This window comes from Rhinolophus sinicus, chromosome 16, assembly GCF_057876585.1.
Source record: "Rhinolophus sinicus isolate RSI-liver-muscle chromosome 16, RSI-T2T, whole genome shotgun sequence".
NCBI classification, from domain to species: Eukaryota; Metazoa; Chordata; class Mammalia; order Chiroptera; family Rhinolophidae; genus Rhinolophus; species Rhinolophus sinicus.
Window position 1 is genome coordinate 63566016 of NC_142516.1, and position 72089 is coordinate 63638104.

The 72089-nt window shown below is 37.5% G+C and overlaps 3 protein-coding genes and 1 non-coding gene across 4 annotated transcripts; 1 reads left to right on the forward strand and 3 right to left on the reverse strand.

Annotated features, from left to right (window-relative positions):
* Positions 1 to 1923: 1923 nt before the first annotated feature.
* RRAGA (Ras related GTP binding A) lies at positions 1924 to 3671 on the forward strand. The gene has a single exon (XM_019739182.3). It carries the CDS (start codon positions 2342 to 2344, stop codon positions 3281 to 3283), a length of 942 nt encoding a protein of 313 aa, XP_019594741.1. The 5' UTR covers positions 1924 to 2341; the 3' UTR covers positions 3284 to 3671.
* Positions 3672 to 7040: 3369 nt separating this feature from the next.
* Positions 7041 to 44971, reverse strand: HAUS6 (HAUS augmin like complex subunit 6). Its single transcript, XM_088793571.1, has 17 exons — positions 44590 to 44971; positions 41548 to 41643; positions 39281 to 39359; positions 38398 to 38530; positions 34155 to 34302; positions 32551 to 32616; positions 32193 to 32241; positions 30174 to 30344; positions 28038 to 28231; positions 27272 to 27398; positions 26693 to 26795; positions 20372 to 20453; positions 14983 to 15049; positions 14498 to 14683; positions 12341 to 12476; positions 10206 to 11252; positions 7041 to 8809 (listed from the first exon to the last, which is right to left on the reverse strand). Exons 1-17 carry the CDS (start codon positions 44715 to 44717, stop codon positions 8760 to 8762), a joined length of 2862 nt encoding a protein of 953 aa, XP_088649697.1. The 5' UTR covers positions 44718 to 44971; the 3' UTR covers positions 7041 to 8759.
* On the reverse strand, positions 15131 to 15261 carry LOC148755016 (small Cajal body-specific RNA 8). Its single transcript, XR_016019512.1, has one exon.
* Positions 44972 to 49069: 4098 nt separating the features above from the next.
* PLIN2 (perilipin 2) lies at positions 49070 to 65951 on the reverse strand. The gene is made up of 9 exons (XM_019750367.3): positions 65747 to 65951; positions 64665 to 64719; positions 64386 to 64581; positions 62505 to 62587; positions 61407 to 61692; positions 60585 to 60766; positions 59628 to 59762; positions 58638 to 58928; positions 49070 to 49464 (listed from the first exon to the last, which is right to left on the reverse strand). The coding sequence occupies exons 2-9, from the start codon at positions 64692 to 64694 to the stop codon at positions 49285 to 49287; spliced, it is 1383 nt and encodes a 460-aa protein (XP_019605926.2). The 5' UTR covers positions 64695 to 64719; positions 65747 to 65951; the 3' UTR covers positions 49070 to 49284.
* Between the last annotated feature and the right edge of the window lie 6138 nt (positions 65952 to 72089).

Sequence of the window (72089 nt, forward strand, 5' to 3'; positions counted from 1 at the left end):
TACTCGGAAAAAATGCTCATCACTAATTATCAGGGAAAAGCAAATCAAAACTACAATGAGATATCACCTGCTGGAATGCTTATCATCAAAAAGGTAAGAGATAACAAGGGTTGGTGAGGATGTGGAGAAAAGGCAATCCTTGTGCACTGTTGGTGGGAGTGTAAACTGGTGCAGCCGCTGTGGAAAACAGTATAGCATTTCCTTAAAAAACTGAAAATAGGATTACCATATTACCCAGCAATTCCACTTCTGGATATATATCCAAAGGAAATGATATCACTATCTTAAAAAGATACCTGCAAACAATTGTCACCCCAATAAATTAAAAAAAAAAAAAGATATCTGCAACCCATATTCATTGGAGGATTATTTACAATTGCCAAGACATAGTAACAACCTGCGCCCATCGATGGATGAATCGATAAAGAAAACTTGATAGATAATTTTTCAGCCAATGAAAAGGAAATCCTACCATTTGCGACAATATGGTTAAAACTTAAAGGCATTATGCTAAGTGAAATAAGTCAAACAGAGAAAAACAAATACTTACATATGAGTTGAATCTGGAAGGAAAAAAAAGAACTCATAGGTAGAGAAAATAGATTGGTGATTGCCAGAGGCAGAGGTTGGAGAGTGGGCAAAATGGGTGAAGATTGTCAAAAGGCACAAACTTCCACTTAAAAGATAAATAAATCCTAAGGATGTACTATACAGTGTGGTGACTATAGTTAACAATATTGTATATTTGAAATTTGCTAAGAGTAAATCTTAAAAGTTCTCATCGTAAGAAAAAATTTGTAACTACTTGAGGTGATAGATGTTATACTTATTGTGGTAATCATTTGGCAATATATACATATATCAAATCATTTTGTTGTACACCTAAAACTAGCACAATGTTATATGTCGATTATATCTCAATAAAACTGAAAAAAGCTATCACTATAATCCAATATATATACTATCATAATTTAAATAAATCAAATGCTAAAAATAAAAAATGTTCAGCTTGTCTATGGGACAGAAAAAATTCTGCTAATGATATATTTTAGCTAAAATGTATGTCGATATCTACTTGTAGAATATGGTATTAGAGAACCTTCCTGGTAGCTTATAAAACTGAAGGTGTGTTAAGTTTTAAACAGAAAATCATAATTTTTATATTAAAAATAATTTATATATACAAATGGAATGTTATTTGTGAAATAGGTTCAGTGAAATAAGCCAGACAGAAGGCAAAAAGCTTGCATGATCTCACTTATGTGTAGAATCTAAAAACATCGAGTACATCAAATCATATTATACACTTTAAAGATATACTATTTATATTTTTAACATAAAATTGCATTTCATCACTTAAGAGATGTGTAACGGAGCAAAGTTACTTAACCCCTCTAAGTTTCAATTTATTCACTTGAAAATCGGGTTACGTTATTTATTCATAGGGTCATTGTGAGGATTGAGCTAATACATATTCCATATTGTTTCCTCGAGCTTTGGAATGCTGATTATAAATTCTAATGTCTGAGATAACCGGGAAAGCAGGTGTGAGAAAGGCACTTGGGTCCAAGTGGAAAAAACAGTAACTGGGAATCAGGATATCACCCAGTAGGGATTTACCATCTAACTGTGTAGCACTGAGCTGTCACTCAAATTCTCAAAATCTCACTTTCCTCATCTGTACAGTTTTCATTTGCTCTGCCCTCATAGTCAGTAAACTAGGAAATCTGGTGAGGCCTAATTTCGCTGAGAAGTTGGCCTTCCTCCCCTTCACCTGTCCCCTGCCTCGGCCGAAAACCACCCAAGCACTCCCCGCTCTTAAAACCAGTTGTGATGTGTTGCGGGAGTTGGCCGCGAGATGGCAGCATTCTCCCAACCGACCACACGACATTCGTACACCTGGCAACTGTAAACCCTGTTGAAACAGGAGAACAGAGCAACAGAGTCCTGGATTCCCCTTCCATTTCCTCGTTCGGGAAGCCCCTGCTCAGTTTCATTAAAAGAGCTGTTTATTAAAGCTCGTTAGGCAGTGACGGCCGAGCGCGGAAGTTCTCGCGAGATCGCCGCCGGAAGTGGGTGGCAGCGAGGGCGCAGCGACTTATTCTCCGGAAGGCGAACGGTGCTCCCGGGCTGTTGCAGTCGTCTGCCCCAGGGCGCTCTCCTCTGCGGAAGAGGTCACCCAGCCGCGGCCTTCAAGCCCCGAGCGCGCACTTTCGGCTTCCCAAACTGCACAGCTGCGCGGCCCAGCCTGCGGAGCCCCCGCCTCGCCCGGCCCCTCCCTCCCTCCGCGCTGCAGTTAGGCCGCGCCCTGAGGCCCAGTCCGCAGCGGCTCCGGCGGGTGATGCCCAATACAGCCATGAAGAAAAAGGTGCTGTTGATGGGGAAGAGCGGGTCGGGAAAGACCAGCATGAGGTCGATTATCTTTGCAAATTATATTGCTCGTGACACTCGGCGCCTGGGTGCCACCATTGATGTGGAGCACTCCCACGTCCGATTTCTGGGCAACCTGGTGCTGAACCTGTGGGACTGTGGCGGTCAGGACACCTTCATGGAAAATTACTTCACTAGCCAGCGAGACAACATCTTCCGTAATGTCGAGGTGTTGATTTATGTGTTTGACGTGGAGAGCCGCGAACTGGAAAAGGACATGCATTATTACCAGTCGTGTCTGGAGGCCATCCTCCAGAACTCTCCTGATGCCAAAATCTTCTGCCTGGTGCACAAAATGGATCTGGTTCAGGAGGATCAGCGTGACCTGATTTTTAAAGAGCGAGAGGAAGATCTGAGGCGTTTGTCTCGCCCCCTGGAGTGCGCTTGTTTTCGAACATCGATCTGGGATGAAACGCTCTACAAAGCCTGGTCCAGTATTGTCTATCAGCTGATTCCCAATGTTCAGCAGCTGGAGATGAACCTAAGGAATTTTGCCCAAATTATTGAGGCTGATGAAGTTCTGCTGTTCGAGAGAGCTACCTTCTTGGTCATTTCTCATTACCAGTGCAAAGAGCAGCGTGACGTCCACCGATTTGAGAAGATCAGCAACATCATTAAGCAGTTCAAGCTGAGCTGCAGTAAATTGGCCGCTTCTTTCCAGAGCATGGAAGTTAGGAATTCTAACTTCGCTGCTTTCATCGACATCTTCACATCAAACACGTACGTGATGGTTGTTATGTCCGATCCGTCGATCCCGTCTGCAGCTACTCTGATCAACATTCGCAATGCCAGGAAACACTTTGAGAAGCTGGAGAGAGTGGATGGTCCCAAGCACAGCCTCCTTATGCGTTGAATATTGCCAAATGCTTTCTGAAAAGGCTGAATTGCCTCTTTTTTCGGTTTTTTGTTTTGTTTTTTTAGTATTCATACATAATGTCGTGTGCTTAAAAGTGGGCTTTGAAATGTGTGCTGCTTATTCCTTCCATCTCTCTCTTCCCTATTCCCCAGCCTTTAAACCTTGGACGCTATTTACTCAGCTATCCAGTAGAGCTTCAAGATGGCCTTTCTGAAAAGTTGGTATGGTGTAACACTAAAGTAGGTGGTGTGTGTGTGTTCTGATTACCTGGTTATAATAGATATACACATCAAAGCCTTTAATATCTTCCTGTATTCCTTACAAGATTGCAAAGATGGAATGTTACTATTTTATCAGCAAGGTATTAAAATGCATTTATAAAGTCTTCTTGGCTTCAATCATGAATAAACATTTACTGTTAGCAATTTAAAATATGGTCTTATTTGAAATAATTTGAAGGTGGTTAATACGTAAACCTAAAGATCCTGACTGCACACAAGTATTGCTTAATTGGTAAATTTGATTTTGTGATCTTAGGCCCCATCTCTTAGCAGTGTTTCATAGCTGTGGCAGAGTGCTTAAGAGTATCGGTTTTGAAGCTACACCACCTGAGCTCAGAGCTGAGTTAGTATTCTAGTCTCTTCACTTACTAGCCCTGTGAACTGGGAAAGGTACTTAGTTTACTCATTTGTAAAACATGGATAAGAATAGCACTACAAAATAGGATTAGTAAAAGGATTGAATGAAAACATGGAAACATTTGTAAGTGGCACATAGTAGTGTTATCAGCTATCACTACTACCTATTGAGCCATTCTTTCCCCCTACTCCAAAATTACTGGACATGGAGCCTAGCTAAATATTTGAGCCCTTCTTAAATGCCAGGTGTTCTTAAATACTTGATGTGCGTTTTCTTATTTAATCCTAATTTATGAGGTAAATTACTTTTAATAGATGAGAAAACTGGTATGACCAAATTAAGATCATGCAGCTGAACCGAGGCAGTATGATTACAGGTGTCGCCCCCACACACACACCCCACCACTTACTCCAGACAGAAAACTTAACCATGAAATCCTAGCTTTTTTAGGTGTACATTATTACTTGACATAATGCCCGTAATTTTACAGATGGAGATAAATTGAAGCCCAGGAAAGTTAAATGACTTCTGTGTTTCACTCACTTTGCACAAGAACACTTTCCTGTCTGTATTTATCTAGAAATTGGATAATATTGAATCAGATTGTTGAACTACCTACTTTGGGGGAAGGATTCTAAGATTCCTAATTTGGATTGGAACAGTGGTATAGTAAAATCAGAACAGACCTAAAATGTTCGTTTCCAGCTGCCTTAAAAGATTATTTTAAATGCAATCTGTTTTAGAGCCAAGTAACCTGATCAACTCCTCTTACCTCTTTTTACAAATGAGACATCAGCTCTGTAAACAGACATTAAATATTTGATAGAACTTTAGAATTTCCAAGGCTTTGTAGTTAATATTTTTTAAAACACTTTAAAATAGCATTTGTGGATGACAGCATCCCTACCCATGAATAACAAGCTAACCAGATGTTAACTTACTAAACTCGTCTAATTAGGGCCTTTGGCAATTAGTATAAAAACTTCAGATGAAAAAACTCTGAAGTATCGATGTACTTTTTAAAATACATTTAATAAATCTAGTAATTAAAATGGCAGTCACAAAACACTCACCTGAATCACTGAAGTGCACAAATTTCTGTTTATCAAGTTACTGATACAACTTTCTGTGTGATCATTTTGTGATTTGCAAGACATGGTTCTTTTTGATATATAGGAAATTCCAGAGCCAGGTGGTATATTGAATGTTTATTCAAGACTAGAGTAGATAGAACATATTTACAAATAGTCCCACAGAGGACTCACAGATATTTTAAATTTAGGATGTAGACTTGACATTCACAGTGCATGAGGTGAAAGAGCAACTATGTGTCTGCAATTAATGTGAAAAGAGAATTTTACTTTAGCAGATACTTTCCTTACATTGAGGAAAATGTCCTTAAACATATTTCCTTTAATTTTAGTATACTCAGAAAAAATAGGGTTTCCTTTTATAAGGTCTCAAAAATTTGTTTCTTCTTTAGATAAAGTTTGACTTCAGAGATCATGGTTAAGGAGATCATGGTAAAGAATGGTTTCAAAATACTTTATTTTTGTTTTCAGTTAAATTACCTGCATGTTTTTCTTTAACCTCAAATATTCTTTATTCCACTTGATAACATTTTTCATGTCAACATGACATGTTTGTCGTCTTTAAACATTGAAAATAACTAGGACATTTTGGCATTATCTGAAGTTTCTAATCAACATAGAAGTCGTTCACACAACTTTATTTTACAAATAGTGAGTAAAACAAGGTACATTCTGTGTAATCTATGAATGTAATGAGAAAAAGTACATTTACAGTATTAAAGTAACCCTCTACCATTACTTTAATTCCATCACATTAGAGGCAAAGAAAACAATTCCAATACTTCAATATTTATTTGGTTGGAATATGTGCGGACACACACCCGACACACCTACATAGGTGTGTGTGTGTAATTGGTGTAACGAGAGCATTTACAACCATGAAAAAATACGATAAAAGCAATAAATGAAAAATACGAAATGAATAAAAGTTAAACCATGGATTTCCAAGAAGGGATAGGCCCATGGACATGGAAAGGGTAAATTAAGACTTAAAGGTCGAAGTGAGATTTGTTCTGAGCCTTAGCCTTAAGGGACACGTATAATTGTGATAAGCTGGGAGACCAGCGTAAAGTATTCCAGCTTCAAAATTGTGAATTAAGATTTCTAAAGACCCATGCTCACTAACGCATTTCAATAAAAAATGGGAGATCGTAGTGGAAGGGGGAACAGAGGAAATCTATGTAGGGGGCCTTATATGCCTTTATATTTTAACTCTGTTCTGGAATTGGCAATGGAATTTTTAAAAAATTTAAAAAAAGAAGTGACAAACCCTTAAAGTCATAAGGCAGGTATGCAGGCAGTATTGGCCAGGGAAGACTAAAGACAGGTCATAAAAAATGGTTGAGGAGAAAGTGAGATATTTTTGTTTATACTACTGGCACGCAAAGGACATAAGGACATGAAACTGCCTAAAAGTTTCAGCCTATCACAGGTGTAACTCACTTAAGAAGGATGTGATTTTTGTAAATCCAGTGTCCAGAGATTTTGATATTTGGTTTCTCAGTAATTAATGGCCTCCCACACTTACTGGTGAACTTGAGCTTCTTTATCCGATAATGATCTCTATAGTTTATCAGCACTAGTGTACCAGCTTCTTTAAGGTACCGTACCTAGGGCTAAATGTGAATATCCCCTAGCAGTGGTTCTTAAGCTTTTTATTGTCTCATAATTACCAGGGAAGCATATTTAAAATGCAGATCCCCAATCCCCATTTTAGACCTATGGCATCTATATTAAGATGTATCCCAGATGATTCCTTGAGTCCAACTTAGACAAGTCATTTAGGTTTCCTAGCTTCATTCAGTGTCATCTGTAAAATAGGTATAATAATCACTATCTTACACTTAAGACTTATATGAAACTATATAAAGTGGCTAGGAATGGCCCTGACACTTTGTAGATGCTAATTATGGCCCTACTTCCTCCCTAAAAATGTTAATTTTGAATTCATAGATACTGAGTTTTCTTAAGGCACACTAGAGAACAGTTTCCCAGTTAACCTGCAGAGTCCCTTTTTTGTTAACTAATAAAGGAATATAGCACCTTAGGAAAAGCTTTTCCCCTTTCTTTTCTATTTTAAGTATGTTTTTTCTGATGTTCTCTCACAAAAAGACTGGCCTTCAAACTGGGACTGAACAAACAAGAAAAAGCCCAAAATGAATAAAGAAAGATGAACTATGAAGTCTATCCACTTACAGAACTCGCCCCTTTTCTCCTTGCCAGTTCATTCTTGGCAAATGAACAAGGTTTTGATGGTTAAGAGTTGGGACTAGACAGAGGGGTACTGTAGGTGCTATCGCGCTTCCAGTGTATGCTCATTTCTCCTGGTTCACAGAGGGCTATGGCATGTACTCATCTGGATGCTAGAGACAAGCCCGTTTCTTGGCCAGCGGCCATGACTGAGTGAGACAGAATACTGTGCAAGAGGCCTCACATCTGACTGCCACAGAGTCTAGAAGATGAACAGAAGGCCCACTCCCTGCAGCCAGTCTGTTGTCCTGGCCTTTTAGTTACTTCTAGGGCAGGGTGTCCAAACTTTTTTCAACGTTTTTTACCAAGGGCCATATGCGGTAAAATACACAAACGGCCGGGCCACTCACTCGAGGTGAAGTACATATTGCCTCACCTGGTTTATTTAAGTAAACTAAATATATTTTTGGAATTTGCTGTGGGCCAATTAACAATGGATTGCGGGCCGCAGTTTGGACACCCCTGTACTAGGGGGTCTTGTGGTTTATTACGGAAGGAAAATAGGATCAAACCCTTGTTGCACCACTGACTTAGCTGTGTAACACTGAACAAGTCACTTAACCCAAAATTCAGTTTTCTCAAGTTATTTTGAGGCTATTCTGTAGGCAGTGGGAAGCTGATGGTTTCTGAGGAAAGTAATATAATCAAAATTAGCTCCTTTCCTCTAAACAGTGCTCCCCCAAGAAAACAAACACAGACATAAATTTATTACATTTTTTCTGTTAAAATATAAAACTAGGGTTAAATTAAGTTCTCAAAGTCTAAATTAGACTAAATATAATTCTGCTACACAACCCACTGAATGGATTTTATAGTTTGATAGTGTTCCTTAAAAGTGTCTAGTCATCTTCTTTTTCCTTTTCCTAAATCCTTTCTTCCCGTCTTCACTTATTATCACATGCACTTTATTCCATCAAATATCACTTTTCAGGAGCAACCTACTTGAATCATCCAGCCTGTTTAGAGCTTTCCCAAACTTTGTCATTTTGACTACACATCTCAAGGCACTAGTTTTCTCACTTTTTTTGGTTAGTACCAGAATGTTCCATTAAGAAACAATAAAAGTTATATATTTCCCTAAAATGAAAGATCAGTGTACTCAATGGCTATTATGTTAACCACTTCATAAAAGTACATCAAAAACTACTCATCCTTATGTTAATTAACTAAAATTAAAACATAATAAATTAAACTACTACTTTGCCCTTTAATGCTTACAAGATTATTCAAGAAATCAAAACGGCTACACATTAACTCATGTTGCTTTCCAAATACTCCACTTTTTAACACCATATCCATACAAACAGAAAATCCAAACATGCTCTTCTTAACTAAAAACATTAGAGGAAGCTAAAAGGCATTGTTTAAGACTTTTCAGACCTTGAAAAAGTTACACTTCCAATGTGTGTTTAAATTACAAATCAGTTTTTAAATCAGCTTGCTTCAAATGAAGTGCATCATAGCCAAATTAATTGGGCTACTGCTCCATCTTTTCAAATCAGAGATTCTTTTGCATCAAGGCTCTTATTCAAGATTTCTTCTTCTGCAAAATTGATTTTTAAAAGGAGAAAAGGATAAGCAAACATTACCAAAAAACAACAAATAGGACAGATTCCAAGTAATACAAACTTCAGTCTTCTTTAAGTAGAAAGTTCACATACAAATACTTGTGATAAAATTACCATTATTCTCACTGAGGTATTCTCCAGAGACTACCAATACATCCCTCTTAAAATACTTTTTTTTTTTTTTTTTAAGGACACAGCTCACAATGGCCCATGTGGGGATCCAACCAACAACCTTGTGTTATCAGCACCACGCTCTAACCAACTAAGCTAACCGGCCACCCCCTTGGATACTTCTCAATATATCAGTGTTTAATTATCATGGGCAAATCAATGACATATAATGAATATCACCAAATCTGTATCTGTTCTAACATGCTTTAAGAACAGTTTAACTCTTTACAATGAAAATTTTCAAACATACAAAAGTGAAGAGAATTATCATTTAACCTAATGATGTATCATCTAGCGTCTATAATTCAATAGTTATTTAATATTAACTGTTAATGGGTTGACCTGTGACCCCCAAAAAGGACATGTTGAATTTTTAACCCCAGGATCTCAGGATGTGGCCTTACTGGAAATAGGGTCACTGCAGATACAATCAGTAAAGGTGAGGTCATTCTGCAGTACTGTGGGCACTTAATCTACATGACTGGGTCCTTATATAAAATAAAAAGGTACACAGATACTCAAGGGGAGAATGCCATGCGAAGACGAAGGCAGAGAACAGTTATGCTGCCATAAGCCAAAGAACACCTGGGGCTACCAGAAGTTAGAAGAGGCAAGAAGGATCTTCCTCTGGTGGAGTCAGAGAAAACATGATTCTGCCAAAATCCTGATGTTGGATTCTAGCCTCCAGAACTTATTGTCTCCAGAGACAATAAATTTGTTGTTTTAAGCCACCCAGTTTGTGGTACTTGATTACGGCAACCCTAAGAAACATACATTGACCTAACTTGTCACCCCACCTCCCACCAAATTTTTCAAAGCACATCACAGATATTACCTTATTACAAAAATGGTATTTAACATAGTGACTCTCAATGTTTTTAGAACCACATTCCACTAGCCAAGAAAATAAATCTGACAAAATTTATTTTCAGTAGTTTGTATTACAAAAGCAATAGGTTTTGAGTTTTTGCTTTTGTTTTCCAACCCTGTCCCATACTGACTATAAACTACATACACACTAGAGATTCTGAAAAGTACCCGTCAAAGTGATGGGTTCACTCTTCTCACCCTAGTTGAAAGAACAAGTAGCCTATGCTGTCATATTAATAGAGATCATGTAGCATTCACTGCGTACTATTTTTATGAGAAGTTGAAAGAAAACTTCAGCAGGTCAACATGCACAGGCCTATTTAATCTTACCTTTTAAATTAGGTAGAAGTTCTCCAAGACTACATGGCATTGGGGTCCTCAATCTTTGTTCTACTGGAGAAAACTTAATTAGTGGTGAAAGAGACCGTTTTCTTTCACCAAGGGACATGCATAAAGATGGTTTTGTACAGTCAGTGTGCAAATCATGAGTGTCCAAAAAGTTAAACATATCATCTGTTTGCATGTTTTGTAGAGTAGGACTCAATTCTGGTTTGTGTCCTTCAGGTGTTTCAGAATTAGAGAGGTAAGTTTCTTCCCTTTTCTTGGACAGAGATTTTTTTAGAGCCTCATATCTACTGCAAATAGCCTGTAACCTGAGGTCGGATTTTGGAGTAGTCTGTCTTTCTCCCACATCTTCTGTAAAAATGCCAGTGTGCATAGGAGTATTTGGTTCCAGTTTAAAATTGGACTCTGTACTACTGGAGCTATTAAGACTTAAGCGACCAACTTCTTCTGGAAGAGTTTCATGTAATATGCCAAAATCAGTATCCTTAAAACTGCTGGAATTAATTCCACTTGCTATATGAAAAGAGTTCCATAACATACTTTTATGCATGGACGGTTCTTTGTAAGAAGTTTGCAAGTAGTCCGGTGTTTTAATACACTCACCTTCACTGCTACCTATCCCATCTCTCCTATCGCTGATAGCAGGGGAGAATGTCTCTATTTGGCTAGTTTCTAAAAGCTTGTTATGTAAAGCTGTACACTCCAAATCTTGCTTGCAGATTATTTTCTTATTTAACAAATCTAACCGATTTTGTGTTGTTGGTTCACCTGTGTGACTGGTCACCACATGTTTCTGAGGCACACACTTGAGGCAATCTGAAACAACTTTCTCTTCAGGCAAATGAGAATGGCTACAATCAGATTCAGAGGTTGTTGAGAAAAAACTGGCCATGCTAAATTCTTTTTGATTATGCAACGCAGGTAAAGATTCTGGCAACACTTCTCTATGTTCAGTATCCATCTGAATTGCTTCTGTACTTCTGTTATCTTCCATTTCAACAGCTTTTCTCCAGGAGCTCCTAATATCACTTACTAAATTAAATGAAAGGGGCAGAAAACACAATTTACTAATATTCCCAAACACAGCATGCAATTAAACATTTCCTTTCTAGTGCTCAAGATAAAGCTCCTGACTGAGTATATGTTCCAGAGATATGCTGCCTGGATGGCAAGGCTCCACAACCCACCAAAGCCCAACAACATCAGAGAACTCCATCTCCAGCTAATCACAAACAACAAAAGCTGTTTTCAAACGTACACATACTTCCACACAGCATATACAAATTCCATTTTTAAAAAAATACTTTTACACCAGCGTTCAGCTTACTTTTTCTGTAAAGGGCCAGACAGTAATATTTTAGGCTTTGCAAGCCATCCAGCCTGTCACAACTACTCAGCTCTGCCACTGTTAGCATGAAAGCCACCATAAATATGCTGGCAAATGAGCAAGGTTGTGTTCAATATAACTTTATTTATAAAAACACACAGGGCAGGCCAGGTGGGTTGGAGTTTACTGACCACTATCAGGCTGTGGCTAAGTTCAATGGGAATCGAATCAATCTAACTTTAAATATATCATTTCTAGCAGCAAAATGGAATTTGTATTTAATCACTACACCAGGAGGGTGTGCTGGCATAAGGACAATATTAGAACTGTGCCTACACAAATCATACATTATAAGGAAAAAGCACTGGGCATTCTGACTAGCTTAGGAGAGGTAGAACGGATCTCAGCCCAGTTTGGGGCTGGTGCTGCTGGCTGCTGACTGGAAGAATACAGCCTCTACACTCTATAAATGTTGATCACAGATCACATGTGGAGGCAAAGGGTTTTTTAAAAGTGATCAACTAAAATATTTTCCAAGAAAAGGCTTAGTAAAACAACAGAAACAAAAGTGTACAGTATCAGGGTAAAATAATACTGCTGAAGAGAACTTCCATGTAAGTAAGAGTGCCCGCATTTAATACATTAATAAAAGTCCCTTACATCAAACAAATAAAGAGCCATGGCCACTAAACTTCATGATATAAAAGAGTTTTAAAGTGAGCTTTGTCAGACCATGGTTCTAATAGTAATACCTAAGCAAGGAAACAAGTCATAGAAAGCATTATTAACTTACTCAAGTTTTCTGGAGTTCGAGGAATTTGGCTCCTTGTTAAGAATGGATTCGAAACTAGAGAGTCAATTAGTTCCTCTAATTTTACTTCTTCTCCCATAGAGGGCTGTGGTGAATCAGATAAAACTGTCCTTGCAACCTAAAACAGAAAAGAAAAAGTAAAGCAAAAATTAAGCCCATTGGTAGAACGCAACAAAAGCCCTGACGACAAAAAGCACTTCACAGTCAGCAGCCGTGCCCATAACAGATGGCACAAAAACAAACCCAAGAATGCAGCTCCCAGACTTTCCCTACAGACCGTCTAGGTACCGTCCTATAATGTGAAATCAAACACAAAACTGTTTCTCCCTTATCTTAAAAGATGTCCCCATTATAAAGGAGAGAAAAGGTAAGAATTGTGATACGAGGGAAGATTTAGAGGAAGTTCTAACTACATAGTGACCTAAACTACCGTCAACAACATCTTTGAGCTGGAGAACTCTCTATCTGCTAAAATGACTAGTTTTAAAACAAACATTCTCAATTATAATCCATTTGTACAGTAACATTCCTATTAATAAATAGGATGAATTCTGACAATATACCGTGTTTCCCCAAAAATAAGACCTAACCGGAAAATAAGCCCTAGCATGATTTTTCAGGATACTTGTAATACAAAATAAGCCCTACCGTATTTCCCTGAATATAAGACCGGGTCTTATATTAATTTTTGCTCCAAAAGACTCATTAGGGCTTATTTTATATTACGAGCATCCTGAAAAAACCTCATTATCAGATACAAATTAGTGAACCAGGTGTAGATACATTCTAAAATACAGAAAACAAAGTATACAAAATGAAAATAGCACTCTATGTTAACTGAATAAAACCAGAAAAAACATGCAAATTAAAATCTAGCCCCCCAAAATCCCTAAAAAATAACTTCATACAACCATAATCAAATTGACGCTCACTTAATCTCCCCCATAAAAAGGCTTCTTAGAATTCAAACACTAAATATTCCTGGTCATAACACGATTAAACATTAATTTCACTTTATTTTCAGAGCTTTATGAGATTTTAAGACTCTCCTTGTCCATCCCATTCCATTCCACTGCTACTATAAACTTTTAACCAAGAAAATGTTCCTTTCCTTTCATACCAAGAAATAAAAAAAGACTGACCATTTTTTCTTTAGTGTAGAGTAAATAAAGAGAAATAGAGGAATAATAGAACATTATTATAAATTATTTAAATTTCTATTAACATTAGAGATTTAAAAATATTTATGGACCACGAAAGTGAACCAACTTCCTTGTGTTACAAACAAGAAAAATGACTAACATCCAGCTCTCTTATTTCGACAATATTCATTCACTTTGTTCAGAATCGAGTTAAAGGAGGGAAATCCAATACCTAAATCAATATGCACTAAACCAAATTTTTCTTTCAGTCTCTCAGGAACATAAAGTAGCTGATGTATTCTCTGGCTACCTATCTAAATTCAAACAATGCTAAGGGAAGTTGTGGGAAACTAATAAAAATAACATTAGAGAGTGCTTTGAGCATTTAATTTGTATAAACTGAGTTCGGTAACACTACTGAGCAAGAGCAGTATTATATGGTCATTTGCCAATAAAAAGTAAACACCATTAAGGAACAAGGATGGTTAGGAAAACCAAGATCATGAACAATGACACACTTAATCACTTCCGAAATATTTAGAAAGCAGAAGGACAAAAACCTTCGCTCAGTGATAATATAATACTGCAATATTTGTTTTAATATTCAAAAAAAAAGAGGAAACTCAGCTAAGCAACAGACAACATTCACGGAGTATTTTAACAGAGTATAATCATTGGGGGTACTTATCCAACAACTGATATAATGGTTAATTCCAAAAATATCATATATGCATTATTTTTATATTTATGGATATTTATAGGATGGGACATGAGTTCTAAACCATTGATATAATTGTTATTAACTAAATAAGTTTATTTAAAATCTATTTCTACTTTTGGGGAAAACCAATTTTGCTTTAACCATGATTTTATTATCTGTGATGTCCTTTCTCAAATTACCCCCAGTAAATCAATAATTAACTGTACTTCACTTATAATCACAACACTATAGAGAAAATAATAGATATTTCAGTATACTTGTTAGTCTTTTCCTAACCTCTTCTGCCAGGTGATCTTGCTCTTTTTGGAATGGATCGCTTTTTTTAACTGGCAGAGGCCCTGCAAATGTACTACTCTTTGTATTCTTTGCAATATTTAATGATGGAAAGTCTTCCACTTCAAATTCTGGTGTTTTCTTAGAAATTGTTTCATTTGTCTCTCTAGGTATTCTCATCTTCGCATCCTGAAAAAGACAGACATATAATGTTAAAACCTTAATAATCATGCCTGATCTTCATGAGAGGTTCTTGAGTTATCATGAACCTATAAAAGTTTAACATTATTGTGAAATTATATAGTCACTGGCACAATTAAATAATTCCAATATTCCCATTTAGAAGCAACAGGGAATGTGTAACTAGAAATGGTACATAATGTGCAAATAATGGGAAATGTGAAAATAGAAATTTAATTGGGAAATCAATAAAAATAATATTTTATCATGTTAGTATCGTCAGAATTGAAAATTGTTTTAAAACATACCTTTTCAAATAGTGTAACACTGTCTCCATCTGATGACGACACTGGCTGCAATGAGAGAGAAGCAGGGCTAAAAGGAAAAAAGGTAACAAACCCAAGTTACAAGTAGGAAAGAATCCTATTCACTTGATGTATCTGAATATTCTGAAGAAATTGTCTGCCCCGTATCTGTCCGTTACGATTTCTCTCAATTCGTCCCGGTCATCAAAAGGCAGGTTATTCTAGGGAGGTATGGTGACAATTAGAGCAGTACTTCAGCCCAATTTGTGTATCAGCCTCCCAAATTATGAATATTTGTCTTACCTGCTATATACTTTAAGTGGAAAGCATTTTTTACAAGGTATTAAATGACTTGATGAACACTCAAAACTTGAGTACAGGGTAAGAACAAATTCAATTAATTAGAATCACATTATTACAATGTCCTCAGGCTTCAGATCACAGTTCATTGTAGCAGAGACTTTCTTTTAAGATCCTTTTGATATTTCATGTCCAAAATCAGTATCTCTTATGCTGTATTTTGCTCTATAGCAAATACATTACACTTACAATAAAGTCACTGAGCTTCTCTAGCCCCTTTAAATAAGCATTAAAACCTTATGGGTCCTTTCATTATAATTACAAAATAAGTTATTGAATTTCTAAAGCCTTCAAAGCAAGGATAACTTTAGCCATTTATCTTCATCGTGAAAGAGCTTTCAAATTCAATCACGGATTGGGTCTGCTCCTGGCCAAAAGCTTTGCTATTCTAGGTAACATGAAAGACAGGATTACCAAAGACCATTTTCACCATCAACCAGGTCAGTGCTTTGCTTTCTGTTCATAGTCAGAAGTGCAAAAGTAACAGCCCTGCAGATATTATATAAAACAGCAAATATGCTTTTAAAACTTTTTCAAATATGCTTGTCTTGGAATTATCATTTATCTTCCTACCATTTCAAAAATCACTGAAATTGCTCAAGCTGCAGCTTCACCTCAACAGGATATAACCTAGATATCAAAGGGAAAACATTCATTACCTACTGCAATTTTATCTTAATTTTTCCAAAAACTTAAAATTAAAAGAATCAGAAGGCCTCTGAAGCAGGGCCAGCAATCTATGAACCAAAGCCATTAAGACGCCATCACGAGATGGTGAGCTCCTTGAAGACAAAGACCATGTCTTTCTAAAGGCTATTTCGAGGGGCTAACACAGTGCCTGGTACTTGGTAGTGCAATACATGTCTGTAACTGATTGACAGTTTGATCATCAATGAATAAATGTCACTTGAGGATGAGTTTCTACAGATTCCACCAAATTTTTCTATTTGATTCATTCCTGCAGAGCCTCATAATAGAGAAAAATGGCAATCTTCTCTCTCACTGCTGAATTGGCAACATGCAATTAGCACTGCTAACATCGCAATCCAAGACAACTTGAAAGTAGCCCTGGCTCTCAGTCTTTACTCTCCACCTACTCGCCATGCCAAAACTGAGGCCCATGAAACCCCAGTACTGCAACAGAGCAAAAGAAAGGATGTTGATCCGATTGTAGGAATTTACCCTAAGAAAAGTGACATGCTTTTTATAGTAGTAAAAACTTTGAGGAAAATCCAAGTGTAAAAATAAATAAAATGTTAAAAAGCCATTATAAGTGATAATTAGTCATATATAAAGTAAATACACATACACAGTAAAAAAAAAAATGCATTTATACTATGTCAATGTTTAGAAAATTTTGTATTTTATAACACTAGACTATATCCATGCTTTGACTAGAACTAAATTTATGATTATAAAGAATGCCTAAAAAAGAACTTGAAGAAATAAACTGAAAACTGATTTGTTAGAAATTTTGGCTAACAATTTTTCATTTTATTTGCTGTTGTTGTTACAACATATCTACAATTATTAGTTTGGTGCAAAAGTAACTGCAGTTTTTGCAGTTATTTTTAACCTTTTAAACCGCAATTATTTTTGCACCAAACTAGTAAGAGAAATAATAAACATAATTATAAAAAGAGAAAGATATAATGTTGGAATTAAATTTATAAAACTAAGGATGTTTCATTGACAGGCATGCAAGATCAGACTGCCCTATCGTTGAAATGCAGTAAAGGAGAAACTATAGAGGTTAAAAGTCTAAAAAGAACTATCGCCAGCACTAGAAACATCATGGAAACCTCCTTTTCAGAAACCATTGCAAAAAAGGTAATATACACAGAATACAGCAAAGGCATCATCAATCACTGAATTCTGGTTTAAGTATGATAAAGCTTCCAACAGCTCACTCGACCAAAACCAGCCATGAGATTTATGGAGACGAGTACTTACATTTTAGTACCTGTGAAAGACAACTGCATGTGAAAGGGCTAATAACACACTTACTCTAAAAACTGCATTCTTTCCATGTTTTTTTAATTGAATAGTTGTATTGATCATACCCACAAATGAATTTCCTAGTTAACTACATTGAATAATGACATAAGATAACGGCAATACAAATAAAATATTTAGTATAATAGCTGAACTAGATGCAAAAAAAAAGGGTATTATTTCTTTAAGTATAGTTTACCCACATTACACACTACTAATGAAATATTTTATTATGAAATACCTTTGACAGTAAAGAATTCGGAGTACCACGTTAATGTCCATATCCCAGTAACTCAACTCTTCACCTCTCTTCTGCTATCAAGCAGTAATAATCTTTCATATCCCATTAAGCATTTATCCCTCATCACCAAAAGCTTTCCCCTACCTGCCTTTCCCAACCTATAAAGGAAATTGTCAAAAGATAACTTTAAGATCTAGGAGCCTGAAAGACGACAAATGTGAAAATCAAAATATATTTAATACAATTTCTTTTTCCCATAGTAAGAGAATTCATTTGAATTAAATTCTTAGGGGCTGTGTCTGGCTCCTGTAGAATTCTACGCATACATCTTAGTACAAAATTCTACTTTAAGAAACAATCTTGACATTCAGTGGAGCTCATAAACATAATCTGATTTATACACTAATCTAACTCCATCAATCTTTAGTCCAGTGAAAGACTTTACTTTGCTCTCTCATGGGAAGACAGACCAAAAACATAATTATGATTGGAAAGCACCAACTATTCCCTACTAGCATGCTTTAAGAACAATTCTGATAAGAGGAGGAAATACACAAGTACAATAACTTTACTATTTCTTCAATATCAGGTCTTCACAGATGCTTCATTACATTTCTTTAGGTACTCAGATAATCAATTATCACGTCCAGATCTAAGAATAAAAAATATAATTCTTCCACAAGTAGTCCTGACATCCTGTGAACCAGAAAATTACTGCAGAGGAAACCACCAAAGCTCAATTTCACATAGAATAGTGTCCCCACTTTATCCACAGGGGAAAAGTTCCAAGACCCCCAGTGGATGCCTAAAACCACAGACATTAACAAACCATATATAAACTGTTCTATATACAGGTAAGTTATTATACATACACATACCTTTTCAATTAAAGGAAATACTTTACAGCTTTTCTTTGGCATATCTGAACTTCCAGCATCACTACTATTGCAGTTTGGGGCCATTATTAAATAAGGGTCACTTGAATGCAAGCACTGCGATACTATGACAGTTAATCAGATAACCACAACAGCTACTAATGATTGGGCAGTATATACAGTGTGGACACACTGAATGAAGGGAAAATTCACGTCGTGGGCAGGACAGAGTGGGACGGCCCAAGATTTCATCCTGCTACTCAAAATGGCACACAATGTAAAACTTATGAATTGTTTATTTCTGGAATTTTCCATTTAATAGTTTCAGAACCTGGCTGACTCCAGGTAACTGAAACTGCCGATAAGGGGATTATACTACTATATAAGTTTGACCCTTGTTACAGTGTTTCAACTTATTAAGAGTATACAAATAAAGAAGACCTCAATCCATTTAAAATTTTCCTTTAGAATTGTTCTAAGTATTGTGTTTCCAAATCTGTGCCCCATTTACATGGGGCAGTTGGACTGAAAGATACCTATTTAAGGCAAAGAGTAATCAGGAAAAAAACAAAACAATAAAGGAATCTGTTTACTATGACTGTATTTGATTGCTACTTAATAATGCTTAATTTCAATTAAAAAAATATATATATTCCCCAAATGGATTACATACATTTAGTTTAGACATTTTGCTTATATAATCTGACATCAGTTTTAAGGACCAAAATAGAATAATAGACAAAACAGACAATAAAGAAAATAATACTCCTGAAGGCAGTTACGACAAACTAAGTAGGTTCAGTTTTTTCATATGTTAGATTTTGGCATTTGATTTCATCAGAAGACCCCTCCTTTTTTTAAAAGCATGGAACTCTTTTTATCAAATGGTATACAGAAACCCCAACATATAATACAGATAAAAAAAGCAAGCTGGGGCTGGCACAGTGGCTCAGGCAGTTAGAGCTCCGTGCTCCTAACTCCGAAGGCTGCCGGTTCGATTCCCACATGGGCCAGTGGGCTCGAAACCACGAAGTTACTGTTCAACTCCTCGAGTCCCACAAGGGATGATGGGCTCCACCCCGTGCAACTAAGCTTGAACACGGCACCTTGAGCTGAGCTGCCTCCCGGATGGCTCAGTTGGTTAGAGTGCGGGCTCTCAACCACAAGGTTGCCAGTTCGATTCCTCAAGTCCCGCAAGGGATGGTGGGCAGCGCCCCCTGCAACTAGCAACGGCAACTGGACCTGGAGCTGAGCTGCGCCCTCCACAACTAAGACTGAAAGGACAACAACTTGAAGCTGAACAGAACCCTCCACAACTAAGGTTGAAAGGACAACAATTTGACTTGGAAAAAAGTCCTGGAAGTACACACTGTTCCCCAATAAAGTCCTGTTCCCCTTCCCCAATAAATCTTTTAAAAAAAAAAAAAAAAAAAAAAAAAAGCAAGCTGCTCAGGTTGAAGTGGGAAAGGTTGGACTGCCCACAGGCTAAATTAGATTCATTCACAGAACCAGAGGGCGCCACAGAATATAGACTGAAGACTACCAGAGTAGATGATCTCAAAGGTCCCTAATCGCTTGGATTTAGTCATTAGCTATTAAGTGGTTTCAAAAAAATTCAAACACAAAAGCACGAAAAATTCCCAAACTTGCATTAGATAATTTCCATGTATGTTTTCTTCTTCAAAAATGAAATGATCCCCACGAATCCCATCATTTGGATATAGAAAAGAAAAATATGCCCATGTATCAGAAATGTTGAATCTTTCCAGAAAGTGTAGAGTCACAGGGAAAAAATACTGTCTGGTTAAAAGAAGAAAACTATAGACTATCCCATAGTAGAGAAGCTTGGAAACAGGCTGAAGATGGAACTAAAATTAATACGGGGGGAAAAAAATCAATAAGAAAATCAAATTTGTTTTACCTGTTGGCTGGATCATATGCAGTTCCCAGTATATCACTGGCTCCTCTGCAATAGTTTTCCTGGTTATGTTGCTTAGATGTATCTAAAAGAATAGGAAAATTAATTACTCTTTAACAATGTTTTTACATTCTAATATTTGGGGATCTCTTCAAATTTTACAACTTCTAAAGAGAACAGAAAAATCAGAATATGAATGCTAATAGGAAAAGACAATGATTCAATTGTCAAGTATAAAGTGACAGGCTGGACAGTGATAGAGAATATTAGCAGGCTTTTCTTTTTTTTTTTTTTTTTTAATTTATTGGGGTGACAATTGTTAGTAAAATTACATAGATTTCAGGTGTACAATTCTGTATTACATCGTCTATAAATCCCATTGTGTGTTCACCACCCAGAGTCAGTTCTCCTTCCATCCCCATAAATTTGTAGGCTTTTCTAAAAAGATTGATAGCTCATACTAAGTTTCCAAAAGGGACAGCCCATATTTCTCCGCATCATATAGCCACGCTTCATGTTTAAGTATACAGATCATGCACTTACCATATAAGCCAACAAAGCCAAGAAGTTATAATTCTTAGCATATTTCAGCCCAGCATCTACGACATTAGTCAACCTATGTACTGATTCTTCAACATATTGAAGAATTGTCTCGAATGTACCAATAACGGGAGAAAAAAAACAAAAGATGGAGACCTGCCTTCAAGGAGTAGGTGTAGAAAAGACTACTGATGAGTAGAGAATTATGTGTACTGTATTAGGATAGAAGTATGCACAGAATGCAAGAATGCAGGAAGGCATCTGGCCCAGATTAGGGAACTTGAAGGAGACAAAAAAGTACTGAGAGGGCAGCCGGATGGCTCAGTTGGTTAGAGCTGAGCGCTGAACAACACAGTTGCTGGTTTGATTCCCACATGGTCCAGTGAACTGTGCCCTCCACAACCAGACTGAAGGCAACGAGCTGCCGCTGAGCTTCCAGAGAGGCAGCCAGATGGCTCAACTGGTCACAGTGAGAGCTCTTAACAAGGTTGCCGGTTCAATTCTCACAAGGGATGGTGGGCTGCACCCCCTGCAACTAGATTGAAAATGGTGACTGGACTTGGAGCTGAGCTGCACCCTCCACAAGTAGATTGAAGGACAACGACTTGGAGCTGATGGGCCCTGGAGAAGCACACTGTTCCTCAATATTACTCAATAAAAAAAAATTTAAAAAACGTAAGTACTATCTTTTAAAAAAAATAAAAAAGAAAGTACTGAGAGATAAGGTACAAGTTTGCTATGCAGGAGCAGAGGATATATCTAGGGAAAGCATGGTAGGAAATGAAACCAATGAGGAAAACATGGCTACATTACAGAGGATTTGATATATATAGCAGGGGCTCCTCATCTTTCAACATCTTAGCTTCTGAAAGACTAAACATGTGTCCAAAGTGTTACTATATAAGAATGCAATGTATACATAAAGCAATGTATATATAAATTTTCCTTTCAAACCATCATAATAGTATGGCACCTTATAAGTATTTTCAATACCCTGTGCTTTTGCAGCTACTAACTATGATGGAATTACTGAGATTTATAAAACGTTCCAAAAATGAGCACAAATACAACTAGACCACAAACTTAGTAGACGACCATAAACTAAAATGATTATGTGTAACTATAAACACTGTCTGATGGTGGCAGGCAGAGTTGATGCACATTTGTTCTGGTATGTAAGAAAGTTTGTAAAGTAAAAGTTGCTAAATGAAAAAGCATCTAGAGCTTTTTCCTCTTTTTTTTCCTTCTAAAGGTGATACGTGATAGGAAGCCTTTGATGTATATTATACCTGGAGATGAAAAAGACCATATTTACATTACAGAAAGACCACTGAGAGCCATTTATAATATGGAATAGATAGAACACTAGAGGCAGAGTCGCTGGTTAGAACACAATTATAGGCAAGAAATGACAAAAACTAAAGTACAGCACTTAAGATGTGAGGATAGCAAAGCAGGAGACAGATGTAATAGGGCATTTAAGAGGTTAAAACAAAACTGAGCTCACCACTACAAAGCAAACCAAGATGAAGCAGGCACTGACTCCTACCATAAACAGACTACAACTGCAAAATAAAATGTAACAACAACAAAAAAAAAGGAATGCCCAGAAGAAAAAAAAGAATCATCAAATGCCAGAAACAAAGATGGAAAGCATGCTCAGCATGATAAGTTCACACTGAGAAACGAAGGCTCACTGAGGCAGGCTCCAGCGGCTGAACACTGGAGACTTAATGCCTACATGGTAACAAGAAACATCATCTCAAGTCACCCAGGCTGGATCTGAGAGACTGCCATAGGGCAGGATAACTGTAAAGGCACTCAGCCCCTGAAAAGAGGATTATAAAAATTCTGCCAGCTGGACCAGGGAAGTAGCAGAGAAGTTTGCTGTCTAGAAGGAAGGAAAGAAAGGAAAGAAGGAAAGGAGGGAGGGAAGGAGTTAATTTAAAACCTAGCCTACTCAAAAGGAGGTATGAACTTCATAGCCTTCATATAAATGCCTAACCACTGTGCTATACACCTGAAACTAATATAAAATAATATTGAATGTCAACTATAATTAAATGTTCGTTTGTGTATATGTACATATACATATATATAAATATAAAATATATTATATACCAGGGGTGCCAAAAAAGGTATTCACATAACTTGTATTCATCTTTTGTTATCAGCATATATTGAATATTACAATTTTAATGGTTTTTTCCTTTTTTAAAATGTGTATACATTTTTTTGGCACCGTGTGCGTGTGTGTGTGTGTGTGTGTGTGTGTGTGTGCACGTGTGTATGTATTCACAGATGTAAAGTATAGCATAAGGAATATAGTCAATGGTATTATAATAGCTATGTATGTCAGTTGGGTAGTACACTTGGTGGGGTTATCACTTTGTGAGGGGCGTAAATGTCTAATCATTATGTTGTTTTGTACACCTGAAACTAATAATAAAATTAGATTCTTAAAAAAGAGGTATGAAATCCAAATTTATACTGGCTATTTGTTGTAGGAATCTCAAACCAACGACAATAATTGGCCTAGCTCAAGGGAAACACCTGGGACCCTCGGCCACTGTGTAGAAACCTTTGTACAATTCAGAGCCACGTAAGTCCTCCAGGGGTGGAGAGACCCACAGATGGTGAGATCATAGTCAAATATTTTAATGGGAACCAAACCACCATGAAAATTAGCAGGCAGAGTGTACAGGAGCAGAAGTAGCTGAAACATAGAGTATATTAGAAAAAATGACAAAGATAAAAATCAGTACATTTTAAATAATCGGCAAAAAAGAAACAACAGGAGCCATAATGAAAGAGATGACACTGTGAAGAACAAGCAGTTCTGAAAAACAAGCAAATGAAAAGTACATTCATGAAAACTAAATACTAAATAGACAGATCAAAAAGGAAATTAAATATAACTAAAGAAATAATTAGAGAACCATAAGAGAAATCCAAGGAAAATATCCAGAATGCAGCCCAGTTACAGAGATTATAAATATGAATGAGAAGTTATGAGATGAAAGAGAGAATTAGAAGTCCCATCAATAGGAGTTACAGAATGAAAGAGTCAAAAGAATGAGAGAGGGGCAATACTATTAGGTTGGTGCAAAAGTAATTGCGGTTTAGAAGGTTAAAAAAAATTGCAAAAACCGCAATTACTTTTGCACCAACCTAAAAAAAGAGATATTAGTGACTAAGTTTCCAGAACCGAAGAAAGATATGAGACTTCACATTTAATAAGTACACACAAATCCCAAAAAGGCTAAATAAAAACAAGTCTACATTAAGACAAACCTCAACGAACCTACATAACACAAAAATAAATCAACATTTTAAAAGCAATCAATCATACCTACAAATGAATGACAATTAGATGGACCAATAGCAAATGTTTCAGAAACACTAGAAGGTAGAAAGCAATGAGATTATATCAAAGTCCTAAGGAAAAATAAGTGTCATCTAGAATCCTATATCCACTCAAATTACCATTTAGGATTAAGTGAAAATAAAGACATTTTCCCTAAAAGACTAAAGACTACTCTTCAGGCTCCATCGCTAAAAGAAGTGAAGGATATACTTCAAAACATACTTACTTCTCAAAAGGAAGAAGAAAAGTAATATTGACAAAAAATAAAAAAATCAGTAAATGCACTGGTAAATCTAAACACACAATGATTGTTAAAAACAATTTCTATCAATATCATTAAAAAAGAGGGGGTAGGGGCATTATTCTAGATTAAAAGTTAATAAAAAGGATAAAACAACCCAATGGTATGAATGAACCCTCCTTGTATCCTGATTCAAAAATAAACATTTACAAAGGACATTTTGGGGGATAAAAGACATTTTATTCACCAACTTTAGAATAGCAGAACAATACTATGTATTGTTAGATCCATACATACAAAGTAAAATTTTTATAAACACACATCAGAATAGGCAGAAGATTCTATCAGGATAGTGGTTACCTCAGCAAATGCAGGAAGAATGGGGTCAAGAAAAGGCAGATATCCAACAGTTAACTACATTTGTACTTTAAAAAAAAAATTTCCAACGCAAATGTTGCAAAGATTTGTCAAAAAAATGTTCAGTAAGCAGGTATTTATATTATTCCCTGTACTTTTTATATTCTGAAATTTAACTTTTAAAAAAACAATTTAAGAGAAAATTACTTTAAGTAAGACATAACATGTAAGGTGTAGGAAGGGAAAAAGTTTTACAACAAAAAAATATAAAATAATGTTGCTGCTCCCAGCTCAGACCAAGTCCCTACCCTTGGGAAATGAAACGAATCCCAAGAGTACAAATTATGCAGTGTCAGAAGAAAGGTCACCTCCAGAGAACTTATCAAACACCTATAAAAAGTAGACTTCCAACTGGACTTCTTAAGCAGACACAAATTTGCCCCATTTTCAAGACAGACAGAGATCTCTGAATGGACATGAGGACAATTTCATGGTTTCACAGGGCCTAAACTAAATCTGACAAGAGTGCAAAGGCCCTTTCCAAACTGAAGTGAAAACACAATGCCTACCATATATGCCAAGAGCTATCAAAGTAATTCTACATAGTAAGTAATGCTCTACTGAAGGTCTTTTTCATTCATCAAATCATATAGTCAAAATGCTCTACTCTTCTGCTAGCACCTGTTCTGAGCCTTGCTCTCTGGTCTATAATCTTTCCCAACCCGTGTGCTTCCCACATACATCTGACTCCCAAATTAATCACTTCTCCTGGTTGTGTTCACTCTTTTCTTCCTAAGTCCTGCCATGACATCTTACATTTACAGAACCTAATAACAATTTCTTGTACACAGTACGGGACAATGGGGCAAACTGAATATGAAATGAATATTAGATATTGTAGAGAAATTAATTCTTAGGTGTGATACTGGAATGATAGTTGAGGAAGCTTACTTAATAAGACAGAATTATTGTTCATTTTTTTAGATGTGATATTATGGTATGATACTATGGTAATTATATAGGAAAATGTCATTTTTATGGGAATGCATGCTGAAACATTTAGAGTGAAATATTATAATGCCTAGAATTTACTTGTTTTAGCAAAAATACAAATATAAACAAAAGAAATATGGCAGTGTTAATTGTTGAAACAGGTAGTGAGTATTCAGGTAAAAACTACTATTCTTTCATGTTAAAAAAATTGTGGGCTTCTACACTAAACCTTGTAACAAATGTTTATAGCACTATTACTCATAATAGTGGTAACAACCCAAATGTCCATCGAAGGATGAACAGATAAACAAAATATGGTTTAACCATACACTAGAACATATTCATAAAAAGTACTGAAGTACTGATACATGTTACAACTTGAACTTTGAAAATATTCAAAAGTGAAAAACTGTACAAGTGAAAGAAGCCAGACAAAAAAAGCCTCATCATAGCATTTGACTCCATGTATACGAAACATCCAGAATAATCAAATCCATAGTGACATGAAGTACATTACTGGCTATCAGAGACTGGGGGAGGTGGAAATGGGGAGTGACTTTTAATGGGTACGGAATGGGTACAGGGTTTTCTTTTGAGGTAATGAAAATACTCTGGAACTCTATAGACAGTGGTGATGGTTGCTCCACTTTGTGAATTTACTAAATGCCAATGAGTTGTATCCTTTGCAATGAATGAAACAATGTGCATTTCACCACATTAAAAAAATAACTGGGGGGAAGAAAAACAAGAAAGAATATAAAGAAACAGTTATCATAGTGAGAAATATTGATGAGAAGGAAGTTTAAAAGAGAAAAACATAACCAACCTGGAAGTGAAGCAGGATACTGCAAAAGAATACTTCTTGCATATGCTTCTTCTGAGGCAGGATCAAATGAAAGGGGCGACATAGGTGGCAAAAGATCCACAGCCTTAAAACAGAATTCATAATTTTGAAATATACACATTTTACTCACTACCACAATTACAATACTAAGTTAATCTCTGTATGGGTGATGTTCCCCCCTAACAAAGAATCACTATGCATATAAATCATCCTATAATTCTTTTTAAAACACGAAGTATCATATTAGGAACATGGGAACTACTTTGGCCTCCAATTGTGCCTCAAGTGTAATAGTATCGAACATCAACAGGAATAACTCATTTTCTTTTTAATACAATCCTCTATATCTAATAATAACTATAAATCACAACAGTAGCTTGATGAATATTCTAATATGTATGGAAGAATTACAGAAACGAATCATTTGAAATTTAGGCTCAGATGAAAGGATGACAAATACATACACACATGACCTAGGATTTCTAAGTCATCTGTAACATGATAAATCAAGAGATCGCATACATTAAACTACTCTCCAAAAGGCAAGTCAACATGACTTACTGGAGTCCAATCTTTAATTAGACTGAAAGGAGACAGACCAAGAAATTCTTGCCACTTTTTATGCCATTCTTCTTGTTTTTCAATAATAGAATGTCTTATAGTTGTAAGATCTTCTTTTAATTTACGCCTATAATAGCATAAAAGATAACATTATTCAAAACCTGAATATATTTTTAAAATATTGAATAAAATTTAAGAATAGTTTGTAGAAAAAGAAATATAACTGAAGGTTCAACCAATACAGTACATATAAATAGAATAAACTCTCACAATGAACACTCAACACTTAAAATACCTTTTTTATCTTTTAAGACCAGAGAAAGTAATCACACATCTATTACTCCATTTATCTTTTAAACATTTTTTTCCTGGTTTTAAACTCAAGCAGAAATTCTCCTCCCACTCGCTGTGCATTCCTAAAGGCAACCTATACCTCTTCGTCATTCTGCTCAAATAAACAACTTTTCTGAGCCTAGTTTTAGTAGTAGACCCCACAAAAGAAAAGCTACAGAAAAGTTAAAATTATTTCATAAAGAATTACACTAAGGGCAAATAATACATTTCAAAAAGAAAATTACCTTAATTTTCCTTTCTACTTTATGTATCTTTCTAGGACTTGATGACATAAGGTTTTTGAGTACTACTAAAATTTTCACACTTGTTTGCCAAAGCTGAAGAGCTGTTAACTACACAAGAGTTGTGTTGAGAAATTATCAAAACTGTCCTACTCCTCCCCCAATAAAATAACAGAATCTTCCTAAGGTACCTCATATGCTTCAGATCCGATAATCTTTCTCTCTGAAATTTGGTCTCTTTTTCAAGGAAGCGAAGGTCTATTGTCAGTTTTGCTTGGTCAGCCTGACAATGTTCATATTTCATTACTTTCAAGACTTCATTTAATAACTGAATCACTGTTAAGAAGTTCAATTTTCCAGCCTCATAAACATTTCCTATGTGCAACTAAGGATTCAGGAAAAGAAAAAAGTCAACTACAGGTTCTTCATATAATAAACTGTTGCATAAATATATCTGTGTTTTTTACTATTATTGAAAGGTTACCTTAAAGAAGAGTGAAAAAAGTCAAATGTCTACCCCAAAACTATGTAAATAATTTTGGTCCAAAGAAAACTATTGTGAAAGAATTAACATGCCACGCTACATTTTTATAGTATGCAGAAAGTTGAAAACTAGAGTAAAAGAAATGTAAATAAATAGAAAACAAAATAAAGATGAGGAGAAAGAGCAGGCTTGGAGAAAGATTATGAATTCATGTTTTAACAAAAAATTGCAAATTGTTGTCCCTAAAGGCTGAATCTAAACGTAGACATGTTTATATGGCCTGTACAGTTCCAGTGTTTTAAAATCATTTGAATTAGTTGCCAATATTTTTACAATCATAAATTTCACATAAAAATGACTATTTCTCCAAAGACTCCATCGCTTTCTACTTTATCCCTATTGTTACACACAATTAGCTGTTACACTATTGTTACACACAATTACACTTCACTTATATACATTACTCCCTAGTCTCTACAGGAATCTGAGTTTGAAGATCCCAACTTTTATGTACTCTGAATCTGAAGTGCCTGTCATGTTACCTATTGAAATGAAAGCTCTTCAGGGTCATAATATTTTATCTTTGTATCTCCTATACTATAATCAATATCTGGCATACACTACCGTGTTTCCCTAAAAATAAAACTAGCCGGACAATCAGCTGTAATGCGTCTTTTGGAGCAAAAATTAATATAAGACCCGGTATTATATTATATTAATTATATTATGTCTTATATTTATTATTTATTATATTATATTATATTATCATATTATATTAATTATATAAGACCCAGTATTATATTATATATTATATTATATTACATTACATTATATAAGACCCGGTATTATATTGTACTATATTATATTATACCCAGTCTTATAGTAAAATAAGACTGGGTCTTGTATTAACTTTTGCTCCAAAAGACGCATTAGAGATGATTGTCCGGCTAGGTCTTATTTTTGGGGAAATACTGTAGTAGCTGCTTAATAAATGGTAAGTTTACTAAGAAAAAAAGGATGGGCTATTCAGATGGAAATGTCCCACAAGCAAATGAAAATAATTTGATATAGTTTATGTAGAAGAAGAGAGAACAGAAATACCAATTTGAGAACATTACTGTATAGGAGGCAGATGAAGCCATGGAATTGGGTAAGAAAATACAAATGAATTTGTGATGTGGGAAAGCAAAGGGGGGCATTAAAGGACAGATGGGAATACTTTCATTTAAAAATCAGACAAAGAAAAAGGAACCAGTGGAAAAACTGAGAACAGCAGTCTGAAAAACCACAGAAGAGCAGACAGACACACTGAGGTTACAAAAACTAAAGGAAGACTTTAAAATACATAATAGCATCAAGATGAAAGAGACGCCAGAAAGGATAGTCTTTTTACAAAGATGTTTAGCAATCAGGTCATTATTGCTCTACTTGAGAATTTATAAAGAACTATGTACCATATCATCTTTCTAAGTAACTTCCTACTCTTTAAACTATATACCATGTTTCCCCGAAAATAAGACCGGGTCTTATATTAAGGTTTGCTCCAAAAGACGCATTAAGGTTTATGTTCAGGGGATGTCATCCTGAAAAATCATGCTAGGGCTTATTTTCGGGTTAGGTCTTATTTTCAGGGAAACACAGTCTGTAATACCATACGAGGTACAATTAATAAAAGTTGATGGATATAAATATATGCACCCTTAACAGTACCCCTCTTTATGAAAGTTTTACTAGATATACCCACAAAAATAAATTATGGAAACAGTAGAAAAACACTGTAAGAAAAACAATATAAAATTATGTGAAAGTTTTCTCAAAAGCTTCCTTAATATCAAATGCTTACCTGACACATTTGTTTCTCAATTTTGTCGAGTAAGAGCCCTGGAACATTGATAGTAATATTAGTTCCATCTAAAGTATATTCGTTAACAAGACTAAGGACTGAACTAACAACTTCTCTCTCATTTTCCAAAAACGTGAGTGTTTCATTCACTGAAGCCCACAAAGACCGAACCTTTGAAAACACAAACAAAATATTAAAGTCTATACATAATCTGTACATAAAGAAATGTAAAACATATATGCTCACTCCCAAGAATAAATGAAGTATTCCTGGTTTCTGGAGAGAAATTAACTAACTGCATTTTAATAGTCTAAAAGCACTGATAGTACTTCTAAGGGGCCTTTGTAACTAAAGAATTTTTCAGGAGAATCTAGCCCACTATGATTTTTGAAACAAATCTAAGAACCCTTATACTATAGCAAGATGCAATTAGTATTTCCGGTATTCGGACACACCAGCAATCTAATAAAGATTTTTCAGGGAGAAATAATAACACTACACACGAATTTTAAGTCATTCAAGTTTTAAAAAGTTAAAAATGTGAAAAACCATGCTTCTTTAAAAGCACCAAAAACTGTTAACCCAAAGGTCTGCCTAGAGTAAAAAGTATATTGTACTATATTCATAGAAAAGAACGCCATACAGCAATGAGAAGAAACACACCTATACAACACAATAGCATGGATAAAACAGCATGAGTGAAAGGAGTCAAACACAAAAGAATATATTCTAGATATTCCGGTTTATATAAATAGTTCAAGAGCAGGCAAAACTAATCTTTAGTGTAGTAAGTGAGGACAGTGTTTATCTGGGGGAAATGGTTGTGAATGAAAGGGGATCGAGGCTTCCGAGATGCTGGTAACGTTGTTCCCTAAACTGGACGCTGGTTACATAGATGTCACTTTGTGAAATTTTGTCTAGGTATAGATTTATGATTTTTGCGCTTTTTTGAATGTTATGCCTCAACAGAATTTACAAAAGAGGGAGGGAGGTGGGGAAATATGATAATAATACCCACGTTGGTGTCTGTCTTCCCATGGTGTAAAGTTGTCCCCAAAGGCAGATTCATTGGCAGATAGTCTAGAGGTCTCACAGGATAGCACTTTTTGGTGAACTTATGAAGATCCAGGATCTCATTCTCAGAATTTTAAAGTCTACAAATTTTACCTTGCCAATAGCTCAAAGTTGAAACTGAACAACATTAACTAAACTCAGGAGAGATTGCTGTGAAAACTTTAACAGGTTTCATACTAACCGATTAAATTTATAATCAAAGATACTGCATTCATTAATCGGAATATTCATATTCACTAATCTGGAAGCTCTGTGAAAAAAAGTGGCTTTGCCATTTTTCTTCATTGCTGTGGCTCTAATACATAGAAAAATGCCTGGTACATGGCAGGTGATCAATAAATTCACTGAATGAATGAACAATTATTTCCTGAGGACAGCACTCACCTTTTCCAGTGGCAAAGTGCCTGGGAAGCCATATTAATACCCAAAGCAGCTTGGTGATCACAGAATCAGAACAAAGAGCCTGAGATGTCACCTAACCACAAAGAAGGCCTAAGAAAACACTCCTATCCCACATGAAAGCCAACCTCTGAAAGCCTCAGATCATTTATGTCAGCCATATTCCTCTCTACTACCAAGCCAGCCTCAAGTAACTTCTCATTTTTCTTCCATACTTACCATCTCCCTTCAGTTAATGTATTTTATTTACATAAATAAATACTATTAAGTTACAATCAAGCTGAACTTTACTTGCTGGCATGAAAGACTTTAAATTAACCATATTTAAAACTGCTTTTGTATATATTTAGTCACGTATTATAAGCTAGTTTTTCCAACATATTCAAACATTTCAGAGGTACCCTGTTGATACCTTTATCATTTATAAAGAGTTAAAAAAATAAAAAGTGCTACAAAAAAAAATGACTGTCCAATTAAGTAAGCAAAGAGCAAACATTGCATATTACAAAAGTAAGATGACATTTCCCCCTTCAAAAGTTATCTCACCTTTTCAATTTTCTCTTGTATATTACTTTGGTCATCATAAGGGTCCATTCTAGTTAAAAATTAAATAATCTCATTAATCATTTTTTTAAAAAATCTCACGGTCATTTACCATCCAAAGAGTTAACTGATCTGCAAACCCACCCCCTAACAACTACTCCAATTAAAAACAAAAATAAAATTCTAGCTCAAAGCAATAATGTATTAGAAGATCTGGACTAGGAATCAGAATTGTATTCTATATTTATCTAACTATTGATATATTATTTATAATGTTGCTGGGACTCTCAGTTTCCTTACCTGTAAAATGCAGAAGCTAAACTGATATGTAAGGCAACCTTTGGCTCTAGAAGTTACTTACTTTTTTATTTGGTTTTGATGTCCTATATATTCTGATCTCAAAATTCGTACTTGTTTAACTGACAATCTGCAACAAAATACACAAAATGACAACTATACAGAAGCTCCTCGACTTACAAGAGGTTACATCCTGATAAACCTACTCTACGTTGAAAATACCGTTAAGTTCAAAATACATTTAATACACCTAACCTACCAAACATCACAGGTTAGCCTAGCCCACCTTAAACATGCTCAGAACACTTACGTTAGCCTAACTTGGGCAATTACCTTGAGTTTCATCTTAAAAGTAATTGTCTTCCCCTCTTCTTCTCACCAAAGCAGGGGACACAGATGGCCATTTTGTAAATATGATGGATGCACAAACACAATATCCCTAATGCTGGCAACACAGTACACTGCAGAGTTATCGGCTGTTTACCCTCATGACCGTGCGCCTGACTGGGAGCTGCAGCTCACTCCCGCTGCCCAGCATCACGAGAGAGTATCACAGCACACGTTGCTAGCCCAGAAAACGATCGAAATTCAAAATTTGAAGTACAGATTCTAGTGAACGTATATGGCTTTCACACAATCATAAAGTTGAAAAATCTGAAGTCTAACCATCGTTAAGTCAGGGACCTTCTGTAATTCCATTACAATTAAATGGTAGAGCCATTTTAATATTTCCCCCTTTCCTATCTTTGCTGAAGGCCTCTGAGCACTGCTCTTCCAAATACAGCCAGCAGCCAGCTGAAGAACTCTGCACTCCCTTTTGGAGTTAGAGGAGTGATCTCACACAAAGGCTGCTATCAAGATGGACAGGACTTCTTGGCTCATATACTCTCTGACATTGAATAAAAATGTTGGAGGTTAGTAAGACTACTCTGCTCTCTTATCCTTGTCTCACATATATAGCGGGTAAATTTAAATGGTATCTATGACAGTTAAGCAACAGTGCAGTTTTAAGGCAATTTCAAAGGATTCTGTGGCTTTGGTAATAGATAACACAGCACTTTAAGGGTTATCTTACTGTAGTTGTTAGTAATTGTAAAAAATTATACACAATTTACTTGAGAGTAAGAACCTTGTCTGTCTTGTTTAATGCATAGGACCAGTGCCTAAACAGTGTCTAGCACATAGAAGTAACTCAAAAAAAAAAAAAAAAAAAAAAAATTGGCTGAATAGATGAACCTAAATATAAAACAGTATGAAATGGTTAAAGAAACTATGGAATACCTACTTCAAGGAATATCTGCTTAATAGATATTCAATAGACTATCAATGGCAACATGGAAAAATTTACAGAATGAAATATTAAGAGGAAAAAAGGATACAAAACAGAATGAACACTATACAACCTTAAAATATATTTCCATGTTATAAAAAGAAAAAACTCCTAAAAAATTAAATTTTTGAACTGATCTTTTCCTTTTTTCTAAATTTTAATTTACAATATACCTAAAGTTTAAAATATTTTATTCAGAAGTTACCTGGCTTTAAAATGGAAAGACAACAGCAAAGGAATTTTGAAGTAGGCATGAATTATTGCCATTGAAGGCCTATTGATGACATTTTTCAAAAAGAAAGGAATTTTCATTTTCTAACTATCAAAATATTACTTACTGTGCATTTTCCCGGTATTTTCGGGAGACAAAATCTTCTCTTTGTAAAATACGTAAAAATCTGTTACGTGCTACATGGCACCTGGCAATGCATTTGTGCAAATCTTGTGGCTTTGTATTAAATGTCTCTGTAAAATGTATGGATGAATCTATATGGAACACAAATAAGATCATAGAAAACTTAAGACTTATAAGCTAATAAATATCAAAAATGGATTTTATTATTACATATTTATAAATAAATAATTTTTTTCTTTTCCTTTTTTTTTAATTTATTGGGCAATAATTAATTTTTAAAGAGATTAACAACTTCATACAGCTAACAACTCCTTAAAAGCTGGCATGCCACATACACAAAAAGATACAACTATTAATAATTTCTTTCTTTTTTTTTTAAAGATACAACTAATTTCAACAAAAGCAAGGAGAAACTATTTTTAAAGTAGGAAACTAAAAATGGCTACCTCAAGTTGCTTCACATAATTAAAACTTCTATTAGAGTCCATCTCTGCAAAATAATTCTTATCACAGCTTCATATATCCATAAACAAATATATTATCATATATGAGAAACTTCTTAACAAGATCTTTTAACAACAAAGGAAGAAAAGCAATTAAAAGAGATGAGAGGACATCACATCACTTCTATTGCTGCCATCAGTTTACTTTTCTTCCTAGTAGTAAGAACTGAACAGGACAAGCAGAATAAGAGGATCAAATTTCCAGGCACAAAGCAAGTAAATGGGGATGTAATACACAGCATGGGGAATATAGTCAGTAATATTGTGATATTAGGTTGGTGCAAAAGTAACCGCAGTTTAAAAGGTTAAAAATTGCAGAAACCACAATTACTTTTGCACCAACCTAATAGCATTTGTACAGTGTCAGATGGTTGCTGAACTTACAGTGCTCACTTCTTTAGGTATATAAATGTTGAATAATTATGGTATATACCTGAAAATAATATAATATTGTATCTCAGCTATATTTTAATAAAAATCTTTAAAAAAAAAAAAAAAAAAAAGCAGGACAGGACAGGACAGAACAGGACAACCAAATACAACCAGTCTCCATTTCTCAAGCAATTCTTGGCTATGTTACCAATGTTCAAAGCTATGTTACTGAGAACAATCCATCCAAACATTTCAGAGTCCACATTTTTACTTATAATAAATGTAATAAATCCTACTTTAAGATGGCTCAGCACAATAAAGATGAACATTCTGGAAAACAGGGTCCCCACACTGCACTTAACATTACTAATCCAGGTCCTAGCATTACCTCCAAAGAAATCACCACCATTTCTAAATATTTAACATGGATGAGTTCACTGAATGTAGAAGTCATCTAGAGACTGAACATGTTCACTGGAATTGCTTTAAATCAAAAATAGGACAGCCCCCATTCGAGGGATGATTAGATAAAGAAGGTGTGGTACATATATACAATGGAATATTACTCGGCCATAAGAAAAGATGAAATAGTGCCATTTGTGACAACATGAATGGATCTTGAGAATATCATGCTAAACAAAATAAGTCAGATGGAAAAAAACATGAACAATACTTCACTCATATGTAGGACATAAAACAAAAGCAACAAACACAAAAACTCATTGACACAGACAACAGTATAGTGATTACCAGAAGGGGTGGGGGTAAGGGGAGGTAAAAGAGGTTAAAGGGGTCAAATATATGGAGATAGAAAGAGACTTGACTTTGGGCGGTGAGCACACAGCGCAATATACAGGTGATATATTATAGAATTACACACTTGAAACTTATCTAATCATATTAACAAGTTACCCCAATAAATTTAATAAATATTTCTTTAAAAAAGGACAACCCACACTTGAAGCCTTATGCACAATAAACTCTCTAAATCCAAACACAAAGCTTTCATATAAAATAGTTTGGGTTACATGTAATCGGAACAGATCATCTATTCATACAAAAACTGGTAAAATGCTTATGTAAGATTTACTTTAAGATACGCAAATGCTTATAGCAAGATCACATGTATGTTTTTAAAAATCATGCATAGAAAATAAAACTAGAAAAAAAGGTTTACATGTCATATCACAAAGAAGGGACAACAAATAAAAGCTCCTACAAATGAAAATAACAGCAATTTAAGAGAATAAATGGACAAAGGATATAAACATAGAGAACAAAAAGAATATAAATTGCTCTGAAATACATGAACAATTTTCAATCTAACTAAATACCATAATAAGAGAAATACAAACTAAAACTACCCCGAGATTCCACTTTAACTATCAGACTGAAAAGATAAAAATGTCTAATCACACACAATGTTGGTGAGCCTCTAAGAAGACAGACACTCTCCATACACTGGTGATAGGAGTATAAACTGTCCAATCTCTATAGAAAATAATCTGACAATAATAGCCAATTACAAATGCACTCTTCTTTGACCAAGAAATCATCTTTCAGGAATTACATACACACACACACACATAAACATACGAGGTCTGACAATTAAGTTCACCAACTTGTTGCAACGATGTTGTTAATCTTTTATGATATCGGAGGGATAATTCATTATGAATTTGCACCAACTAGACAGTTAATCAAGTTGACTATTTGGAAGTGCTGAAAAGGCTGCTTGAAAAAGTTAGACAACCTGAACTTTTCGCCAACAATTCATGGCTCTTGCATCACGACAATGCTCCAGCTCTCACGGCACTATCTGTGAGGGAGTTTTTAGCCAGTGAACAAATAACTCTATTGGAACACCCTCCCTACTCACCTGATCTGGCCCCCAATGACTTCTTTCTTTACCTGAAGATAAAAGAAATATTGAAAGGAAGACATTTTTATGACATTTAGGACATCAAGGGTAACACGACAACAGCTCTGATGGCCATTCCAGAAAGAGTTCCCAAATTGCTCTGAAGGGTGGACTAGGCGCTGGCATCGTGCATAACTTCCCAAGGGGAGTACTTTGAAAGTAATATTCAGCAGTGAGGTATGTAGCACTTTTTCTAGGATGAGTAGGCGAACTTAATTGTCAGACCTCGTACATAAAGTGATATACGTAGCACTGTTTTTATAGCAAAAGATTAAGAGAAAAAGCCAAATGTTTGGCAGCAGAAGACTAATTAAATACATTATAGCAAATCCATTTAAATTTGCAGTTCTAAAGAGAGAAAAACTAGAATAAAGAAGCTCTAGAATTGATATGCAATGATCTTCAATGTATATTGTTACATGAAAAACACAAGATTCAAAACCAGATGTATGTCACTGTTTAGAGGTTTTTTAAAAAAAGAATATATACGCATTTGGTTGTATTACCAATTACATTGGTTGCTGCTAAGGGAAACTAAGTAGTCAGAGAATTGAGGTAGAAGATAGACTTCTCACGTTCAGATTTTTGAATCATGAGAAAGATTACCTATTCAAAATAATTAAAACGTATAAATGCAATATATGCGCGCGCGCGCGCACACACACACACACACACACACAAAAAAAACTGAAAGAAAATAAACCAAAATGTCAGTAATGGTTGTCTCTAGAAATTGGAAGATGATGGGGTTTATGGATCAACTTTTCTGTATTTTCCTGTCCATGTTTTGAGCATAAACCAATTAAACAGAACAGCATATTTAATATGCTATAAATAGCATTCTTTTAAGTCTTAGCTTAAATATCCAAACTGTATGTTGTTTCTGTGAATTAGCAAATATATCAAATCCCTTTAAAACACCAACTTTTAACAACAAAATTCCCATACATTACTGGTAGCCAAAATAAATCTCAAATTCAACACATTTAATACATGTATTAGAGGCAAACTATAACCTGCATGCTAAGATAGAGCCTGTTGGCTGATTTTCTGAGGTCAGCAAGCTAGGAATGCTTTCTACATTTTTAAAGGGATTTATTAAACACACACACACACATGCACACACAGAGGTATGTGTGACAGACCTGTGTGGTCCACAAAGTTTAAAATTTTTACTATCTGGTCTTATATAGAAAATGTTTCCCAACCCCTATATTAAAACATAATAAAATAATCTCAATAGTTTATGTTCATTATGAGAGGATTTCAAAATACAGTTCTAGTAGAATATTAACCATTTGCCTGTTGAGGTAAATTAATGTTTTTATCTTACATTGCTTTAATAAAATTTCTTGATAATTTATAAACTGCAAAGTATAATACGAATTTAAGAATCAAACAAAAAAATTCCTATTATAAGCTTAACTTACCTTTCGAATGAGTTTTTATATATTTTATTGCAACAAATCTTGCAAAATGATACATCAGATGAATAAACTTAGGACCACCAGGAGAAAGAAATAGTGAACCAACAACCTGAGGAAAGCTACTTCCACATTCAGCCTATGGAAAAAGGAAATAAGATAATTTGAAGACCTTATGAACAATAACTTTTACATTTACATCACACTGTTTTTGAAGTATGACAGGATTGATCAGAATTAGTCCATCTGAACCAGAAACTGAATTTTTGAATCTTTCTAAACTCTTGGTGAACAAAATAATTACAATTATAAAAAATAATTACAATATAAAGACACAATTACTGATACTATTTGAGACACAAACTAAAATAATCTATGGTCAAAGTTTGCTTTAAATAAAAACTATGATATAAACTCCAAGGAACTCAAAAACTTATTTCCAATGTATATATCCAGCAAAGCTAGTTTCCTAGAAATATACAGAATCCCAACAAAAAAAAATCAAAAAGTATTACGCTAATTAATATTTCCTAGCTTATACTGTTAGCATAAAAGCATTAAAAATATTTCACCTCTAAAAATTATACAATTATGTTAATTTTATACCTCAATAAAGCCAGGAAAAAAGTTGTCATTTTTAACTTTTTAACATATATATCTTTTTTTTACCCCCTTCCCCTTCCCCCTTTCCGCCTTCCCCCCACCACCAACTCCGAGTCAAACCGTTGTTTCTCAGTCTAGTTGTGGAGGACACAGCTCACTGGCCCATGTGGGAATCGAACTGGTGACCTGGGTTTTTCGGAGCACAGCGCTCCAACCACCTGAGCCAGCTGGCTGCCCACATTTTTAACTTCTTCAAGTTTGCATCTTCCAAAAAGAAAATACTTACAGAAATCTTTTTTAACCATTCACAGCAATGTTTCCGGAATTCAGCATCAGTTTTTTGGTCAAATGGAGGCCAACAAAGTCTTAAAAACAAAAATAAAAGCATTAGAATTATCAACAAAAAAGCAAATTGAACCAAATTTAGAAATATCAAATTTCTCTCCTATACTAAAAACAATAATGCTAAATGAATCAAGGCTAACATTCGTAGATTTCAACTAAAAGGAGGCACAAACCTGTGAGAAATTGGGTCTTTTTCTTTATAAATATCTATAGGGTTGAGTCCAGTTTAATGCAAATAATCAATGAATACATATAATAAATGAAGGAATCAATCACTATTAAAACTACTAAAAATCAGTTAAAGATGAGAACACTCTTAATGGATTCAATGGACTAATACATAAAGATGGTATAAATAAATTAGTATGTTAAGCCTGGAAGAAAAAAAAAAGAAACATAGTTATACATGAAGAGCACACAAGAAAGAATGGCATGAGAGATTTTGACTCCTAGAGATGACCTGTACCATGGTCAGCGGGTGCTATTGTTTTGTGGATAAACAAACTATAAAATTATTAAGAAAAGCTTTGCCTCAGCTTTGGTTAAAAATAATAGACTTCAAAATTGACTTATTGCTTTCCCCAATAATCATTTTTGTCTAAATTTTTATTCTGAGGCATAGTTATTTGTTTAGGGCCCCATGTTTTTCATATTTTTACAGCGTAACATAATTCTATGTTCATAGGAAAAATTAAGTATACATAGAAAAAAAGATTAAAAGGATAGAATATCAACAGTGTTATTCTCTGGTTGGTGGGTTTAGGAATGATTCCTACTTCTTTATTTACATTTTTCTGTATTTTCTGAATTGTTTAAAACGAGCTGTATTTTGTTTATAATCAAGGGGGAAAAAAATCAGAAAATCTATTTTTATTTGGACAGAGGAATCCCCATACCATAATGAGAGGGATTTCCAAAATAAATGTTTCAAATATACCTATTCTTCTGGTCACTATAACTTTAACTGAAGGCAAAATATTAAGAATAAATTATCAAAAAAAAAAAAACAATACCCTAAACAATGGACTTGTTATTCTCCTATATTAAGAGAATAATGGGGCCAGCCCGGTGGCTCAGGCGGTTAGAGCTCCATGCTCCTAACTCCGAAGGCTGCCGGTTCGATTCCCACATGGGACAATGGGCTCTCAACCACAAGGCTGCCAGTTCAATTCCTCGAGTCCCGAAAGGGATGGTGGGCTCCGTCCCCTGCAACTAAGATTGAACAGGGCACCTTGAGCTGAGCTGCCACTGAGCTCCCACATGGCTCAGTTGGTTGGAGCACGTCCTCTCAACCACAAGGTTGCCGGTTTGACTCCCGCAAGGGATGGTGGGCTGCGCCCCCTGCAACTAGCAACAGCAACTGGACCTGGAGCTGAGCTGCGCCCTCCACAACTAAGACTGAAAGGACAATAACTTGACTTGGGGAAAAAAAAGTCCTGGAAGTACACACTGCTCCCCTTCCCTAATAAAAATCTTAAAAAAAAAAAAAGAGGATAATGGCACAATACAAATATCAAAATAAATTTGAACACTTTTTCTGACAGAAGAAACCCAAATCACATGTAATATAACTTGGAACAAAGGCTAGTGGGTATTCACATTTTTATCTCCTTCGTAAATTATTTAATTTCAACAGTATATAACAATAAGCCAAACTTAATAAAAATTATTTTTGCCTACAGCACCTAACACTATTACATATATAGAGACAGATAGATAGCTATATATATCTCAATAACAAAAATAATAAGGATTTACAGAGAGCTATAAAGTAAAAATAGACAAAACAATTAATACTGTCTATAAAAAAAGGAGTAAGGCAGGGGGTAATTAACCAAAAAAAAAAAAAAAAGTAAGGCAAAATTGAGTGTACAGGTAAATTGGTACCAGCTCACTGTTTTGCCCAATAATGAAGACTATGAAGAATGTTAAGAACTAATTTTATAAAACAAACTCTTAACTTCCCTAAGAAACATACAATGATATTAAGATATGTGCCCATTTCAAAATAAGTACCAAAGAAAAGGTCACTCAGATTTATAAAAGTTAAACACTAAATGTGTAAGACTCAAGCCTAACTTTTGTGACACCCATTCAAAATAATACTCAAAAGCCAAAGTTGAAATTCTGGCTTATATCAACGCATAGTCCCTTTTCAAATTTGAGAATGACTACTTACAAAAAGAAAATTAAATAACTTTTACTCACTTGAAAACTTCTTTGGTGAGAGACTGGTCCAGCATTTGAAACAAAAAATAAGAAACTATGTGAAAGGCATCACGATTCAGCTTGTCAAACATGTTCCTAATAGTTTAAACAGAAATAGAAGCAGGAAAATAAAAGGAAAAATGGTTAATAAAAGTTAAGTATTATCAAAAGCTGTATAAGAGTTTGACAAATCAATATTTTTCATTCTCTTCAAGAGGTCAAGGCAAATTAATTTTTCTCATTCATGTACATTTTTATAACCAACTAAGTAAAACACAAGTTTTTATTTTCTGATTCTGAAAAATGCAAACCAAACAAAAGAAAACTGGTTGAATTTGCTTTATTACAATGAGAATATTCTACAAAAAGAAAAGGAAAAGCTAATTAAGTAGAGAGAAAACCATGGCCAGGGGCCGGCCTAGTGGCTCAGGCAGTTAGGGCTCCATGCTCCTAACTCTGAAGGCTGCTGATTCGATTCCCACATGGGCCAGTGGGCTCTCAACCACAAGGTTGCCAGTTCAATTCCTTGACTCCCGCAAGGGATGGTGGGCAGTGCCCCCTGCAACTAGCAACGGCAACTGGACCTGGAGCTGAGCTGCGCCGTCCACAACTAAGACTGAAAGGACAACTTGAAGCTGAATGGGTGGCACCCTCCACAACTAAGATTGAAAAGACAACAACTTGACTTGGAAAAAAGGCCTGGAAGTACACACTGTTCCCCAATAAAGTCCTGTTCCCCTTCCCCAATAAAATCTTAAAAAAACAAAAAAAAACACCCTGTCCTTTGGGGAAAAAAACAAAAGAGGGGGGCTGTGAGGCACTGGCATGCATGACAAATAGATGTGAGTATTCCTTCTGTGAACACATAAAGCTATTATCTTGAGATGAAAAAAAATTAACATTAAAGTTCCATGCTATAACTATGTATAGTGACAAACGGGTACTGGAATTATTGTGTTGATCACTTTGTAAGGTATATAAATGTTGAATCACTAGTATACACCTGAAACTATATAATACTATATGTTTAATACTGTAAGTATAATTACAAATAAATTTATTAAATCCACAAAAATATTTTCAAAAAATAAAGTTCCCATGCTTATCAAGCAACTGTTTGTCCTTGGAATGTTTCTATTCCTCAATACACAGAAATTAGCTCTTACCTCCTTAATCTCTCACAAACTTGTTATTTTTTCACTCCTCTTTGACACTTATTTTAATTTTCAGTAATATATTTGTTGAAGATATCTGTTCACCCACTAGACTAAAACTCTATAAGGTAAAAGTTTATGTCTATTCTGTTCACCACTATATACTCAGGTCCAATACTGTACTCAACTAATTATTTGTTGAATAAGCAAATTGAATGAACCCCCTTTTTCTTTCCATTCCCACTGTCACATTAGTTTAGCTCTACTGTAACTGCAAAGCCCTGATTCCCCCTCTAATTCATTCTCTGTAATGCAATCAGAATGATTTTTCCAAAAAGCAAATCTTTGGGGCAAATACCTAGGAATGAAATTGGATCAAATGTTAAGGGTATGTTTAACTTTATAAGAAAAGTGGTTACACCACTACATGTTCACAGAAACCAAAAATTCATAAAACTGCATACCAAAAAGAATGAATTTTACCATATGAATATAAACGAATAAAAAATGTTTTTTAAAATAAACTTGATGCCACATGTATGCTTAAAGCATTTTAAAGATGACATTTGTTTCAAATTGGTAGATTCCTCCCAATAACCTATGATTCTAAAGACATAAGGGGTAAAAATATCAATGACAGTGTTGGGGGTAAAAAACAACTGCTATTACTGAACCAGAACTTGACAGATTTTAACTAATTTTCAGACAGAAAGCAGATTGCAATTGGATAAACCAGAGCAAGGTACGATTGCTAAAACGTGGTAGAAAAGGATGCAGTGGCAATGGGAACCGTTGTTAGTGGAGGCCTGAAGCAGCTTTAAGTTTCTCTGCCAGTACAGAGAAAATGAGATTGCTATGGGGTATTAACTCATGTGCGATAAGTGAAATATTTATTAATACATAATCATAGCCTGATAAATGCTATCCACAGATTGTCAATTGTTAGAATTCTAGACAAAGCATTTCTAGATGTAAATAGTAGTAACTTCTAAACAAATAGTTACCAAACAAAATCTAATTACAGCTCTAAACCTTGACAGTAAAACAGTCATAACACAGTTTTAAAAAAGTCAAGAGGGACAAAGGGAAGTGTAGGTGAGCTAATTATTTTATAAATAATAGCTACCTTCATTGTGAAATTTCACACTATGGAATCAAGAAACACTTGAGATTCATACATCATGAAATAAAAGCATAAGCACATATAAAACATTGCCACTAGAACTAAAACAACTAATTCAAGAAGATAGAGAACAGGAGATAGCCTATGTATCCCAAATTTCCCTTGGCCTGCAATGGGAAAATTAGATATTGGCTAGTTAGTAAGCTAAGACACAGAAATATAAACAAAATATTTACATTAATGAGCATAACCATATATCATTAGTGACAAAGTAGGGAAGGGGCTTTCACTTTTCATCTTAATACCCTTCTGTTTTTTGTGTGTGTTTTTTTGCTAACTGTGGCATGCCTCAGTCTGCGAACTCAAAACGTAAAAAATGTAAACTAAAGAGCAACCACCCAGAAAGGCTCCCTTGAGCCCTAGAGGTGTTTGCTTATACGTCCTTCCACTACCAATTCGCCATGCCTCCCTCGATTTCACAGACCACCACGCAGCTTTACCACCAAAGCAGGATTAAGCTGGCCCTTCAGTTTTGCCCCAACTGAGACTCTACTCCCCTACACACTGCTCCCCGCACGGTTCTATAATTGATAGTCTGTGCCACCAGGCTGGCAGCCACTGGGCGCAGAGGCGTTGTGGCCAGTGCGTGGCACACAGTAACCGCTCGATTCCTTGATTCATCAACCTACGAGGTCCGCGAATGGGCGGGTCACCCCAGCGTGTCCAAGCTCAGACTCCCCCGCCCTCCGGCCCCGGCCTCCTTACACTCCGAGGTGCGTGTGCGATACAATCTTTCCGCAGGCAATGGTCGCCGGGCCTGGCTCGAAGCCAAGCGCCTGCAGATACATCCAGAGATGCGCCTTCTCGAATGAGGTGACCCAGGCCAAGCTCATCTTCGCGGTAGGCAGTGTCACTGCAAAGGCAAAACGCACAGGCCCAAACGATTCAGAGGGCCCTCAGGCTCCTTCCCTGGGGGCAACCAGAGGTCGCGGCGGCTCCTGCATTGCCACTGCCTGCTCCTGTCTAGCCCGGAGCCATTTCACCGCAAATGGCCGTAAAAGTCTCAGGGAAACGGAGCCTCTAACGGTAATACAGGACAGCTGCCTAAAACTACGACAAACCAAGACTCCCGCGCTTCCGGCAAAGCGGTTTGCGCGCGCCGCCTGGCTTCCGGGGGAGGAGCGACTTCCAGGGACGACTATATCTCCCGCCATGCAATGCGCCCTTCTCTCTGTCCCTTCCCGCCACGCCTAAGCCTGGAAACTACAAGACCCACAGCGCACTGCGCGACCAGCGAACTATTTCACGCTTGTGTAATCACAAGCAGTATTTTAAGGGATCTTCCAGCTTGGCGCTTTCTGATCTCTAGTCTTTGCGGTTATTTTTGCGCATATAGACTTATTACGTCCGATGAAAACCGTAGAAGGCGGACTATGGCTCCGTGTAGTAGAAAAAGCACTGGGTTCTATCCTAAATTGTTCTCACTAGCTGTGTGACCCATAACTAGTCGCCTAATCTCTGAGTCTCAGGTCTGTTATTACTAAAATCTTCTGTATCCTCAAATGCTGAATGTTCCTTTCATCTTCTTGCTCTAAGAAATCTGGCTTTCCCCTAAGCCTACGCTTCCCCCTGCAGCCCTCTCAATTGATGACTCTTTTCTCTCCCACAACCTGTGTACAACGGCCTGGAAATGGGGTAGTACCCTACTTATTTCTCATTGCCACCTCTGGCACTTACTGCCTCACTAAAACCATCTGCTCCGTTGAAGTTGATGCTACACCCACAACTCTTTCTCGTGGAGGTCACGAGTAAGAGCCCCGGGTTGCTGGACCTCGTTCTGAGATTTAGCGCTTAATTCGCTGTCTCTCCAACATTACTCCGGGGACAAATTTTTGGTAATTTCAATATCCATGTAGGTGCCTTGGCGTCTCAGTTCCTTGATCTCTACTCAGCTCCCTGGCCACTTTCTCTCTGTTAGATTTATCTGGCAGAACTCAAATCCCGATTAAATCCCGTTCTCAGCCTATTCCACACCTGCAGCTTGGCATCTGCAACACAATTATGATGCCTGCTGTCACTCAAAATTCATGATAGCTCAAGTGGCTCTTAGGCCTACCTTCTCCTACTATTCTTCCCAAATCTCACTCTCCACACAATTATACATATCTTCTTCCCTCCCTTAAACTTCAAATACCTCTTTTCCCTTCCTGACTCTCAATGATGTCCTGTTAATAGGTGCTTCCAGAAAATAATTTTCATCAACAATTTACCAACCTGCCTATGTCTTTTTCCATGTATTCTTCCTTCCCTTTTGTTAATCTGGGCGAATAAAGGTGTGGCTACATAAGACCAGTCCTTTCACTTATTCAATGGATAATACTCCTTTTCTCCTACTCAAGGAGTTTGCTGCAGCATTTGTCATCTACTTTGTCCCTCATCATCAATTCTTCCCATCAGTACGAGTATACAAACATGCTGTATGTAATATCTTCCATCATTTAAGAAAATCCTTTGATTTTTTTAAATGATGGAAGGGAAAACATTCCCAATGCCTTTCTAGCTATCACTTCATTTTTCATTACATCAAAACTTCCCAAAAAGGGGCCGGCTCGGTGGCTCAGGCAGTTAGAGCTCCATGCTCCTAACTCCTAAGGCTGCCGATTCGATTCCCACATGGGCCAGTGGGCTCTCAACCACAAGGTTGCCAGTTCGACTCCCACAAGGGATGGTGGGCTGTGCCCCCTGCAACTAGCAACTGGCAACTGGACCTGGAGCTGAGCTGCGCCCTCCACAACTAAGACTGAAAGGACAACAACTTGACTTGGAAAAAAGTCCTGGAAGTACACACTGTTCCCCAATAAAGTCCTGTTCCCCTTCCCCAATAAAATCTTTAAAAAAAAAAAAAAAAAGAAACTTCTCAAAAAAAAAAGTTATCTATACCCACCTCACCGCTAACAGAATTTGTTGAGGCTACTTGTATCAATTAACATTCTTTGGTTGCAAGCAGCAAAACTGACTCTGAGGAGTTTTATTAGATGGATATTGAGTAGCATTAATAAAGAATAGAAAGGCCAGAGAATAAGGTTCAGGAAGAGCAGGCCCATGTGGCACTCCACTCAAGATTTATATCCCAGGCAATCCAATTGCTTCTTTTAAATAGCTTACTGTATTATTACAAGTGAATGCCCTTGTAACTACCACCCAGAACAAGAAATTGTGGATGAACATGGGCACAAACCTAACCGAAAGTAACCTCACAGGGTAATCTGATCAGAAAATCCTAACTGGGCAGGTCATGGTGGGTAGTCACACCTTAGGCCTGTAACTTCCCGAATGAAAGGTTATCTTTGCCTTAAGTAAGCCCTGGCCATTGTTTTTGTGCATCTAGGTTAACACACTTGCAGTGCCTCTTTTTCAGACTCCTTTGAAGCATAACCATACTCATAAGAGCACATAATCTTAACTATCCTATAATCCAATTATAGAGATTTTCAGTCCCTTGTTTTCTCCCACCTTCATGTAATAATCTCCCTTGCATTCTCTCTTAAATTCCAGATGCATAAAAGAAACTGCAAAATTGTCATTCTCTCGAGGATTTGTGATCTTGCTTTTAAGTCATCAGTTTGGCTCAAATAAATTCATAAAAATTTTCTACAGATTTGGACATTTCTTATGTCTACAAAATAAAACTCCAGCCATCCCTCCTTTGCCAAAAAGTAACCATCATTGTCAGTTTTGTAGTATTTGCTTCCTTACATTGTCTTGTAGTTTTACCACCCAAGTGTGCTCCCCTGCACACTGCAATTTAGTCTTGTCCTTTTTATATTTGTCTTGACTTTTTTTTTTTTTGTGGGGGGGTCTTTCCTGGGTTGTTTGTTTGTTTGTTTTTAATAATATAACTTAATATGCAAGTTTTCCTCAGTGCCCCCTCCTTTTTTTTTCTTACAATTTAATTTACCCATTGAAGAAATGGGGCTATATAACCAGAATAGTTTCCCACAGTCTGTGTTTCACTGATTGCATCTTCATGGTACAGTTCAACATATTCCACTGTCTGTCCTCCAAATTTTTCAAGTTGGCACCTGGATCCAGAGGATTGATCAGACTCAGTTATGGTCCCTGTGGCAAGACTAGTTGATGGTTGGTGTTGGTGCATGCTCTTCATCAGGCAGAACATAATATCTCTGTTTATGCCATTGACAGGCATTAATTCTAAATACCAAGATCCATTTAATTCACTGGGAATTGCAAAATGTTGAAATTGTCATTTATCACTGGTGGTCTGATTGTTTGTGCCCATCCCCCAAATTCATATGTTAAAATCCTACTCTTCAATGTGATGGTATTAAAAGGCGGGACTTGTGGGAGGTAATTAGGATTAGATGAGGTTATAAGGGTGGAACCCTCATAAATGGGATTAGTGCCCTTATAAGAGTCACAAGAGAGCTCATTTTATCTCTCTGCTCTTTTCCTCTTGTGAGGATACAAAGAGAGAAGTTGACTTTCTGCAACCTGGAAGGGACTTTACCTAAAACCAACTGTGATGGCGCCCTGATCTCAAACTTCTAGCCTCCAGAGCTGTGAGAAATAAACTTTTGTTGTTTAAACCACTCAATCTAAAGTAATTTGTTATAGCAATTCAAACTGACCAAGGTATCATTTAATTTTCATTGATTAATGGGAGTACTTTTATGAGAGAAGTTTTCTTCATTTACTGTTTGTTTACTGGTAAAGATATAAGAAAGGATAAATTCTCCATTCTTTCCCTTTGTTTACCAGTTTTCAAGATAATGGATTGGTTTGCTATCACCCCCTGAAGGTGACCAATTATGTTGTTTACACATGTAATGATATATTTGGATATTATCCTCATTTTACAGATAAGAGAATTGAGGGACAAAGAAATTAAGTAATTTGTTTAAGGTCAAACAGCTAGTAGGTGGCAGAGCCAAGATTAGAACCCAGAGTCTAAGCCTTTACCCATCATGATATGCTTCCTTCCATCGACCTGTTTTCAGTCATATGCCCACCCCTAGGCTAGGGGAAAGCAAAAAAACTGACCAACAGACCCACTGAGACCACTCCCTCCCCAAAGATACAAAGGTGCTGTTACCAGAAGAAGCAAAAATGAATCCTGAGAGGCCAAAAACAAACAAAAAAACCCAAAAAACAAACACACGCACACACACACACACAAATGTTCAATATATCAGTATTAAAACACACACATACACACACACACTGATTCAAGATTATATAGACCAACTTTTATTATAGGCATTTCACTGATTAAACTTTGAAGAATTATATAAAATGATGTATTGACACAGAACTATGATCTCTTACAAATGTTTAGATCAAAATTTCATTTCAATTAAGATGAGTAACCAAAAAATAGACTAACCCCCAATAGATTAATCCTGAAAGCCATAGGAATTAACACATGAGCAAATGTGAAGTTTATTGTAGAACAAATTGTGTATTCAGCCAAGGGAGTATTTTCTTGTTCAACATTTTGCCCTGAGAAGGCTCAGGGTTATTAGCATGTGAATGACCTGATCCATACTCTTCTTCCAAAGCTATAATATCTGGAATTTCATCAGTCTCAGAAGTCAAGTCTATGGCAGTGAAATCAAATACCTGTAAAAGAAAAATCTTGGATATTAAAACAAATAATAATAAAGTAAGCTGTCAGTTCAGGTGGGCTCATGGAAACTTTAATTACTGCATGTGGGTGAACCTTACTTTGTCCATAGTTGTGGTTTTTGACAAGGTGTTAACAATCTTATTCCCCAAATTCGCTCATATTATAAAAGCACTAACGGAGCTTCTCTTTACAAGGAAACTAACTAATGGTGGACTTATTAAACGAAAGCTTTTATAAAATGCTAGACACAAAGCATTTCTGGTTATTCATCTCTCTATTAATCTATTATTCTCTTAAAAACAATAATACTCTACTTTTCCATAAGACTGACTTCCAATAATATAGACTGTTTGAGAAATGTCTGGAACTGAGGAAGCAAAAGGTCTTTTAATAGTTGAAATAGCCATCACAAAGTCCTAGCTCTTCTAAAAGCCTAGGAAAGGCTTTTAGGGATAAGAATTTCAATTAACTCTTACTTTACATACAATTTTGATAAGCTAAGTAATGTTTCTTGGCCAAAATCAGATTAGAAGCAGAAAATTAGTAAGGTATAATAAATTACAAAAGACTGCAGTCTTGATAGCAGAGGGGGAATATTAGCTGATTACTTAACAGAGACAAAACAACTAACTAAAAAATACATGAAAAAACAGCGGGGGGGGGGTGCAATGAGTAGTTATTGTTTAATGGGTGTGGAGTTTATTGCTTGGGATGACTGATAAAGTTCTGGAAATGGATAGTGGTGATGGCTGTACAACACTGCAAATGTACTTAATACCACTAAATTGCATACTTAAGAATGGCTAAAATGGTAAGCTTGATGCTATGTATATTTCACCACAATTTTTTAAATATTAAAAAAAAAGAAAATAGAGAAGAAGAGAGAATCTTGCTTTGGTCACTGGGACCCTTTGTCTGGCTGTTTGTAGTCCTTATTGCACTTTTCCCTAAGAACCAGGTGCTCAGAGGACTACTTGGTTTGAGGCAAACTTCCATTTGTTCCTAAGGCTTTCAGTTTGGGGAAATCAAACTGCATTCTAGGTATTCATAAATGTTCACTTTGCAAAGATGATATCCGACCTAACAGCCACAAAAGCCAGCAATATTTATACAAATAGATTCAGAGCATCAGCCAGGTAAGTCAACGATTGTAATTTTATCCTTTTTAGGTTAAAAGCATACCTTGCTTAGCTCTCTGTTCTGAACTATTTCTAGTAAATGTATATTTTAACATCCAATATCACTATTTTTAATAAATGTAAAATAGAACAGGAAGCTAAAAAACAAGAAGATCTGAACAAAGGGATTTTCTGGGTCCAAAACAAGAAAGCAAGCTACAGTTTCCATATATCAAAGGCCTAGAATGCTAGAACAGAAAAAATATACACACCTTGACATCAGTAAGACATTGGATTAAATCCCTGCCCTGCCACTTATCTCTTTTCAACCTTTTTCCTCACCTCTCACGTAAGGAAAATACCTAACTGATTGAGTTGCAGGTGAAGAATAAAGGTTGTATAAGCCTAGCTTGTAAAAGGTACTCAAACAGTAGCTTTTATTCTCATTAGTTCCTTAAATACCACCACACACACACACACACACACACACACACACACACACCTTCAAAGTCACCTACAGGCCAGGTAACCATTGGCCTGAAATAGAGTTCGTTGCAAAGGATGGAGAGCCCACATTCAGAAGGTTAGGAGAAAAGTTTCCATCACCACCACCACCACCACCACTACCGCCAAAAACAGCACCTCTAGTCCATGAAATTATTTACGAGAGCCATATGAATAATTCATCTTCCGTATGTTCAGAATGATTCAGTGTCTAATTTGCATTAAATTCAAAGCCTACTTGGGGGCTGTGAAGGAAATAGGGGAGGGTGGGGCAGCTAGGAGGTAGCTGCAGTCTATCCAGTTCCCAAGGTGAGTTTAATTTAAAATGTAGTAGTTGTGCCTATCTTCGCGAGTTGTTTTAGAAATGTGGCAGAAGAGATATTATTTAACAGATATATAAAATAAATTCCTTTTTCACTGACATGAACAAGTACTGAAGGAATATAGAAATCTCTTGCTGAGAATGCCCACCAGTAAGGGCCAAACTCAGAATCATTTGCTTAATAAGAAACTAATGATAATCATAGTCCTTCCCTGAAAAGGACAGGAAACTAGCAATACATTCTTTTCAAGAAAACCAAGCAACCATGCTATTGGTTTGGTGCAAAAGGAATTGCGGTTTAAAAGGTTAAAAATAATTGCAAACACCGCAATTACCTTTGCACTAACCTAATAAGATTCTCTGTACCTTTTGCAGGTTGTTCACCATACAACCACAGGGGGCACCTGTCCTGTCATAGAGTTCATTAATTCACATAGTTATTATGACAACTTTCCAGAAGGTGGCACTACACATGTTAAGGATAAGGTACCATTTTCTAATTTGCATAAAGGTAGGCTAGTGGTGACCTAGAGCCCTGAATAGGTGAGGCTATGACAGAAATAAAAAACACCATCTGTGGGAATTTAACTTGTTAGTAAAGGTGAGTGTGCATGCAGGGCTGATAAACATGACACAGAATCAGCACAATGATTTATTTTGAAATAGAGAGTAAGTATTCAAGAAATAATGAAGTGAAAAGAAAAACTGAAAATTTAGTTTGTATAAAAAGAATTCCAATGTATATTTGGCTATAAAAGGATCATGCAAGGGGTAATGAGTAGCTCTACCACCAAATACATAAGACTAACCCCATAGAGGGTTTGATTTTAGCAGAAATCTCTCACCGTCCATAATAGGTTGCATATGCAGCTTTATGATGTGCTTGAAAGTTAGAGGGTCAGTAGCAACTTGGTTCTGCTGTACTCTCTACCTTTTACTGAACAATTTGGTACAGTTTGAGGGAGTATACATCCCCTGCCCCACAGTAGGAACCCTCTTGTACCCCGATGCTTTGTCCTCGGCTAAGAAGTCAATGGAAGTGTTCAGAACTCGCAGCCTAGGGAGCAGAGTAGCACTGATCACAACAAAATTAAAGTGATTCTTGGTATCCATCACACATCATTCAACTAGTCAGTGCTAACTTTTGTGTCTTTGATTCATTTCAGTAGATACATCAGGAGTAGGTGTCCTTAAAACAAGACATTTTATGGAGTTCACACCAAGGGTCTTGTTCGAAGAGAGGGGACTATAGATAACCCTAACCTATTTTTGTTTCAGATTAAAATAATTTGATTCCTGTTCCCTTTGCTTCTCAAACTGTGGTCAGTGGATCCCTTGCAGTAGAATCACTAGGGACGATGCTTTTGAAGGGTGAGGGGTGGTGGGGGGTGAGAGAGTGCTTTTAAAAAGTGCAGATGCCTAGAACTACCTCTAGACCTACTAATCAGATTCTCTGGGGGTGGAACCCATGAATCTTCATTTTATCAGTATCCCCAGCTAATAATCCCTGACATAGACAGAGAGGGCAGGTGAAGGCTCCCTGACAGGTAATGTGGTTTTATCCATGCTGAGAGCTCACTCGGGTCACATTATATAAGGGAGTCAATCTGATATATTAACTACCTCCTTAGCTGAGTTTTCCTTTGCTCAAACCTGAATAAACAATGAAAAAGTAAAAGTGCTTGATTTACACTATTCACCATCTAGTCTGATTAGTTTACAATTTAAGTAGTTGGCTAGACTCAAAAAGTCAGATAACAAGTGTTGGGGAGGGGAAGATAATGTAGAAATCAGAACTCTCATACCCTGCTGGTGGGAATGTAAATGGTGTAGCCACTTCAGAAAACAGTCTGGCAGTTCCTCAAACAATTGAACATAGAGTAAACCTATGACCCACTAGCAAATTCCACTCTTAGGTATATGACCAAGAGAAATGAAAACATTTTAAATGGTAACCATTTGTTCATCATTGATGTTTACACAAAAGCACCATTTAATCTATTCATTACTTTTGTAAAATGTCAATAACACTCTACTACTTTCTTAAGTTCTAGAAGACATTAGACCTTCTTTCCCCTCACAAGAGATATCTATCATCTAAATATTCGGTTTTGCTTTGGTCAATAAAACTTAAAATCCAAATTGTGCCCTGCCATTCCTACACTTACTTAGGCTGAAATGTCATATTTTGCAGGTGAATTTTGTAATAAAGGTAGGGAATTTAAAAATGAGCAGCCTGTAATGAACAGACATCATTCCAAGACTGCACTATAATGCTTTACTGGTTGTAACTGGTATTTCTTTCCATTTATTTTTGTTTCTTTTCTTAGGGTAATTCTTTTATAACTATATTGATGTATAATTGGTACACAATACGCTGCACATATTAAAAGTAAAAAAGAAAAAATGAGCAGCCTGGGGTTATTAAAAGTGAGGGACAAATAGGGCCCTCCACTGGGACAATACTTGAATATTCATCAACACACTTCCTCTAAGACTAGAAGAGGCTCTGAAGGACAGTTTCTGCTGTTTACCTTCTGAGAAGGGCTGAGTTCATGCCTTATATTAGGGACTCAAATATTGAATTGAACCATTTTTAATGCAGCTACATATATACCGTGTTTCCCTGAAAATAAGATTTATCCAGACAATCAGCTCTAATCCATCTTTTGGAGTAAAAATCAGTATAAGACCCAGTCTTATTTTACTATGAGACCGGGTATAATATAATACCAGGCCTTATATTGATTTTTGCTCCAAAAGACACATTAGAGCTGATTAGGTCTAGGTCTTATTTTCCCGGTATAATGTAACTACCTACATATCCACATACCCGGTATAATGAAACATGGTATAATGTAACTACCTACATATCCACATACCTGGTATAATGAAACATGGTATAATGTAGCTACCTACATATCCACATTGTCTCTAACCAACTATATTTTTTTGTTATCCCAAAATGTACGTATTACGATATGGCTCCAATATCTTTTACATGGCTCTCTCAAGTAGCACTTTCATAAAACTAGTACCAAGCTAAAGAACCAAGAAGATTCACTCTACATCAAGATAAGGATCCCCTATGAGATTCAAAGCCTCTCATTACATCCTATTTCTCTCTAATCTGCAGGCCGTTTAAGCAAATTAAGCATGGAGGAAGACTCCCAGGCAACTCTGTCCCACCTCCTCCAAACATTTGCCTTCCTGTCATTTCACTTAGTCATCTTACTGACGATCTTAACAATTAAAGATTATTGTATTAATCAGCAATCTCAGTCAAACTCAAAAGGCTGCCTGCCTTTCACCACTACACCAATTGAGGGTATGATTTTCCTATTCAGCGTTTTCCACCCAAGTACCTCTCCGCTACCTCCCAGCTCAACCCCAGCTGGATGGTGATCAAGAAGGCTTCACCCCTCACCAACCCTAAAAATATGACCTGCCCCCCTGATCACTGGTTAGATTCCCACATGGGCCAGTGAGCTGCGCCCTCTACAGCTAAGATTGTGAACAACAGCTCTCTCTGGAGTTGGGTTGCTGTAAGCAACGGAGGTTTGGGTGAGCTCCTGTGGGCTGCGGAGTGCTGTCGCAGGCTGCAGCCGGCTGTCCCAGGCGGCTGGTGGCCAGTGAGTGGCCAGCAGCCATCGTGAGCAGCCAGCAGCTAGCAAGAGCTGCCGTGAGCGGCCGACCAACGACTAGGGACCAACTGCGCAAGACTCATAACACCAGCATGGGCCAGGGAGCTGGGTCCTACACAACTAGACTGAAGAACAACGGCTTGAAGTGGAGGCGGAAGAAAGGGGGAAAGAAAAATGACCTGGGCCTATCCCAGTGAGGGTCAGTTGACACAATTTCTTCCAGGAATTCAACTTCTAAAACATGGGGGAGTGGCATCAGAATCTCAAAAGGTAAGTAAGGGGAAAAGGAAAGACACCATAATAAAACATGTCTCTGGCCTAAGCTGACCTCAAGCTTAGAGACTTATTCTCCTCTCTGAACAGTTTGATTCTATTACTTCTCCAGTTGATGCTATTACTTCATCATTAAGATGAAGTTAAGTCGCTACAGGTTAGACTGGAAACTTAGATACTCAACAGTAGGATTATTCAGCTATCGTTTGCTTACCAAATGGTTACTGTGGTACCATTACAGGATATCTGTTGGGAAGGTCGATATCTATAGCATGAAGGTATTGCTCTTTGAGACATAAGCAATAAATACTTTCATTTACAGAGCATGGACACCTCACAAACACCATCACCCATGCAGGCCTCAGTGCTGGGTTACTTGAGCTGGATCAGGACCGAGTCCCAGCTGTCCCTGTCCCCAGTTCATGAGCCCAGGGAGGTCAGGCTGGCAAGAGGCCCTCCTTTCCATCTCCTCATACCTGATAGATATATGCACAAATATCTATCCTGCTCCTTCTCCTTCCTTCCCTCATTAGACACCTCCATGAGCTAAATGATATTCTAAGAGATATCTCAAGCAAAACATTTTTTCCCCTTTTATTCGTTCTTCAATACCTATAATGTCTTATCAAAGTGGATATATTTTCATGGCTTCGTATTACTCACACCTGAACTAGCAAGTTAAACATACTACATATCACTGTCCCACAGATGGTATCCCCATTCTTTGAGTGCAAAATAGAAAGATTGCCCATCCTCAAACATTTCACATCCATCTGTGGAGACATCACTAATTTTACGTGACAGATGAGAAAACTGAGAGATTAATGGCTAGTATACCATGTTCCTTTGATTTTTTTTCCCCTCAGAACCAGAAAGCCCATTTTATTACACGCAAAGGAAAAAACATCCTTGAACACTCAGGAACACCTGCCAGGCTCCCTACAGTCAAATGTTTAAAAACCTGCCATAGTTCGATACCGTTCTAGGCTTAGCTTTTGTTCCTCAAAAGAATTGTCCTCTGTGGGAAAAAGTCTGTTAAACTAAAACTGCCAGTTTACACAAAATTTGAGATGCAAGATCACCATGAATTTTAAGACATATTGACAATAGAACGAAATGCGTTTAGGCAGTCAAACTAGAGACACAAAGACAAAACCATCACCAGTGTGCATAGCTCATGGCAAAAAGCAACGGGTAGTGGTGGTATTCTAGACGCTGAGGGAGGTCTCCTTTACATTCTGTCTTGCTTATAAAGCTCTGAAACATGTCTCCTTTTCACAAGCAATTCAGTTGGCATTATGAAGGGGAACTCCTACCATGTTTCCCTGAAAATAGACCTAGCCGGACCATCAGCTCTAATTCGTGTTTTGGCGCAAAAATTAATATGACCCGGTCTTATTTTACTATATAAGACTGGGTATAATATATAACATAACACTGGGTCTTATATTAATTTTTGCTCCAAAAGACCCATTAGAGCTGATGATCCAGCTAGGTCTTATTTTCGGGGAAATACAGTATGAAGGGGAAACGCAAGTTTATGTTCAGGGTAAGAAAGCATGTGTACAGCTATACTATATGAATTTTTCAATCAATTAGAATAAACCACAAAATACCAGCCTTGGAGTTTTGAGGCAGAGGGGCAGGACCTTGTCCAGTTTGGACCGAGAAATAAAAAAATTATTTAAAGGCTGTGGCTCTAGAAAATGCATCAATGGGGGCCGGCAGGCAAGTGAATACTATTGATAGTCTCCATTCCGGAAGCCTATAAATTGTGACAGTCCATCTTCCCAGCAATCAGAAGCTCCTTAACTTCTAGCATCTCAGTGAGTCCCTACCCTCCAATTCAACTCACCTGTTTACTGATTCCTGGAGATACCTCAAGGGGAAAATATTTAGTTCTATAACTTAGTTTTGATAAACTCATTCATATCAAAGGTGCATATAATGTACTGCTTCCTTGTTTTCATGGAGAGAAAGAGGTGAACCAGGGTTGAAAGAGACAAATTAGATTTAGACTTTGTTTCTGAAGGGCAACCTTGCTGTAGGGATAGACAGAAGCATGTAGTTCTACTTCATAAATTCTAAGATTTGTTTTTTTGAAAGTTTGACATCCTGCAGCTTTGTTATAAGGAGACTCATATTTCGTAAGTAACTGACCAACATTGAGGAGACTATTAATCTGAACACCCTAGGCAGGAGGTAAGAAGAATCTTTTTTACAGGGGATCCAGTCTTTTTACTTCTAATTATTCTCACACGATCTTCTAAAGATATCTCACCAATTACTAGTGACTTTCTCCCAAAGTCACAACACAGTAAGTTAAGTCCACCTGAGACCGAACACTGAGCAATCTCATTCCAGGGTTCACAGTTTAAATGGGCAAGAAATGCCTACTGCCTTTACCTGAGACTGATGCAAATAGTCATTCTTTTGCTTCCTTTCAGCTTTGATTCATTTTCAGCAAGGCAGTCAACCATGAGGAGGTCCCCTCTCAGGTCCGGTAAATGGGCAAGTGAAGGCAACAACTGTCACCCAGTAAAACTTATATGCACATTAACTTTTAACTTGTTTAATTTTCCAATGTTCCAAATTTCCCTGCAAAATTTCTTAACAGGCCACTTGGAAGTCATGAATGTGTATTAATAACCCTGTCATACAAGCCAAGCAGCTCTATGAAAGCAACACACAAAGCACACGGAACACAGAGCATAGAACTGATCTATTCTGCAGTGAATTTTATTGAATTCATAGGCAGCATTCCTTTATGAAAAATAAAAAAAACTAAAGTTGTACAAGCATGCATGTGAGACAAACCTGTGAGGATGCCTGCTCAGACCCAATCGGAGACGACACCAGTTCATAACATAGCTCACACGAAGGTGTTTTTATTCAATACACACAGACAGCAACAGAGGCGAGAGAATGAGACCATAAATGCACTAGAACTTTTTTCAATTCTCGCTAGGCTCTGACCAGTCTATCATTTTCTTACCAGCCAGGTCAACAACAGAACTCACTCGTCTGCTAATGCCAAAAACTTTAAAGCTCTTAATCCAGTTGGAAATTACTACACTTAAGGACATCTTTTCTAGTGAGCTGCTTCTCCAATTCAGAGTTGTCAAGCAGGTTAATTTCAACATTAACAGAAGGTGTTAGTTGGCTGGCTGCACCATGCACTGGTGACAGAGACAGGTTTAATGTTTGTGCTCAGGTTGCGGGGACTCCTGGTTGGCAGTGTCCTTCTCTGCACCTTGGTCCTGAGTATTCTGAAGCTCAGTCAGCGGAGGATAAAAGGGACCTACCAGCCAGTTGAGGGGTGTGTTGTTAACAAGATAATCCATCACATCATCTAAAGACGACTTCATTTTCTGCAGCTGCCCCTTGCTGGAAGTGAGGACACTGTCCGACACTTCCTTAAAGGAGGCGGCATTGCGGAACACTGAGTAGATGTCTCCAGCCATCACAGCCAAGTGACTGGCCTGATCTTGGATGTTCTGCGGTAACCCTTGAACATTGGACAGGAGGGTAGAGCACGTGGTCTGGAGCTGCTGAGTCAGGTTGCGGGCAATAGCAAGAGTACGTGACTCGATGTGCTAAAAATAAAAAGTTTAAAATTAGCAGTGGATCCAACAATACTACGTAGTAATTAGTTCAATTACAGCACATGGGTTATGTGTCCATCACCTATGTGGTTTCTTTGACTTTTTAAAAATCTTCATAACCACCCTGAGTGTAGCAGTATTACTTACAGTTCATAGATATGCATACTATTAATAGCTTTTGGAACCCAATGAACCACTTTCTATGTCTAGAACATGCTATTTCTTCGGTCCGAAACATCAGTCCCCTTACTGTGCGTTCACCTAGTTTATGCTCCCATTTGGTCGCAGTTTAGCAGTCTCCTCTTCTATGAAGTCATCTGACTCACCCATCCTCACTCCAAGACCAAGTTAGGTGCCTTCCCTATATAGTGTCAGAGCCCCTGTTTTTACGTTGTCAAAAAACACTATGACGGTAAAAATGCCTATATCCCGTTAGTCTGTACCCACTATGAGGGCAAGGCCCAGGTTTCTCATTTAGCTGTATCCTGTCAGCAGTAACACGCAGCTTGAGAGATAAAGTTACTGCGCAGTTTTTTGCTTTTCTGTCACATAACAAGCAACCTCTGTTCACAGTATTATTCAAACTTTTGCTAGAGAAGAGTATTCTAAGAGGAGTAACGGCAAAACTGCAAAGTCTGGTGAAACTTCTTCACCCACATGTAGTGGGTGACTCCGCCCGCGGTGTCTTACCTCAGCACAGTGAGATTCATCAGTGTCATCATAGCCGATACTTCTCTTCCACTCCACCCAGGAGACGTACAGCTTATCCTGAGCACCCTGAATTTTCTGGTTGGCACTGTGCACATTCTCCCTGGCAAATTCAATCTATAACAGATTGAAGTAAAACAAACGAGTAAGTTAGCGAAGCACTCACGTTAGCCTATTTTCAGATCTATAATGTAAATCATGTAACTGAGAGTTTAAAGAGAGCAATCCGCTTCTCATTGTTATTTATTATCAAGTAGTTGTAGTTCTTCACTGCCGCTAACTCTTAAAACACTACTCTAAATTTACCTCCAATTTAGCACAGTTAAGGCAACTGAAATTTAATGTATATGTGTCAAACAGAAAAAAAAATTACAGAAGAGAACGGAATTCAAACTTCCTCTTCTCTGTTGCCAGCCACTTACTTCCCTTTCCCAGAATAAACTGGCTTTGAATGGCAGTACAATACACACTGTTCTATATCTTGGCAATCTTTAACGGCTACACAATAGTCTTTTGTGAGGTTATCAATTTAATTAGTTCCTTATTAGGTTAACGTGCATTGTTTATAGTCTTTTGCAACTCTAAATATATATGTCTGTAGGATACATTTCTAAAAGTAAAGCTGCTCAAGGCACAGGTCTTTTTATACCTTTCCTAGAACCATCCCTTAAATCCTCCAGAAGCCCACAAGTAACCTCTTTCTCTACACCATTGCCAGAGCATCACACTTCGCCAATGTGACAGGACAAGAGAGGCATCTGTAATTTGACCCCTCACAGTAAGATTAACATCACTTCATATATTTCGGGTATTTCCTTCTCGGTGAGCTGGCTGTATACTGTTCACTCATTTTTCTAGTGGGTCGCTCATAAGATAAAATCTTTGGATTTCACGATTACATTTACTCTTATCCTTCTAGATAAATGAATTTTTCCTCACCAGTTTAACAGTAGAATGGAGCTGAGAAATGGTCTCTTGGCTTTTTTGCTTAGCTTCTTGCACCCTGCTGAGAGCCTGCTGGTAGGCACGTGAGCGGAGCTTGGTAGACAGAGATCCCAGCCTGATATAATAACTTGGCTTCTGAACAGTATCAAATCCTTCAACTTTTTTTGCTTCTTTTTCTGAAGTTAGAAAAGACAAAAACCATAAGGGATCACAGATATAAGTGACAAGGCCTGAAATCTAAGCTGGATCTTCATTTTGTCAATTCTACCCACCAACCTAGTAATTAGACACTCATTTTCCCGAGACAGCTCATGTGTGCTGCTAAGCTTGACTACCCAACACATACCACTGCATCTGACATGTTCGTCTATATGTCTCTTCTCACTAAAGTGAGCTTCTTGGGCAACACAGCACCCAGCATAGAGCAGCCACTATTTAATGATTCTATAAGAGCAGCCCATTAAAGACGATCCATTTGGAGGAAACATTTCTCCAGGCTAATTTCTCCTAAAATTTCAAAACTTACCATGTACAATTCAGTGTGAAACTTAAGGTTACTTTAAGAAAGAAAATGTACAGAGACAAAATACTAGTGGTTGGCTAATCTTTCGGAGATAATGGAGACAGCATATAGACATGAAGGATCTTTCAGGGTGAGTGATGCTCTAAAACTGGATTGAGGTGATGGTTGCGTAACTGTACATTTAGGATGAAAAAGGTGAATTTTGGGGTACACAAAGTATATCTTTCAGTGAGGCTGTTTTGAAAGATTGCCTTAAGCTGTAAAACGTTACTTCAAGATAAAAATCCACTTACCCAGTTCTTCGTCAGTGAGGGGGAGATACTGGTCTACCAGCAGCTCGGATGTGGTGAGCGCATTTTCTACTCCATTGCTCATCAACTGCACCATCCGACTCCCCAAAACTGTGTTAATGCTCCCATTGACCACAGACTTGGTCTTCTCCACACTGTCAGTCACCGCTCCTTTGGTCTTGTCCATCACCCCCGTGATTGTGTTGGCCACAGAATCCTTGGCCCCGGTCACAGTCGTTGTCACAGCATCCTTCGCCCCAGTCACAGCACCTCTGGCATTGGCGACAACCTACAAATAGAAAAGCAGGTCACTTGGCTGGTGAGTAACCCCTGCACAAATACCTACTTACGGCCTTAACTAAGACACCATAGTTGAAGAGTTAAAGAAGAAATCTGGCCCTTTCCCTGCCTAGCTTTAGGTCTGGGAGAGAGTTACTAAGAGTTGATGAGCCTCAGTTTCCTTCTTAGGTATATTTGCTCTACCTGCCACCACTCAAGGGTTGTTGGAGGAGCAGATGAGGTAAACAGATATAGGATTTGTCAAGGTTTTATTTTTTTAAAACAAGATGAACCTACAGAAAGGTACAAGGAGTACTCCAGAAAAAGAATGGCATTTTCCATGTTGACATGCTTATACTGAAAGCAGCTCATGAATGCCTACGAGCATAGACAGAGGTACCATACACACCTGGCTCCAAACACAGCCCCAGAAGGCCAACACATAGGCAGAAATGCCTATTCTCCATCCTACTGGATCTGCTCTCAGATACCCAGTGAGAAAAGGTTCTATATACCACCTCTGCATTATCCAGTACCACGTGGGAATCAATCATTTGTGAGAGCAATTTCTTCTGCAGAAGCAAAGCCACAAATTACAGAGATCAGACTAAAAGTACTCTAGTCCAAAGGTGGGTAGCTCATCTCTGCTTCTTAAACATAACCTGACAACAACTCAAGGAGTAGCCATTACTTTCAAAAATACATCCAGGTTGAAGGAACAATTAAGTAGTTCCTGTTTATGGCATACACCACCTGTGCTAAACAGCTAGGACATGAAAATATGTGAGACGGAAAGTCTCAGCACTCTCGTCCCAAGCTCACCTGGTTTGTTGGCTGATTCAGAATAGGCAGTTTCTCCTCGATCCTGTCTAGCCCCTTGCAGGCATAGGTATTGGCAACAGCAACTAAAGGAATTACAAATGGGGAAAACGTTAACGGTGTAGACATAGATTGAATACCTATTATGATACATTTAGTGTTATAAAAAACAGCAGGAACGTTGATCTTCACAATGTATTGCCTAGTCACTAGCTCAGATAGGAAGAGGGTTGGCAGGATGCAGGCAACTTTTTTCTACTGATAGGGAAATAAGGTGGGGGGAGCAGCAGGCAAAAGAAGAGATAAGCCAGGTAGGAAGCTGGTTGGGAAGATTCTTCCTCATTAACTGGTCCCTATAAAGTTGATGCCAAGAGAAGCCAAGCTTCACCTGAACCCTCGTTCAGGGAATAAGGTATCTTAAAAACTCTCAAAATTAGCACCTCCATGCTAGTTTAACCCCTACCTACACTTAATTCAGTAAGTGGCAATATGTTTTGCATTATCACCAGGAAATATATGCTAACAGAACCCTGGCTCTCCCTAGCATGGCCTACATTTTAGTCCAAGCTTCCTCCTAAGGATGATCACGCCAATCACTAGTCCCAAATTCATTTGGGAAGTAACAGAGCTGGAAAACTCTAAAGGTTTCTTATCCTCCAAAAAAGCTCATGATTTAACCATTGGGAGGATTTAAACTTTTATTCAAAAATGTTCATAATGTGAAGAAACGTCATAGACTGCTAGTGGGAATGTAAAATGATAAGCCACTTTTGAAAAGTCTGGCAGTTAAAAGCTTAAAAGTTATTACATGACCCAGCAATTCCACTCCTGGGTATATACCCAAAAGAACTGAGTATATCCACACAAAAACTTGTACACAAATATTCACAGTAGCATTCATTATTCATATTGGCAGGGGAAGTAAAAGCATCCATATGTCCATCAACTGATGAATGAATAAAATATGATCTATCCACACAATGTAGTATTATTCCACAATAAAAAGAAACAGAGTATTGATATGATGTTACAACATGGCTGAACCTTGAAAACATGCTAGGTTAAAGAAGCCAGTCACAAAAGAACACATATTCTACGATTCAGTTTATATTAAATGTCTAAAATAGGCAAACCTATAAAGACAAGTAGCTTAGTAGTTGGGGGGGGGCAGAGTAAGGAAAAGGGGAATGACTTTTAAGGGGCATAAGGTTTCTTTCTAGTTTTTTAAAAATTGTGGTAAAATATACGTAAGCATCCCCATTTTAATTATTTTTAAGTGTGCAATTCAATGACATTAAGTTCATTCACAATGTTGTACAACTATCACCACTATCATTTTCAGAACTTTTTCATCATCCCAACAGAAACTGGTATGAGGTTCCGTTCCGGGGTGATAAAAATGTTCTAAAAATCGATTTTTGGTGATGCCTGCATGACTCTCTGAATATACTAAAATACCACTGAATAGTACATGTTAAGTGGGTGAATTGTATGGTGTGTTAATTATAGCCCAATTTTTTTTTTTTTTTTGTAAGAAAAGCAGTCCGGTGTCTACTGCCTGCTTCCAAGGAAGTCAGTTATTTCAGTTTACCCACTGTCTTCCTCTTGTGATCTCAGATGCCAACATAAAAGCATCTTTGGGGAATTTTTTAGAAGTATCATGAACATCCGCCATTGCTATGAAGCAGATCTCCTGTAACAATGAAGGTCACCTGGCAGTTTCTAGACAAAGGTAGTATGTGCCGTAGGAAAAGCTAAGGATTCCCTGAAGTTGCCGCTGTGTGCTCAGGGCATTCCATTGGCATTCATGATCTTCAAAGCAGCTTCAGGCTCACTCCTGACTAGTCCCTTGGACTAAACCTTAAGGGGGAAATCAGAACTCACTTTGTGGCTCAAGCTTCTGGATGATGGGCAGAGCGCTCATCACAGCCACCGAGGTGATGGTCTTCACGCCCTTCTCTGCCATCTCACACACAGACTTCAAGTAGGGATACTGGTCCTTTGTACTGAAGTACGCTGAAGAGACCAGGTCATATGTGGAGCTCACCAAGGGTAAGTTGGCCACTCTAGTCACCACGCTCTGCAACCAAGGAAGGGGGAGGGTTAATGTCTCAACACATGGGGAGGGAAAGGAATCAAGAAATCACAATTTAAAATTCATACCGGTTGTGAATCAACTGCAACAGGTGCCATTTTTCTTCCTGGAGAAAGAAGAAATCTGCGGAAGAGAAATTTATTCAAGACTTTGGGATAAGACGCTTCCCAGATTCATTTCCCAACCCAAGCAAATCTCTAGAGGAAAAAAATCAAGATGAGGTGTCTTCTTCTGCACTGCTTCCCACCCTCAAGCTCTGAGCACTCTCCCCCTAAGCAAACACCTTCGGAGGCAAGGTTTCGGAGCTCTTGTGTACATTTCCAATAGAAAAGAGGCTTTGTAGGGAAAAGCAAAGTTGTTGATATATTTGTCTTGTTTCTCCACTAGGAATGCCTTTTGAAGCAGAATATCTGTTCACAAAAATGCTAAACAAGTTAAAATCCATGTTAAAACTGCACAGCGATTTCAAGCAGAAGACATCTTGGACAGTCAAGACTATCAACTTGGAGTACTTTAAGGGGAATTGATTCCTTCCTTGTCAAGAGTGAAACCAGTTTAGTGGTGACTAAGCACGGAGGAAGGAGGTGTTCTGAGGAATTGAGAAACATTTCACAACATTTTTTAATGTAAATTTAGTATCTCCAAAGACCCACATACAGGCAAAACTGCCTAATGCTAAACAGCAGAGCTGGGAAGTTAAAAGAACCAGCACATCCCGCTGTCCACTACCTCCGGGCCAATCAGTTCACCCTCTGGCCACCAAGGGTCCCAATTCCACAAGAAATAAGAACCGCACTGAGGGCGGAAGTCAAGCGCCAGCATCGACTGTCCCACTGTCACTGCGTACCCCATAAAATTCTGCTTTAAGACTATGTCCTAACGCATTTCTTTTTAAATAATGTCCTTTCGGGACAAATGGAAAATGTTACCCGGCAACCAAGCCAAAAAGCTACAAAGGTACTAGAGCAGCTAGCGGAAAAGACTCAAAGAACAAAAGCAAGGGTCGAAAGCGCAGGCCCAGGAAACCGCCCCTTCCCAGACAGGGCCCAGGAGCGGAGAGACTCCACGGACTAAAACCCCCGCCTTCCAGCCTAGACCCCCTCGGGGTACCCGGGCCAGCTCGCTGGTAACAGAGGGGGAGGACACCCACCGACCGACAGCACTCAAGAGGCGAGAATCCGAAGAGATGCGCTATCCCAGCTCCGGCGACACCAAGGGCGTTTCAAGAGTAGGGCCCCCGGACTCCCCGGCTATATATCCCGCCCTGCTCCGCCCCCCGCGCCTACGCAACATGTGACCGACACCTCGCGACCCAAACGCCCAGCTGCCAGTCTCGAGCATCGCATTCGGCAGCTTCCGGGCCCTTTCCCCCACACCGCCTCCCCCCCCGCACCGCCTTCCCCCGCCCCCGCACCGGAGCCCCGCCCCCCAGGAGTGGGGGCCCTTTGTTTGGATGAAGGGGTGGGGGTGCTCTGCCTGATTTCGGGGTCCTAGAGGGCCCGTGGCAAAAATGCGGCCTGCATCCGGGTTAGCTCTAGGGCTTTTGCAAAAGAAAAGTGGAGCAGTCGCGCGTACCAATTAACACTAACCTGATTACCATCGTTCTCAAAATAGAACTTTTTAAAAATGGAAACAGATTCTAGATTTATTTTTAGCAAACTAATAACTTTTAGTTTTGTAAAATTCTAACCGACGGACCTATAGAGATTTGTTTCACGGCTCTTTTGACTTTAAAGTCAATTCCTCATACATATTTCTAATTTAAAGTTGAATCAATTTACCAAAAGGGCTTTGAATACCCTTGGTTGGTCCCCTTAATTTTTTTCTCCGAAAAACAAACCCAAATCACTCCCGGCTGACAGCTGCTTATGCTTATTTTGCAAAGTGGCCTTTTTTTTTTTTTAAGTTGTGGGCTACGCATTTTATTTTTTTAAATAAACAAATCATCAAAATCTGAGTCCGAGTTTTTCTTGTGTAACATTCGGAACTTCAACCTCATTATTTAAGCAAATACTGTGTGCAAGCGCCCCGGGCGGGGTAGGTGTTCAGTAGACTTCTCCCCGAGGGAGTGGCGGGGAATCTCCGGGTGGCTTAGCCACCGGCCTCGGCCCCCGGATCTCTCTCTCCCGGGAAGGTAAACTAGAGTGGACGGTGGGGCGGTAGGAAGGGGAGCTAGTGCTCGGAGCAGCTGCCAGCTCCTTCGCCTCCAAAAAGCAGAGCGAGGGGAGACGGCGCTGGCGCGGGAGCTGGAAGACTGGCTTTGTTTGCCAAGCTACGGAGTTTGAATTGTGGAAAGCCCCCCAAAACCTTCACCTCAAATACTTAACTAATGGTGCATGGACATATGTACTGTTTATCATATTTAAAGTTCCAAACTGACCCATTAAAAATGAATTTCAAATACACGACTGAAGACATCTATAGGCCCTCAGTAAGGAAAAACAATTATGGCATTTCTACCCGCTCCCCCCATAACTCAAAATAAAATTCTAAACCATAAAATAAATGTTAGGAAGTCCATAAAAAGTTCTGTTTTTTTCCCCTATATTCAATGCTTTAAGCAATCAAAGTATTACTTGTTTTCTTTTTGGTGCTCCGGCTTTGTTGGTGCTCTCAGGAGAAGTTTGGTGTGCCGATCGTTCCTTAATTCATCACTGACACAGGAATGTACGGAATGTTGAGTAATGATGGTAGTTTTTTTACTTCTCTTTAATCTGACCTCTTAGTTTACAACAGAAAACTCTTGCCCTTTCACCTACAAACGGCCCCATCTTTTCCCTTTTCCTTTTAAATCTCAGTCAGTTGTCCTTTTTAGGAATGAGCAAGCTTCCTTTTGTTTTTCTATTACTTACCTCTTTGAAGAGGGCTCTAGGCACTAATCTTGGGGGCGAACTCTCCCAGCTCACAGAGAATAAAGCGCACCAAAGTCTGCACTTGCAATTCTCTCTCATCTTGGTGAGTCTGAGAAAGTGGAGCTGGTGGCAAAAGTAATACCCAAGTCCTCCGGGTGATTCTGATAATCTCTAGGGAACCATTGTTTTACAGAAGCGTTTTTTCATAGTTTGGTATGGGAACTAGCGCATCAGATTCACCCAGCATGCTTGTTAAATAAACATCCTGCTTCCTACCCCCAGACTTTATAAATCAGGATCTACAGAGGGTGAGGCCCAGGAACCTGCATTTTAAACAATACCCCTTTCGAGTACCACCACCACTTTTTACTCTTCACAAAGCACTTTCACATATTCCTCAGATTTTAACCTCACAACAGCCTGGAAACTCAATGGAATGGGGATTGTTACTCCTATTTTAATAATGAAGAAACAGCCTCAGAGAAATTATGGGATTTCCCCACAGTGTTATGACTGATTAAGCCACAAGCTAGGCAAGACTAGATCCCAGGGGCATGACCTGGGCTAGTTACCTAATTTCTCTCTGCCTTAGTTTCCTCATCTGTCAAATGGAAATAATATTCCTTCATGGTCTAGGTAAAGGGTATGTGGGTGTTCATTGTAAAACTTCTTCAACTTTGGGGGGGGCTTAAAATATTTCAAAATAAAAGTTGAGGATATTATACAGCAATGAGAGAATGAACAGACCTTTAAGTAACTATATGCAATGTAATGTAACTGAAAGAAGCTGCATACAAATAATACTGTATAAAACAAACTAAACTCTACTGTCAGAAGTAAAAGTGGTAGTTGCTTTGGGGGGTGTGGAGGACTAGTGACTCGATGGGGCCCCAAGCAACCATTTGGTTGCTGGTAATTTTCCCTGGGTGCTACTTACATGTGTGGCTCTTTTTGTGAAAATTCATTAAACTGTACACTTACATATAGTTTTTATATGTATGCTATACTTCTATTTAAAAAAAGCTTTTGAAAAGTTGAACAAAGAAACAATAGTGGTGCTTACTTCATAAGATTTTTGTGAAGATTAAATGAATCAATACACTCAACCGTTAGAATAATGCCAGGTACATAGAAATGGTACCAGTAGCTATTGTTGTTTTCTGGACATACCCAGAGCCTTTTTGCCCAAGAGAGCCTTGCTGGGCATTGGACTAATGAGAGCTCAGCTCACAGGGGAAGTAAAACGGGTGCTAAGGGACCAAGAAATACCCCAGGCCCTGCCTAGTCTTCCTTCCAGGACTACAAAGTACAGGAGACCCTGTGGATAAAGACACATTCCCGGAAGGCAGTTTTTGGAGGCATTAACCCACTGCCTTCTCAGACCACCAATGCTCTGATAACAAACACTTATTCTATGACCCAAAAATAAATAATAAATAAATAAATAAATAAATAAAGACACTGCCGAGAATTTGTAGCAATTCAACTTTCTTTGGGTATATTATTAATATAAAGTAATAGTGAAATAGCAAGAAAAAATCTGGCAGACGTTTCCTCTCCCAGAGGCAGAGTAAAGTCCTCCTTCCCCCCAACACACCCCCATCTTTACTTCCCTTCCCCACAAACACCATGTGTGTGCTCCAGCTATATTCACCTGCATCCACGTCTCCATACAGCTCTCTGTCCTCATCTCTCTCCCTCTTTGGACATAACTTCATTCCCCCTGTCTGTATCCCTGCCCATTGTAGGGAAGGAAGAAACTTTCCTCTGCCCTCAAGGTTCTTTCAGTTGGTCTAATAATCAAATAGACATGAGACAGATTAGCAAGAGAAAATAACCACATTTAATTACATGTATATGTATGGGAATCCTACACACATGAGCGAGTCAGAGAGCATACGTATGTGAAAGGTTCAGGGACAGAAAGTTAAAATGAGGTATACATGGCATTGAGATAAGGATGAGGTATGGTGACTTGGGGGCTTCAAAGTGTCATTGCAGAATGATAAGAGGAGCAGGTGTTTAGAAATTAGAAGTTTGCCTGCCCTACAAATAGGTCATAAAAAGTTATTTCTGGTGACATTCTTCTTATGGGCAAGGCCCCTAATTTAAATTCTTTAAGGGAGAGGTCAAAGTTTCTTGTGAGTCTATGACATTTGCTCAAAATAGTTCACATGCCAAAGTGACACATTTTGGCGAGGCCTGTTTTGAACCCCTATACCGTCTGGTAAATTTTCCTCAGTCTGTATGACTCAGATCTTCACTTCTGTGAGGTCTTTCAAGTCTTTAGGCCACAAACCAGTAAGTGGCAGAACTGGGCGTCAAACCAGGCACGTCTGACTCTAGAGTCTATGCCCTACATCATTACTTGGCATGTGCTCTTAGGTAATAAACACACTTGACTTCCGTAGGCCTAGTGTCTGTAAGATGAAGGAGTTATGTTATCTAGGGTTCCTTCCAGCTGTATTATCTTAATCCAAAAAAAAAAAAAAACAATAATACTTGACACTGTTTATAGCTTACAATGCGCTTCCTATAAACATTATCTCAAACCAGAGAGGTGCCTTTTCCTACTTCCTGGTCTTAAGACAGTCCCGTCCAAACACAGGGGAAATATTACTATGCTCATTTCTTCTTTTCACCTGAGCTTGAAATTAGATAAAGCTACTTTTCTCATGAACCAAAGACAGAGATAATGGATCACAAAGTAATGAGTCATGAGGCCAGATGATTTCTGTTTTGACCAGGTCAAACTCAGTGCAAACTTGTCACCAGCAGGAAGAATCTCTTGGATGACCCAATTGATCTACCTTCCAAATTTGACCCTCTGCCATTTTTCCTTTATTCCCCTCCAAATACCTAGGAGAGGAAAAGGCAATTCCTCTTTCACATGGACGTCATCTTGACTCAGTTTCCAAACAGACCACCCTTCTTCTGTCCAACTGAACTTCATATCTTTTAGCCTGCCATCACCCTTCCCTTCTCTATCTTCTATCTGAAGTAGGTAACTGAGGCAGAAGCCATCAAAAGATACATCACACAAAATTTCAGATCCATTTCTCATCTAATCTGTTTTTCCATTCATCTTGGAGCTAGTTATAGGTTTAAAATTTCGTAAACTGAAATTATCTTGGGCTTTCACGATTTCATGTATTTTCATTCTCTTTAAGTGAATGCAATTATTAAATGAATTCATAATATAGCTTCCTTTTTTAGTTATTTATATCTAATTTATTCTCCACCACACGCAAAGGACTTAAATTGCCTTAAAATTCATAGAATACAGTAAGAATAAATTTTAAATAAGAAAAATAAGGCCAGGAGAAATTAATATGAAGCTTACTGTTTCTATGTTGCCATCATCATATCAGGGAATTAATGTTCACAATAGGAGAAACTCAGTGATTCAACAAGGATGAAGAAACAGTTCCTAAAATAGTAATCTATTGTATACAGACAAGGTGCTGCACTAGAGCTTATCAATTACTACAAGGTATTTTGTACTTTCTTACTGTAATGTAATACTATGGGGAAAAACATTGACTTCGAAATCAGAGTCCTAGCTTTTTTGTTTCCAGCGTTATTGAGATACGATAGCCATACTTGTATAACGTTGTGTAAGTTCAAGGTGTACAACATAGTGATTTTACGTATGTATATATTGAAAAAGGATTACCACAATGAGGTTAGTTAATGGCATCTATCACCTTACATAGTTACAATTTTTATGTGTATTTGTGATGAGAACTTTTTAAATCTACTCTTAACAACTTTCAAATATAAAATATAGTCTTGTTAACTATAGTTACATTACGCCCCCAGAACTTATTTATCCTATAACTAGAAGTTTGGACAGAGTCCCAACTTTGAATCTATGCATACCATGGTAGTAATGATAATACCTACCTCAAAGGATTATTGTGCAGAAAAATAAGATATTGTATATAAGACCTCAAACATAGCACCATGCAAATAGTAGATTAGCAAATGTCATTCTCTTTCTCCTTTTAATTTTGCTTTGTTTGTGGAAAAATAAAGCTAACTAAATTCAGATCATCAGAGTTAATGGAATTTTAGAGCAGGAAGGAATCCTATTGATGGCCCCATCCAGTGGGTCTCTGTGTACATGACAATGGCCTGGGACACTTGTTAAAAATAGATTCTGGGGCCTCATCTCCAGAGATTCTAATTCACTTGGTTTAGGAAACGATCCAGAAATGTTTAAAAAGTAGCCCAAGACATTCTGATGCAGGTAAACCAAGAACTACATTTTAACAAACACTGCATTCACCAGACTCTTCTGAGGGAAAAAGCAGCTGAGTGATTCGCCCAAGGCACCACAGCTGGCAGAGCTGAAACCAGAATCTCAGATGTCTGACTCCATGGCCTTTCCACAGTGTATAAGAAAATACAACTCAACAAGAAATCGGTTTCTTAAGGAATTGCTCTTTAGGGGCGGCCAGATGGCTCAAAGGTTACAGTGTGAGCTCTTAACAGCAAGGTTGCCAGTTCAATTACCACATGGGATGGTGGCTGCAACTGGACTTGGAGTTGAGCTGTGCCCTCCACAACTAGATTGAAGGACAATGACTTGATGGGCTCTGGAAAAACACTGTTCCCCAATTAAAAAAAAAAAAAAAA

What these genes read in the sequence shown, in the direction of transcription:
- RRAGA (XM_019739182.3), top strand. Translation starts at nt 2,342, where the DNA reads ATGCCCAATACAGCCATGAAGAAAAAGGTGCTGTTGATGGGGAAGAGC.
- HAUS6 (XM_088793571.1), bottom strand. Translation starts at nt 44,717, where the DNA reads ATGAGCTTGGCCTGGGTCACCTCATTCGAGAAGGCGCATCTCTGGATG. An exon ending in CTCACCAAAGAAGTTTTCAA is followed by an intron (nt 39,360 to 41,547) that starts GTGAGTAAAAGT and finishes TTTGTTTTTAAG; the next exon opens with ACTTTGTTGGCCTCCATTTG. An exon ending in TTGAGAAACAAATGTGTCAG is followed by an intron (nt 28,232 to 30,173) that starts GTAAGCATTTGA and finishes CTGAATCCTTAG; the next exon opens with TTGCACATAGGAAATGTTTA.
- PLIN2 (XM_019750367.3), bottom strand. Translation starts at nt 64,694, where the DNA reads ATGGCACCTGTTGCAGTTGATTCACAACCG. An exon ending in CCAGAAGCTTGAGCCACAAA is followed by an intron (nt 62,588 to 64,385) that starts GTGAGTTCTGAT and finishes TAATTCCTTTAG; the next exon opens with TTGCTGTTGCCAATACCTAT. An exon ending in CCTCACTGACGAAGAACTGG is followed by an intron (nt 60,767 to 61,406) that starts GTAAGTGGATTT and finishes TTCTAACTTCAG; the next exon opens with AAAAAGAAGCAAAAAAAGTT.